Below are 60,948 nucleotides of genomic sequence, written 5' to 3'. Positions count from 1 at the left end.
TAAGCACCACAGCATGCTGCATAACTACCTCCTTGGCTAATATGCTTTCTTCTTGGTGATGACCAATCATCTTCTATTAAACAGCAGTAATGCTGGAAGAACTCAGCTACACAAGTGTAATGAAGCCAGTATTCTCCCTGGACAGATTACCTACCTTAAACTGATTTGACACATACCATCATAAGGGCTTCAAACCTGACAAACTCTGTACTTGCTTCTGATTTATGCCATCAAGCTCCTCAGAGAAGAGATGGAATCCAAGTGTTCCATTTGGTAGAGGTGAAATGTACTGATGTGCTTAACTGCCAGTTAAGGAAAGTTGCCCCTTTTCCTTGTTCCTCACCTCCCCTCCCCCTCAGATCCACATCCCTTGTGCCACCAGGACAAGGGTCCTGCGCTGTGTGCTATCATCAAAGAGCCAAGGCCTGTCGCTCTCTCCTGCTTGTGGTTTAGGGGAGTTTATGCAAAGGAGCTGCTTCTGCAGTCTCCCAGCCGCCTCTTCACCCCTTGAGGATGTCCAGGTTTCGTGATTTTGTTTGGGGTGAGGGTGGGTGGGTAGGAGGAGGAACCACCAGGAAGAGTGAGGGGATGTGATGGGACTCACGTGTTGCGACTTTCAAGTGAGTATGCTGCGAGGCTGCCACATCCCAGGTGTGGCGGGCAGGCAGGCATGGCTGTTCCTCAGATGATGGTGGCCACCCTCCCGCTGCTGTTGTTCTGGTTATTGTTTCTCCTGGACAGGTTAGGGGTGGCCATGAGCACTTAGCGCTCGTCGGGGCAGCCATACTCCAGCAGCACATTGATGCATTCCTGCCTGGAGGCCTGCCAGGTGTAGGCCAGCGCTGTGTTCCCATGGGCATCTCAGGCCATGACGTCCACCCTGTACCAGATCAGGAGCTGTGCCAGGACCACATTTCCCTTGCGGCAGGTCAGATGCAGTACAGTGTGGCTGTCTCTGTCTCCCTCCCCGAAGGTTTCTTTCACCTCGTCCCAGGAGCCGTGCACCAGCAGCAGGATGGCTGTCCACAGGTCCTCGTCTGTGGTGGCCCACAGCAGGTGCTGGCCCAGGGACAGCTCCGTGCAGGGTAGCGGGGCCAGGAAGAGCTTCTGCTCGTACTTGGCATGGATCCACTGTTCCTTCTTTTCCCTTGTGGAGTCTGCTGAGGGTTTCGTCCACCCGTGGCTGCTCTCTTCCCACACGCTGTTGAGTATCTCATTCCCAATGAATGACATCATCTTGATAAGCTCAACTGGCCAGTCATCCAGGTCCAGAGATCAGACTCAGGAAAAGTGGGTGCCAAGATTCCAGTGGATCACTAAGCACTTGATGCACATGAGCCTCCCAAGTTCAAACTGGCCCAGTTAGGATTCTGGGTCTCACAGTTCACACAGGAGGAGTTCCCGTGCATGTGTCAGATTGACTGCAGGGCCACGGCCTCGCTCTGGTTCATCAGCTGGGACTTGTTCTTGCTGCTCTTGCACGACTGCAGGCTGGCCAGGCTGACCAGGATCTGGCGCTCGATGGCTTGGACCCAGGTGTCCCACTCCTCATTCGTCGTGGTTTCAAAGTACCATGTTTGGCCAGTGAGGGACACAATGATAAACTCAAAGTTTTCTTGTTCTTTGGTAGTGTCGGACAGGCCATCAGCTTTGAAGTTGCTGGTGGTTTTCTGCCTACAGTGCTGCTTTCTGTTGGTGTGAGGGGAGGTGGGCTGGTGGTACTGGAGTTACTGGGGCTGGAGCATACGGAGTCACCCAGCCCCATGTCACTGCTGATGGCCAAGTTTGTAATGATTGTAGCCTCACTCCACTGGTTGGCTCTGGAGACTGAGTAGGAGCTCTGGTGCATGCCATTTGGTTGGCTGTTGAAGGAGACCAGGCTGATGCCGCTTGCCATCTGAGACCCAGATGCACTAGTGACATTCCCTGAATTGAATGAGATGTGTAAACTCCTCATGTACTTGGATAGGCCATTGGTTTTAGACCTGGAGATGGGCATGCAGGCCGACGTGGCTCAGGGTAGCCTCTTCCCTGGGACTTTCATGGTAGTTCTCAGAAGGTCAGTCTCCTTCCCATGAGCATTCTGCATGTAATCATGTAAACCTGGATGATAGGTCCGCACACCATTGTCACACAGGGTAACATATTTCTTTTTCCACTCTTTATTCAACAATTTGCCACTTTGCTTCAACAGCATGCCCTGTATAATTGGCATGGCTCGGCTGCTCCTGATGCTGTACGCACGACTCTCCAGGCCTTTCTTCTCTTTGGGTCGCTCCCTTTCTGAGAGGTGAACCGGTTGGACCCCGCTTGGACTGCTTGCGAACGGGCGTGGGCATGTTGGCAATGGGAGGAACATCCATCTGAAGTTCCTTCTGGCTGGTGCTGGGAGTCTATGGAATGGAGGAGGAATAGTCACTTAAACTTCCACCTCCATTATTTATCTAGCTGATGTGCATGGGGGACACCTGTGCAGAACAGATGGTGGAATGACTCAGAGAATTGGGCAGCGACTTGCAGGGTCCTATGGACAACTGCTGCTTCTTCCCTGTGGCAACAATCTTCTGGGTAACCTCCTGGAAGTCCCTCTCCACGTTCAGCCCGTACATAGCACAGGTCTCATAGTACGTGCACCGCTTCAGGCCATTGGAACGCTTCCTTGCCCCGGCATCATCAATGACCCTCGGGTTAGTGAAACTTATGGCATCCTGGGTTCCCACCAGAACCAGAGGAATCTCGCTCATGTTCCGATAGTTGGCCATTTGACTGCAGTAAACGTCTGGAAACTTATTTCATCCTCCAAGCTGAAGACAAATATAACTGCGTCCACCCACATGGCAAACTGCGCCTCCGGGGTGGGGGGGTCCCCTTCACCACTAATCAGCAGCAGATAGCTCTGTCCATCAACAACAATCTCTTTCTTGAACCTGCCACCACTTTGAGCTCCCGGACGGACAGACTCAGCGTCCATTCCTAGCTGTTCACAAAGACATCTTCCATGGCGATGACGTGCTGCCAGATCTGGTTCTGCAGCACTGGCTCCTCCACGCACCCCAGCAGCTCACAGATGGAGTAGACATTGTGGTGGACCCACTGGAAGCGCTGGATCTCGGCCCGGATAGCAGCCGAGTTGGCCAGCTGCTGCTGGTAGTTTTTGGTGCAGGCGCCACACCCAGAGCCAGCATCCCCCCAGGAAGCCGGCCCGCGGGCGGCGGGCGGAGGAGGCTAGAGAAGAAAGGCCCGGGCGTAGCAGGCGCGGCGGTCTCAATTCATGGCCAGGACGAGAGGCTAGCAAGCCTGCTGCGAGCGATTGGACCCCGGCGTCCCGGGTCAGGACGTCACCAAGGGGAAGCGCGCCCCCACTGCCCCCACCTGGAGCGCCCCGCGGCTGGCGTGACGGGCCCAGGAGGAGGCTCGCTGGGGCGCCTTCCTGTGACGCAGCCTCTTTCCAGCCCTAGGCCCGGCTCCGCCGAGCAGCCATTAAAAGCCCTGGCATCCGCTGAGCTCTGAACTCCGAGCCCCGAGCGCCGGGGCCGGGGGCCAAGGGCCGAGGGCTGATCCCCGGTCAGTGTGGCTGCGCCGCTCCGGGCACCTGGCCTCGGCCTTCTTTCTTAAATCTGAAGACATAATGCTTTTTTTTTTTTTTTTCCAGCCAAGGGAACAAAATGTTCCATTAATGAGCCAGGAATATTGAGGAATCCCTGAAAGATAGAAAATAAGACTTATGGACTGGCTTATAGCAGAATGGGCAGGGCTGAATAGCAAGTTAACAAAAAGGAGAATTATAAGACATGGAAAATGGATCTAAACATTGCAACATTTGGATGACAAAAATTGTAGATACGAAAACCAGCAAGAATGATGGTGAGAGTTGGGGAGTTAAAAAGAAGAAAATGTCCCAAATTTGCACCAAAACACATCTTATTAAAAGGGCCCACTCAGAGTTCTCAGAATAATTAATGAAAAAAGATCTTGTCCTAGGTAAACTATAGGAGAAAGAATCAAGAGATTTTTATATGGAAATGTTACCTATAAAACAATGGAAATTAGTTTGCCCTTGAATTTCTCAATGGCAATATCTTCAGGGCTAACTCTGGAATCCTTTCGGGTAACCAACAGTGAAGTGAGAGGAAAATAAAAACATCCTCAGACATGAAACGATTCAGAAGGTTTATCATCTCACTGAATGACTTGAAAATGACTCCTGCAGAATGAACAACGAATTACAAAAAAGATGTCCCAGATTCTCATCCCCAACAGATGAGGCAACAGACGTTGAGCACATACTATGTGCGCTCTACACAGATTGTATCATTTTCTTCCCAATAACTCTGAAAAAGGTACAATTATGATGCCCATTTTAAAGTGAAGAAACTCATATACAGATGTGAACCAGAATATATGAAAGAGTGATAGTCAATAAAAACATAAAATATATTATTGAATCAAAAAGTTATTGGTGCATAATATAAAAAAGAGAGAGTTTTTACGAAGATATTCTGGAGCTAAATCCCAGATCGATAACTGCAAAGCAAGTGGCAGAGGCTGTGTGAAGTTGCTTCATTAGAAAGACTCCATGTGGGAAAAGTAACTACCCTTAGAGTCCCCACTTGATTGGGTTTGCAGTAACCAAGACCTATCAGTCATCTGTGGCAGCTGATCTGTGAAGTGAATGGGAATGAGGTGGGAACCATCACAGTAGTATCTTTCTCTCCTTTGATGATAACACGTATCTCTGCAGTTCTCCAGCAATATGGCATTGCTTTTGATGTACTGTTTTGGCACCCTACTTGGTACTTTCTACCCGAATAGCCCTTACACCATGGGTGAGTGTACCAATGTAGGCATTCTGCCAGTTGCTAAGATTACCTATTCCAGCTATTCACTTGGCAACTAGGGTCCTTAACCACAGGATGAATTCACAGTCCCGCTAGCCCTGCCCAAAGGTGAACCTGGGCCAGAATTCAGTTCTTTTGTCACCCAACCTCTATAAGCTCAAAATGTTGATGGCAAACAGCAATGTTTTGGGTCCCAGAAATTAGTGTTAGTTTGGGATTTGCAAATGATATTCACTAAAAAGTTTGAGTGTTTCCTTTTCTCCAGAGCAGTTATCTATAAGGGAGCACAAACTCTTCGGGGAGATGAAAGTTTGCATGCAGTCTTAGGTACAGTATTTCCACAGCGTCCTCATTCAAGAATATTTGGGCTATGCTCAAAAGGCTGTGGATCTGGGATCTGATTTAATGCTGGTAACAGGGTGACAAGTTGTATCTCTCTTGCTCAGGAGAGGCCTCTGTTCCCCAGACATAAAGCTGTGTTTTGTGGGTTGTTTTTTGGTTTTTTTTAGAGACAGGATCTCACTCTGTTGTCCAGGCCGGAATGCAGTGGCATGATCGTAGCTCACTGAAGACCTGAACTCCTAGGCTGAAGCAGTCCTCCCTCCTCAGCCTCCTGAGTAGCTAGTCATGCATGCTCCACCATACTTAGCTAATTTTTTTTTTTTTTACTTTTTTTTGGAGGGGGAGGTAGGGGTGTTGCTATGTTGTTGATGCTAGTCTCAAACTCCTGAACTGAAGCAATGCTCCCACCTTGGCCTCCCAAAATGCTGGGATTATAGGCGTGAGTCACTGGCTGGTTTGTTTTTGTTATATAAACCAAAAAGACTTAATGGGTTATTTGTTGAGTTCATTCCTTGGGTTCCTAAAATTACTTAACCACAACCAGAGAGCTCCTGGGCCAGACCAATGTGTTTTCCACCCTGCTGCCTATTACAATGACTGGAGCCCACTGTTCTTCTGGTAATTAACTCCCTCCACATGACTGCCTCCCATCCTTGCTTGCCTGTGGGAGTGTATTTTAATTTGCAGCTGCTCCTTCCAGCATTCCTGCCCTAGAAAACAGCTGAGAGAGAGAAAGAGAGAGACCCCCAATTTGGGTGCATCGGATGCCATTGTTCAAGTCTATTTCCTGCAGCAATGACTCCAAGCCTTTGCCATTGCTCTTACATTTCTTACCCTACCCTTGCTCTACCACTAGATAACTTTGCTCCAAACCACCCAGAGTAAATAGAGGCTCTCATACATGAACCCCCTCAACTTTCAGCCCAGTCCTCTAAACTAGTCCCCATCATGTCTTTCCTTCTGGTCTCGGGGGGTGAGGGGGTCATTCATCCTACTCTTGATTTTATCCCCCCTAGCTCCTCTAGGATTATGACCTTACCCTTTGGTTACTATTACACAATGCTATATATTCAATGCTTCTTCACAGACTACTTTCCTATAGCATAAAATTATGCTCCGATCTTGCATACACACAACACAGACACAGAGAGAGGAGAAAGATAGCAGGAAGGAGAAATAAACACTTTCTCTTCAACTACCTCCCACTCCAGCCTTTCCTTTGTGGCCAAATCCTTAAACAATCTACACTCAGTTTTTTTCCCACCTTTGCATCCACCATTCACTACTCAGTCCATAGCAATTAGCCTGCTACTCAGGACATCTTTCTTTTACCAAAATCATCAATGGCAAAACTACTAATTGACAAGTTTTACAGACTTTTCATCTTACATGATCTCTGCTGTTCACTGTTGGTGTCTCCTCCCTTTCTGAAAATCTCTCCTCTGTGGGTTTCTATGATGCTGTTGCTCCGGGCTTGTCTCCTAGCATTCTGCTCTATTTTGTGCTTTTGTTATTCTGTTAATGCCCATGTATGTTTAATACAGGGTCTGTCCTTGGTTCTTTGCCTTTTTTTTTTTTTTTTTTTTTTTTAAGAGCAAATCTCACGCTTGTCCCCCAGGCTGGAGTGCGATGGCGTGATCTTGGCTCACTGCAACCTCTGCTTCCCAGGTTCAAGTGATCCTCTTGCCTCAGCCTCCCGAGTAGCTAAGATTACAGGCGCCTGCCACTACACCCAGCTAATTTTTGTATTTTTAGTAGAGACGGGGTTTCACCATGTTGACCAGGCTGGTCTCGAACTCCTGACCTCAGGTGATCCGCCCGCCTCAGCCTCCCAAAGTGCTGGGATTACAGGCATGAGCCACCACGCCCGGCCGGCTCTTCGCCTTTTTATCCATTCCCCTCTTCCTAGGTCAGCTTTCTCAATCTCATAGTTTTAGCTTCGGCTAATGCCTTCCAAACGGCATGTTCATTCATGCAACAAATATCTTTTAGCTCCTACTGTGCGCCAAGTACTGTCCTAAGAGATAGGACTACAACAGTAAGCAAAACAAAGTCTCTGTTTTTCTGGACATTACCAAAGACAAGCATCAAGCAGATAAAATATATAATATACGACATCAAGTAATGATAAAGGATCTTACAAAAAATAAACCAGGATAAGACAGTGAGAATGCGGCTGCTGTAAATGGAGTATTTAGAAAACACTTTTGTTTAACCTGTATCATACTGGCTCTCAAAGCGTAGTTCCAAACCAACAGCATCACCTGGGAACTGGCTAGAAATGCACATTATCAGGCCTCATTTGACCTGCTGAATCAGAAAGTAGGGGTGGGGAGGATGAGTCCAGCAATCTATGCTTTAACAGGCCCTCCAAGTGATTCTGATGCATGCTGTAGAGGAGTTTCCCACCTCTGTTGCCCCAAAGCGATTACAGGTGTGCAGTCTAATACTAATTTTCTCAGCCCATAGGGATAGCTTTAGGGTTGGGGGTTAGAGAGATGCCAGGGACCTCCAGACCAAAGTAGCCTACACCCAGACTTTTTAGAAGGCAACCAAGTGGGATTGGCTGGCATGCCACAGGCCTCCAAGTGGCATGGTAAAAGCCATCCAGCACTCACTGATCTGCTGCAAGAAGCTACGTGCTGTCAAGGACCTGCTTCTGCCCTCACTTCTGGGTGAAGTTTGTGGTCCCTTGCACATGGAGACTGCACAGCGCAGAGAAAGACAGGTGGAGAGTCTACTCTAGCTGCACCGCAACAGCTCTTAATAATGCATGTGTTGGGCTCCCTAGAGCTTCTTTCCTTTCTTTTCCTTTCCTTTTCCCATTCATTCATCCATTCTTTCACTCACTCATTCATTCAATTCATTCATTTATAAATAGAGACAGAGATCTTTCTAGGTTGCCCAGGCAGGTCTCAAACTCTTGGGCTCAAGAGATCCTCTTGCCTTAGACTCCCAAAGTGCTGGGATTACAGGCATGAACCACTGTGCCCAGCCTCATTATTATTTGAAATATATTTTTATTTATTTATTTATTTATGTATTTATTTATTTTTGAGACGGATTCTCACTCTGTCACCCAGGCTGGAGTGCAATGGCACAATCTCGGCTCACTGCAACCTCCACCTCCTGGGTTCAAGCCATTCTCCTGCCTCAGCCTCCTAAGTAGCTGAGACTACAGGTGCGTGCCACTATGCCTGGCTAATTTTTTTGTATTTTTAGTAGAGACAGGGTTTCACCATGTTAGCCAGGATGGTCTGGATCTCCTGACCTCCTGATTCGCCCACCTTGGCCTCCCAAAGTGCTAGGATTACAGGCGTGAGCCACCGCACCTAGCCATTTTGAAATAAGTTTAAAGAAAAAGTTGATTAGATTTGAAACCCATTCACATTATCACAAGAAATATCAAAATTACATTTGTTGATGACAGAAATTAGATTCTTTAACTGCTATAAATTTTTAAGTGATTGTAAAAATGATTTTTAAAGCTTTTAAAATTGTGAGAACACGTTTCTCATTCATGATAACAAAAATTTAGAGTTCATCATTTAAAAAATTTTGATTAGGAATTTTATGTAGTCATTTCAAACATAAAATTTATATCTATGGAAGCAAACTCAAGATTCTTTTTAAAATTTTTAAAATATTTGTATTCAAATTTAGTTTACTGATATTGAATCCCTAACACTTTTTAAAACTATGATTATATATCAAAAACTAATTTTTTCACCAAGCCCTATACAGATACCCTCAAATCCCCTCAAGTTGCCCCAGTATGCTATTCAAATAGTATCATCTTCTGTCCTTGAATGGGAAAAGACTGGAAGCACTGCGCTAGGATCACCCTCTCCCTCTCCCTATCTGTCCCCTCTTCTCTCTCCACCCCTTCCCTCCCCACCATACCTCTTCCATAACACTGAACTATAAAGGGACAAAATAGAGTCCTCAGGGTCACACAAGCCAGAAACAGGAAATGTATCTTTTTATTTTTATTTTTATTTTTTTGAGACGGAGTCTCGCTCTGTCGCCCAGGCTGGAGTGCAGTGACGCAATCTCAGCTCACTCACTGCAACCTTTGCCTCCCGGGTTCAAGCAATTCTCTGCCTCAGCCTGCTGAGTAGCTGGGATTACAGGCACCTGCCACCATGCCTGGCTAATTATTTTTTGTATTTTTAGTAGAGACGGGTTTCACCATCTTTGCCAGGCTGGTCTTGAACTCCTGACCTCGTGATCCACCCGCTTCAGCCACCCAAAGTGCTGGGATTACAGGCGTTAGGCACTGCGCCCAGCCCAGAAATGTATCTTTAGTGAAATAAAAACAGAAAGATGATAAAGTATATTGAAACCATGGCTGGCCAGGATCACTTCGCCATGTGCGGTTTCCTCTTCTGTGTTTTTCTCTTGAAAATCCAGCACAGGATGCTGGAGCCACAGTCAGCAGCTAGTGAAAGAGTCAGGATCTTGGCTTCAGAAACATAATCCCTCCTGAACTTTAAACCTAAATATTTCATTGCCCACTGTACATTTCTAGACAGAATACCTGCAGACACTTCTAGCTCAATACCTCTGAGGCTGAACTTGGCCCACCCACCTTTACACAAAATCTGTTTCCTCTCTTGTATTCCCTTAGTTGGATGTCAGCCCCATTCACCAGTAACTTTGATTGGAGTCCTGAGAGTCATCACTTGTCCCTGTAAACATAACTCATATCCTCCCTCTCACCTGGACTGTTGCAAGAGTCTCCTCACTGGTCTCTCTGCCTCCATCCTCTTCCCATTTCTTTTTCTTTTTCTTCTTTTTTTTGAGATAGAGTCTCCCTCTGTCACCCAGGCTGGAGTGCAGTGGCGTGATCTTGGCTTACTGCAAGCTCTGCCTCCCGGATTCATGCCATTCTCCTGCCTCAGCCTCCCGAGTAGCTGGAACTACAGGCACCCGCTACCCCACCCGGCTAATTTTTTTTTTTTTTTTTTTTTGTATTTTTAGTAGAGATGGGGTTTCACTGTGTTAGCCAGGATGGTCTCGATCTCCTGACCTCGTGGTCCGCCCTCGGCCTCCCAAAGTGCTGGGATTACAGGCGTGAGTCACCAGGCCCGGCCCATCCTCTTCCCATTTCAATTTCCTCTTCCACCTTGTCCATAAAGTGACTCTTCTCAGTTGCAAATCTTACCATTTTCCTTGCTTAAAATGTTTCAATGGCTTCTTCTGGCAATAAGATAAAATATAAATTCTCTTATAAAATATAAATTAAACATAAATATATAATTCTCTTATATGAAAAGGCTTTTCATTTATTGGGCTGCCTAGCTCTCTGGCCTCCTCTTTTGCCAGTTTGTCAAGCCACTCATTGACCTGCTATATTTTGTACTGTTTCCTCTGGCTGGAAGGCCCAGCTCTCAAAGTCTGCCTGAGTATCACTTATTCATCCCAGTATGGCCCAAACTGGATCTCCTCTGACTCCACTCAGGTAATGTTACTCCCTTCTTTGTGTTCTCACAGTACCATATAGATGAGTGGTTCTCAACCAGGAGCAATTTTGTTTGATGCCACGGGGCAAACACTTGGCAATATCTGAAGATAATTTTGGTCACCACAACTAGGAATGAAGTGCTACAGGCATCTGGCAGAGGCCAGGGATTCTGCTAACAATGCTGCGATACTAACGATGCTGTTACAATGTACAAGACAGCCCTCCACAACAAAGAATCATCCAGTCCAAAATGTCAGTAGTGCTGAGGTTGAAAAACCCGGATGTACAACACTTTATCAAACTTGTCTGTTTACACATCTGTCTCTCCCTGTTATACTATACGCTCCTCAAGGGCATGCACCATGTCTTACCTTTAAATCCTCAGGAGTCAGCAGTGCAATACATGTAGTAGGTGCTCACTAAGTATCTATGAAGTGAATTAATGAGAGAGAAGTTAAATAAGTCTCATCTCATCCCTGCACCTAACAGGCCAACACCTGCATTTCAAAGCAAAGAGGGTAGGAATATAAGATGCTTGGGGGCAAAACAGTTAGGGGATATGGATCAAACAAAGCAGCTGCAACTTCTGATCAGCTGCTCAGCCTATTAAGGTTGAACTCTCCATCTTTCTCAAGTCCTCTATCCCTTCATGGTCCCCACTCCATAACCCTATGAGACTACCAAATTATTTTCATTTTCTCCCTCAGAAATATTTCCTGAATCCAAGCCATCCCCACTGCCAAAGCTGCAGATCAGGCTGCCAGTGGCATCACTTTCCTAGACCACTATTGTGCCCTCCTATTTAGTCTCTCTGCCACCTACAAATTGAGAAAGTCAAATTCAGTAAGTCCTTATAGTTTCCAGCTCTAAAATAATAGGATTTGTAATGTCATGTAGTGCCAGTCAATTCCAGCCTTCCATTAAATAATCCATATAAATCAGTATTCATGCCTTCACTTATTCATGTGGATATAATACTTCAAAACACTAACTGGGAATAAGTGTAATACTTTAGAAAGCCTTGCACTCTTTCATAACCTTTCATCTTGGAAACATAAACTCAAAAGTAAATAGCTTTAATTGATCCTCCCTTTCTTCTAGTAACCCAGTTCCCACAGATGTCAGTTTCTTAACAAATCCAAACAAGGAGTAAAATATTGAGATTTTCAGAATGTGTGCATAGCATATTTTCAGCAAAGAGATGAGCAACACTTTCAATTAAAAAGGAATCTAAAAGAAAACAGCAGCATCCCTGCAAAAGTAGATGAGGACAGCCAGCTGGACTTATCTGCTAACTCAGCACTCCCCTCCCCAACTCCTCCACCTTCCAGCCATGCTGCATTGACCTTTTTATCATGGAATGGTATGCAGCTTCTCGGATTTTGTCTTTGTCACTCATAACCCCAGCAGACTTGTGTTATAAGCAGCTGCTTATATTGCTGTTAGGTATAGATATAGAAAAGGAAGTAATGATTATGTAATTTGTCAGTGGTCAAAGAAACCAAGGAAACTGAGCAAAGGTGACTGAGAACAAGTGTCCAGTATGGGCTCCAACACCCAGAAGGGCCTTTTCCCGTTGGTTTTTCTCCTACAAGGAATTTCTCTCTTATTGAAAGACAGTACAGCCGGGCGCGGTGGCTCAAGCCTGTAATCCCAGCACTTTGGGAGGCCGAGATGGGCGGATCACAAGGTCAGGAGATCGAGACCATCCTGGCTAACACGTTGAAACCCTGTCTCTACTAAAAAAAAACACAAAAAACTAGCCGGGCGACGTGGTGGGCGCCTGTAGTCCCAGTTACTCGGGAGGCTGAGGCAGGAGAAGGGCGTAAGCCCGGGAGACGGAGCTTGCAGTGAGCTGAGATCTGGCCACTGCACTCCAGCCTGGACGACAGAGCCAGACTCCGTCTCAAAAAAAAAAAAAAAGAGAAAGACAGTACAGTTTAGAGAATATCATTTGACCAGATATCCTGCTCCATTCTTGGAGTAAAAAAAACAGATGCTATTTTAGTATAAGAGTCTAGCTGGGGATGTGGATGAAATTAATTTATAACAGGACCAGGCTGAGGAAAAACATCAGTAAATGCTACAAATAGTTTCTCGCTTTGTCTAATGGGGAAATCTCTACAGGATGATAAAGATGCTAGCTGTGTTTAATAGCAAATATTAATTCAGGGGAATATGAAATAATCATGATACCTTTCTCTCTATGAGCCAAACACAGCTTTGGAATTTTTCTCACTATAGTGTTGTAGGCAGAAACTATCAACTGAGGCAGGCCCTTGTGAGGAAATACTTGTCCTCCTTAGGTAGCCCATGCAATGATCAGGTTTAGACAGTAAAAAAACCTATTTATATGACTGGATTGCTCATCTTTTATTTACTTTACTCGCAGTTGCCTAACCTGGAACATATAGAAGAAAGTAGTGGAATGGTTTTTCCAGACGCACTTCAGTTACTTCAGGTCCTCAGTCTTTAATAAGGTTTTGGGAGAGAAAAAAAGCTATTGCTGTGTGAATTCAATAAATATTGAAATATTTTAAAAATCAGTGAACATTATTTCTGCCATCATGTGATCTGAACTATCTGAGTAGTATCATAAATCTTGAGTGATGGGTTATCTTGACCAACCTACCTTTCAGGAAGAAACAAATTATTAACAGAAAGTGAAAGAGAAATAAACCTATTCAATGTTTCAAGTCCCTCAGAAGAGGGTGAGGCAGCTCTCCAGTTCGTTGCTAGATCCAGCCTGGCCAGTGAACCCTGAAAAAGCCCAACTCCTGCTTTCATCATGGAAGCACGGGACAAAGTGTCCCTTCCTAAAAACAGAAGTTAGACCAGACCCCTTCCTGCCTGTGATTCTTCAAGAAGCATTGCATCATCAACATCAGGCGTAAGCATTAATAAAGATGCTAAATAATAACAGAAACGAAACACATCGCAAAGAGAGTTTCCTTTCATCCCTTTTAAAATGTAAATAATCCCAGGAGGAATCAACCAGCATCATTACGGGTTAATGCATCTGTAGAACAACTAGGGCCAGGATATAAAATAAGAAATAAGTAGGGAGGAGAGAAAGGCATCCTTGAGACGACTCCAAGAAGGAAAGTTGGGGGTTGGGGAGAAATTTCTGATTTTACCTTAAAGTCACCCTAATTCGATGACCTTTTGTGGTTTTTTTCTTTTTTCTTTTTTACTTGGCCCTGCCCAAGCAGGACCTAAAAAAAAAAAAAAAAAAAAAAAAAAAAAAAAAAAAAAAAAAAAAAACTAACAACTGGTACTCTCCACAGAAATCTGCAGTAAAAGGCAAAAGATGTATTCGTTCTGAAGAGAAACCAAAGCCTGCGATGAGCTTCTGTATCTCCCTCAGCCCTCTAGCATGACGTTAGGAACCCTCCAGGAACTGAGTCTTCGCAGCCCGGGCTGCCACCTGCAGACACGCACTTTTCAACGCCCGCACCCTACGCGGCGCCGGCTCTCCCACCCAGGCCTCTCTGCTTCAGCGCCGTCCCGGCCGTGGGAGTCGGCGGGCGCAGTCCACAGCTCCACGGAAACACAGCCGTCGGGGTTCCGGGTGCGCCCGGCCACGGCCCCGCCCACGGCCCCGGGGTCCCGCCCCTCGCCCTCAGCCCCCAGCCAACTGTCTTTAGGGTCCCCCGGGCGCGCCACGCAGACCCGCAGCGACTCCGCAGGGACTGCGATCCCGTGCCCCCAGTCGCTCTCGCGCTGCTGCTCCGGCCGCCCAGCAGCTCTGAGGATGGAGAGGAGGGCGCGGAGCTCCTCCAGGGAGTCCCGCGGGCGAGGCGGCAGGTCCCCGCACAAGGAGAACAAGAGAGCGAAGGCCGAGAGGAGCGGCGGAAGCCGCAGACACCGGGAGGCTGGGCCCGAGCCGTCGGGCTCCGGACGGGCGGGGACCCCGGGGGAGCCCCGAGCGCCCGCCGCCACGGTGGTGGACGTAGATGAGGTCCGGGGCTCCGGCGAAGAGGGTACCGAGGTGGTGGCGCTACTGGAGAGCGAGCGGCCCGAGGAAGGTACGGATCCGGCACCGTTATCTGCTGCCTTTCCAGGTGGTAACTAAGGGGTGTCAGATAAGGTGGAAAGGGTCATCCCACGAGACCCACTGAAGCCAGAGCAGACTGCTGGATGCTCAGGTTCCCAGGAACGGAAAGGCGTAAGTTAGGAACCCAGCAAACTGCTATGGTGAGCAAAGAACATCAGAAGAAATACAAATATCGCTATTTACTGGTCTCGGAGCCAGCCTTGGATGGGAGTGGGGAGGGAGTGTAGTACAGGTTGGGGACCAATCAACTTGGCAAAGGAGCCATGAGCTTTTTTTTTTGTGGCCATGGAGGGGCATACGGGCACCTAATTTAAGTAAAGACATGCATGAGCTGGTGGCTGTAGGCAGTTATGTGGCTTATTCTTCTTCCCGCGTCCCCACCCCTCGGTCTTACCTAAAAGGATTTTAAACTTCTGGGAAGATGATCATTCTTTCTGAAAAGCAGTCGCAGCAGAGCCAAGTGAGGAAGAGCCACACCTGAGTTTAAATCACAGCTCAACCACTTGCTAGCCATGTGATCATAGGAAGGAACCTTAACCATCTCTCATATAGCAGTGCCTGCTTCAGAGGGTAGAGGTGAGGATACAATGAGAAAAGGCACCCAAAGCACTTTGCACAAAGTCTGGAACAAAAACATACTCAATTCCAGCTGCATCCTTGCAAGCTAAAGAAAGGAAAATTAGATCAAAGAAGGGAATGCAAAGAAAGGTGTCTCTTTTGCTTCTGCAGGAGAAACAACTCTTGGGAAAATTTTATCTACCTCCAGTCTTTTTTATAATGAGTGGAAGAAAAAAAATGATTACCACTTTAGTGGGATGACAGATGTTAAAAGAAATTAAATAAGGAATAGTGTATTATATTGCTTCCTGCTGGCTATGAAGTTTTAACATTTCCTAGTTACCAGCAATGCAGTACATGCTGAATCACTGAAAGCTACCATTTAAGGAAGATTTCCGCAGTTGGGGTGTAATTTAAACGGGTCATGTTAATACCGTTTTGCCCCGTTGATGATACCCTTTCATCAGTCAGAAACCTCTGTTCAGTAAATGGTTGCTGGATTCAATGCTGAGGTTATAAGGCTTGTTACTGTTAGGCAGCAGATCACACTGGTAGGGTAGGCAAGTAAGGGAGCCACCACTTATGAAACCCCTACTATATGCCAGGCACACACTGGGTGTTTCACTGAGTTATTTAATCCCTCACCATCCTCTTATCACAGATGAGGAAACATGCTCTGAGAAATTAAGTAACATGCGCAAGTCCTGTAGCTGGGAAGTAGAGAAGCCAAAATCCTAGAGTAAGACAGTCTGATTCAACTGCTCACCCTTGCTTGGTGCTGCCCCTAATTTCTGGTCATGGTCCTACTGGCTGTGGCCTTGGGCACCTCTGTGGGCCTCAGTCCCTCCAGCTACAGAGTAACTACAGCAGGAGACCCCAAGCAATGGGCGAACAGTCCCACTAAGGATGAAGTGACCTTTACTGAGCCCTTGTATGGGAGGTTTCTGAAGCTCACGGGGAACACAGAGTAACGTCCCCTCCTCTTTCTCACTTAGCACCGCACTCCCAAAGGCAGGCTACTTAAGACGGGAGAAATGAAAAGGCACTTCACCTCACCAAAATGTTGGGGACTCTCAGACAATGTTTAAAGACTTTTCCTGCTTGAATAATTAATGTTTCACTATTCACTTAAACCAAACAAATTGGCTATTCAAGCAACTTATTCTAACAGAATAGTATTTTGGGGGTAAATCGTCACGTTAGTTTTGAGGATATAAATTAGTTTTCTATTCATATCTCTCACTACTGTATAAAGGAATTTTTGAGGCCTTTCTTCACTTATAAAGTGTAATTTTTTATATGCATTTGTTTATTTTTACTTGCCATGGCTACCTCTGGCAACTGAAACATATTTATAAACTAATTAAAAATGGCAATGATACTGTTAGTCATTGCCCTTGAAGAAGAATATTATAAAAATTAATATGCTGGTAGAGCAGCATTTCCCAGAGTAGGTTCCATGAGAAATAAGTTCCATAGAATATCAATGAGTGCTCCTTAGAGAAAATATTACCTGGACAAATGTGAGTAAACAAAACTAAGAATGCTTTGCGAGATTTTCATAGCTTCAATGTCCTGAAGAGCACTGGGAACTCCAGGAATGGGATGTAGTGCCTAGTATTCTCTACACTCATTTGCCCAGGAAATTCTTCTTTGGTGGAGCACCCTGTGGAATTTGTATTTTGTAGGATGGCCTTTAGAAACTCCCATACTATGGTATTCAGTGCTGATTTTGTTTTTGTGCTGGTGCATCTTGCATATCTGTCCTCTTCTTCAAGCAATCTGCACATCAATTTGGTGGTGACCTTTCTGGGCATGAAAATCAAATATTCAGGCCTACTAGTTATCCCCTTTGTTCCCATCTCTTAAAAATAAGATTTTAGGCCAGGTGCCATAGCTCATACCTATAATCCCAGCACTTAGGGAGGCTGAGGTGAGAGGAACACTTGAGGCTAGGAGTTTGAGACCAGCCTGGGCAACATAGCGAGACCCCCATCTCTGCAAAAAAATAATTATCCAGGTATGGTGGCATGCACCTGTAGTCCCAGCTACTTGAGAGGCTAAGGTGGGGAGACTTCTTGAGCCCAGGAGGCCAAGGATGCAGAAAGCCATGATTGCATCACTGCACTCCAGCCTGGAGAGAGCAAGACCCTGGCTCAAAAGAAAGAAAAAAAGAAGGAAAGAGAAAGAAAGAAATAAGACAGGAAGGCAGGAAGACAGGAGGGAGGGAGGGAAGAAGGGTGGAAGGGAGGGAGGAAGGGTGGGAAGGAGGAAAGGAAGGAAGGAAGAAAGGAAGGAAAGAAGGAAGGAAGGAAGGAAGGAAGGAAGGAAGGAAGGAAGGAAGGAAGGAAGGAAGGAAGGAAGGAAGGAAAGAAGGAAGGAAAGTAGACTTTACAATTTCCTAATTTTTAGTCACCTTCTAGCCTTCTATGATATTTTTAAACTGGCAAATAATATTCCTTTGGTCAGTTTTCTAGTACCTGGAGGTTAAAATTCTTGAAATTTTCATAACTCTTACATTTAAATCATTTTCACTCCTCCTTTCTTCTCACATTCAACTAATATTTATTGAGCACATGTATGGTTGCCAGGCACTATTCTAAGCCCTGGGGGCATAGTGTAAATAAGACAAGACCCCAAGAAGCTTGTGTTCTTGAGGCTGACTTTCCTTGATATTGTTTCATTTACCACCCAAGCATCTTGGATGTTCTGAACCCCAGTTCCTTATCACTTTTTCATACACATTAGTAGGTGATTATTACCCCATAAAGGTAATTTTCAAAGACTATTGAGATTAACACCTTAATGCAGGTGTTAAAATGGTGGAATTTCAGACATTAAGGCAGGTAATGGATGGGGAAGTTATTTCATGGAAGACAAGCCTCTGGACACGTGGTTGGAATCACTTAAAACAAACCAGACAGAAGATGGCCAAATAGGAACAGCTCTGGTCTGCAGCTCCCAGTGTGATCGACACAGAAGACGGGTGATTTCTGCATTTCCAACTGAGGTTCCTGGTTCATCTCAATGGGACTGGTTGGACAGTGGGTGCAGCCCACAGAGGGCAAGCTGAAGCAGGGCGGGGTGTTGCCTCACCTGGGAAGCACAAGGGGTCGGGGGATTTCCCTTTCCTAACCAAAGGAAGCTGTGAGAGACTACCTAGAAAAATGGGACGTTCCTGTCCAACTACTGTGCTTTTCCCAAGGTCTTAGCAACTAGCAGACAAGGTGATTCTCTCCTGTGCCCGGCTCAGTGGGGCCTATGCCCGTGGAGCCTTGCTCACTGCTAGCACAGCAGTCTGAGTTCGATCTGTGAGACGGCAGCCTGGCTAGAGGAGGGGTGTCCGCCATTGCTGAGGCTTGAGTAGGTAAACGAAGCATCCAGGAATCTCGAACTGGGCAGAGTGCACTGCAGCTCAACAAGGCCTACTGCATCTAGACTCCACCTCCGTGGGCAGGGCATAGCTGAACAAAAGGCAACAGACAACTTCTGCAGACTTAAACGTCCCTGTCTGACAGCTCTGAAGAGAGCAGTGGTTCTCCTAGCATGGCGTTTGAGCTCTGAGAATGGACAGACTGCCTGCTTAAGTTGGTCCCTGACCCTTGTGTAGCCTAACTGGGGGATACCTCCCAGTAGGGACCAACAGACACCTCATATAGGAAGATAGACACCTCATATGGGATGAAGCTTCCGGAGGAAGCACCAGGCAGCAATATTTGCTGTTCTGCAATATTTGCTGTTCTGCAGCCTCCACTGGTGACACCCAGGCAAACAGGGTCTGGAGTGGAACTCCAGCAAACTCCAACGGACCTGCAGCTGAGGGACCTGACTGTTAGAAGGAAAACTAACAAACAGAAACGAATAGCATCAACATCAACAAAAGGGTCATCTACACCAAAACCACATCTTTAGGTCACCAACATCAAAGACCAAAGGTAGATAAAACCACAAAGATAGGTAGAAACCAGAGAAGAAAAGCTGAAATTTCTAAAAATCAGAGCGCCTCTTCTCCTCCAAAGGATTGCAGCTCCTCGCCAGCAACAGAACAAAGCTGGATGGAGAATGACTTTGACAAATTGACAAAAGTAGTCTTCAGAAGGTCAGTAATAACAAACTTCTCTGAGCAAAAGGAGGATGTTTGAATGCATTGCAAAGAAGCTAAAAACCTTGAAAAAAGATTAGATGAATGTCTAACTACAATAAACAGTGGAGAGAAGACTTTAAATGACCTGTTGAAGCTGAAAACCATTGCACAAGAACTTCATGATGCATGCGCAAGCTTCAATAGCCAATTCAATCAAGTGGAAGAACTTGTCAGCGATTGAAGATCAAATTAATGAAATAAAGTGAGAAGACAAGATTAGAGAAAAAAGAGTAAAAAGAAATTAACAAAGCCTCCAAGAAATATGGGACTATGTGAAAAGACCAAATCTACGTTTGATTGGTGTACCTGAAAGTGATGGGAAAAATGGAACCAAGTTGGAAAACAGTCTTCATGATATTATTCAGGAGAACTTCCCCAACCTAGCAAGGCAGGTCAACATTCAAATTCACGAAATACAGAAAACACCACAAACATACTTCTCAAGAAGAGCAACCCAAAGACACATAATTGTCACATTCACTGAGGTTGAAATGAAGGAAAAAATGTTAAGGGCAGCCAGAGAGAAAGGTCAAGTTACCCACAAAGGGAAGCCCATCAGACTATCAGCAGACCTCTCTGCAGAAACCCTAAAAACCAGAAGACAGTGGGGGACAATATTCAACATTCTTAAAGAAAAGAATTTTCAACCCAGAATTTCATATCCAGCCAAACTAAGGTTCATAAGTGAAGAATAAATAAAATCCTTCAGAGACAAGCAAATGCTGAGAGATTTTGTCACCACCAGGCTGCCTTACAAGAGCTCCTGAAGGAAGCACTAAACATGCAAAGGAACAACTGGTACCAGCCACTGCAAAAACATGCCAAATTGTAAAGACCACTGATGCTAGGAAGAAACTGCATCAATTAACAGGCAAAATAACCAGTTAGCATCATAATGACAGGATCAATTTCACACATAACAATATTAACCTTAAATATAAATGGCCTAAATGCCCCAATTAAAAGACACAGACTGGCAAATTGGATAAAGAGTCAAGACCCATCAGTGTGCTGTATTCAGGAGACACATCTTATGTGCAGACTCACATAGGCTCAAAATAAAGGGATGGAGGAAGATCTACCAAGCAAATGGAAAGCAAAACAAAAAAAGCAGAGGTTACAATCCTAGTCTCTGATAAAAACAGACTTTAAACCAACAAAAATCAAAAGAGACAAAGAAGGCCATTACATAATGGTAAAGGGATCAATTCATCAAGAAGAGCTAACTATCCTAAAGATATACGCACCCAATACAAGAGCACCCAGATTCAGAAGGCAAGTCCTTAGAGACCTACAAAGAGACTTAGACTCCCACACAATAATAATGGGAGACTTTAACACCCCACTGTCAGTATTAGATCAATGAGACAGAAGGTTGACAAGGATATTCAGGCTTGAACTCAGCTCTGCAACAAGCAGACCTAATAGACATCTACAGAACTCTCCACCCCAAATAAACAGAATATACATTTTTCTCAGCACCACATCACACTTATTCTAAAATTGATCACATAATTAGAAGGAAGACACTCCTCAGCAAATGTAAAAGAGCACAAATCACAACAAATTGTATCTCAGACCACAGTACAATCAAATTAGAACTCAGGATTAAGAAACTCACTCAAAACTGCACAACTGCATGGAAACTGAACAACCTGCTCCTGAATGACTACTGGGTACATAACAAAATGAAGGCAGAAATAAAGATGTTCTTTGAAACCAATAAGAACAAAGACACAATGTATCAGAATCTCTGGGACACATTTAAAGCAGTGTGTAGAGGGAAATTTATAGCACTAAATGTCCACAAGAGAAAGCAGGAAAGATCTAAAATCGACACCCTAATGTCACAATTAAAAGAACTAGAGAAGCAAGAGCAAACAAATTCAAAAGCTAGCAGAAGTCAAGAAATAACTAAGATCAGAGCAGAAACGGAAAGAGATAGAGACACAAAAAAACCTTCGAAAAATCAATGAATTCAAGAGCTGGTTTGTTTTGAAAAGATCAACAAAATTGATAGACTGCTAGCAAGACTAATAAAGAAGAAAAGAGAGAAGAATCAAATAGATGCAATAAAAAATGATAAAGGGGATATTACCACCAATTCAACAGAAATCAAACTACCATCAGAGAATACTATAAACACCTCTTCGCAAATAAACTAGAAAATCTAGAAGAAATGGATAAATTCCTGGACACATACACCCTCCCAAGACTAAACCAGGAAGGAGTCGAATCTCTGAATAGACCAATAACAGGTTGTGAAATTGAGCCAATAACTAACTAATGGCTTACCAACCAAAAAAAGTCCAGGGCCAGACGGATTCACAGCCAAATTCTACCAGAGGTACAAAGAGCTGCTGGTACCATTCCTTCTGAAACTATTGCAATCAATAGAAAAAGAGGGAATCTTCCCTAACCCATTTTATGAGGCCAACATCATCCCGATACCAAAGCCTGGCAGAGACACAACAAAAAAAGAGAATTTTTGACCAATATCCTGAATGAACATTGATGTAAAAATCCTCAATAAAATACTGGCATACCAAATCCAGCAGCACATCGAAAAGCTTATCCACCACGTTCAAGTCGGCTAAATCCCTGGGATGCAAGGCTGGTTCAACAGATGCAAATCAATAAACGTAATCCATCACATAAACAGAACCAATGATAAAAACTACATGATTATCTCAACAGTTACAGAAAAAGCCTTTGACAAAATTCAAGAGCTCTTCATGCTAAAAATTCTCAATAAACTAGGTATTGATGGAATGTATCTCAAAATAATGAGCTATTTATGACAAACCCACAACCAATATCATACTGAATGGGAAAAAACTGGAAGCATTCCCTTTGAAAACTGGCACAAGACAGGGATGCCGTCTCTCAACACTCCTATTCAATGTAGTATTGGAAGTTCTGGCCAGGGCAATCAGGCAGGAGAAAGAAATAAGGGGTATTCAATTAGGAAATGAGGAAGTCAAATTGTCCCTGCTTGCAGACAACATGATTTTATATTTAGAAAACCCCATCGTCTCAGCCAAAATCTCCTTAAGCTGATAAGCAACTTTAGCAAAGTCTCAGGATACAAAATCAATGTGCAAAAATCACAAGCATTTCTACACACCATTAACAGACAGAGCCAAATCATGAGTGAACTCCCATTCACAATTGCTACAAAGAGAATAAAATACCTAGGAATCCAATGTACAAGGGATGTGAAGGACCTCTTCAAGGAGAACTACAAATCACTGCTCAAAAAAATAAAAGAGGACACAAACAAATGGGAGAATATTCCATGCTCATGGACAGGAAGAATGAAGATCGTGAAAATGGCCATACTGCCCAAAGTAATTTATAGATTCAATGCCATCCCCATCAAGCTACCAATGACTTTCTTCACAGAATTGGAAAAAACTACTTTAAAGTTCATATGGTACCAATAAAGAGCCCACATTGCCAAGACAATCCTAAGCAAAAAGAACAAAGCTGGAGGCGTCACACTACCTGACTTCAAACTATATTACAAGGCTACAGTAACCAAAACAGCATAGTACTGGTACCAAAACAGATATATAGACCAATGGAACAGAACATGGGCCTCAGAAATAACACCACACATCTGGTGTTATTTCTGACAAAAACAAGAAATGGGGAAAGGATTCTCTATTTAATAAATGGTGCTGGGAAAACTGGCCAGTCATATGTAGAAAGCTGAAACTGGATCCCTTCCTTACATCTTATACAAAAGTTAATTCAAGATGGATTAAAGACTTAAATGTTAGACCTAAAACCATAAAAAACCTAGAAGAAAACCTAGGCAATACTGTTCAGGACATAGGCATTGGCAAGGACTTCATGACTAAAACACCAAAATCAACGGCAGCAAAAGCCAAAATAGACTAAATGGGATCTAATTAAACTAAAGAGCTTCTGCATGGCAAAAGAAACTACCATCAGAGTGAACAGGCAACCTACAGAATGGGAGAAGGTTTTTGCAAACTACCCATCTGACAAAGGGCTAATATCCAGAATCTACAAAGAACTCAAACAAATTGACAAGAAAACACAACCCATCAAAAAGTGGGCAAAGGATATGAACACATTTCTCAAAAGAAGACATCTATGCAGTTGACAGACACATGAAAAAATGCTTATCATCACTGGTCATCAAAGAAATGCAAATCAAAACCACAATGAGATACCATCTCATGCCAGTTAGAATGGTGATCATTAATAAGTCAGGAAACAACAGATGCTGGAGAGGATGTGGAGAAATAGGAACACTTTTACACTGTTGGTGGGAGACTAAATTGGTTCAACCATTGTGGAAGACAGTGTGGCAATTCCTCAAGGATCTAGAACTAGAATTACCATTTGACCCAGCAATCCCATTACTGGGTACATACCCAAAGGATTATAAATCATGCTACTATAAAGACACATGCACACGTATGTTTATTGCAGCACTATTCATAATAGCAAAGACTTGGAACCAACCCAAATGCCCATCAATTATCGATAGACCGGATTAAGAAAATGTGGCACATATACACCAAGGAATACTATGCAGCCATAAAAAGGAGAAGTTCATGTCCTTTGTAGGGACATGGATGAAGCTGGAAACCATCGTTCTCGGCAAACTATCACAAGGACAGAAAACCAAACACTGCATGTTCTCACTCATAGGTGAGAACTGAACAATGAGATCACTTAGACACAGGGCGGGGAACATCACACACTGGGGCCTGTTGAGGGGTGAGGGACTGGGGGAGGGATATGCATTAGGAAAAATACCTAATGCAAATAATGAGTTAATGGGTGCTGCAAACCAACATGGCACATGTATACCTATGTATCAAACCTGCACGTTGTGCACATGTACCCTGGAACTTAAAAGTATTAAAAAAAAAAAAAAAAAAAGACACGTAAAGTAAAGCTCACTGCTTTTTATATGTGTGTGTTATTTTATCCTTATGCCAGAGATAGAAGATATAGCTCATGAATTAGTCATTATGGGATAGTCATGAGATGTTAGCATCCATATTATATAGTGAAGAAACTGAGGTCCGGAAAGGTCACATGCCTTACTTAAGGTCATCTGGATATGAAACAGGAGAGCCAGAAGTGGAATCCAGACCTTCTTCCCAAATTCTGTGCCTGTTCCAATATACACCCACTCCCTTTCTTTTTTATTTTATTTTTGAGACAAGGTCTAGCTCTGTCACCCAGGCTTGAGTACGGAGGTGCAGTCATAGCTCACTGCAGCCTCAAACTCCCAGGTTCAACATATCTTCCTACCTCAGCCTCCTGCGTAGCTGGAACTACAGGCATGTACTACCAAACCCAGCTAATTTTTAATTTTTTTTTTTTTGTACAAACAGGATCTCACTATGTTGCCCGGGCTGGTCTTGAGCTCCTGGACTCAAGCGATCCTCTCACCTCAGCCTCCCAAAATGCTGGGATTACAGGCGTGAGCCACTGTGCCTGTGCTCCTCCTTTCCAGGAGCCTGCTCCTCCCTAGGCCCTGTGAACTCTTGGCTACTCTGATTTGACTTATTCTAATATTTCCAACAAAGTCTCCAACTTGCTCTTACTCCAATACCAAGGATTGGACCAACAGATGCTCGTCAGTGAATACGGTGAAGTTTCAATATAATTATTCTTTTGCTTTAATTTTTTTAAGGTACCAAATCCTCCGGTTTAGGGGCCTGTGAGTGGCTTCTTGTCCTCATTTCCCTGCTCTTCATCATCATGACCTTCCCTTTTTCCATCTGGTTCTGCATAAAGGTGAGATTCCATGAGGACGCAATAGGTAATTTCCTGAGGCCTCTCACTGGCTACACCATGCTCATTCTCACTTTTGTTTTCTGGTACATGTTTTTGCTCCATGTGGAATGCCCTCACCCCCGACTCACCTTCCAGGATAGCTCTTACTCCTCCAAGACCTTGCTCAAATGTAAACAGGAAGCCTTCCTTGACTCCCCCAGACTGTCATTCCCTTCCCGGTGCTCCTACGTTACTCTGCTTTCACTTCGTTCTAGCACTTACCACATGTATTATATTGGCTATGTCTCGTTCATCTGCATTCTGTGACCAGAATGGATCATGACATCCACTTCACTTCACACACTTCCACAAACTTCTCAGGCAGCTTCTATAGACCATGAGTCATAATTATCTTTGGCCCACAGGTAGTTACAGATGCCTGTCCCTGAAATAAATAAAGACCTGTGTCCGTTCTGGAAGCACCTGCCAAGATGGAATTAGAGGAGCAAGAGATTTATTGGGAGACATTGCCTGTGAAAGATTAACAGGAAAGAAAACAAGAGTAGTCAGGAGAAGCCTTCAGACAGTGATGCAGGCCTGACACTTGTGATATGAGAAGGGGAAGAAAGGATTGGGCGGAAAGAACTTCTGACTGTGGTGCAGCTCTGAGAAAGCCCTGGCCAGCCCAAAAGGGAACTCCAGAGCAAGGTTTGCTTCATAGGAGTCCCACAATGGGCAGAAATGGCACAGCCCTAGTACTCCTGCCATCTCAGTCATTGGCTGGAACTGCTGGGAAGACTGCGTCCTTGGCTGAAACAGTATAACCGCTGCTGGGGCTGTTGTTGGTTTTACTCCTCACAGCAGGCAGCAGCTCTTTCCTCTTCCCCTTCATCTTTCCCTCCCCATTTTCCTCCCCAAGATACACTTTGGTATCTTGTGTTTTTGTTTTCATTTATCTCAAAGTATTTTCTCTTTTTCCTTGTGATTTCTTCTTTAACCCATTGGTTAGAGTATGTTGTTTAATTTCCACATATTTGTCAGTTTCTCAAATTTCCTTGTTATTGATTTCTAATTTAACTTCATTGTAGTAAGAGAATATACTTTATGTTATTTCAATCCTTTTAAATTGTTTAAGCTAGTTTTATGACCTAGCCTATTATCTGTCCTGGAGATGATGTTTCATATATGCTGGAAAAGAATGTGTTATTCTGCTGTTGCTGGGTGGAGATATTCTGTGTAGATGTCTGTTAGGTCTATTTGTTGATAGTGTTATTCAAGTCTTGTATGTCTGTCTAGTTCCATCCATTGTTTAAAGTGGGGTATTGAAGTCTACAGCTGTCACTATTGAATTGTCTATTTCTATCTTGAATTATTTTGGTCTTTTTCCTCATGTATTTTGGAACTCTGTTTTTAAGGTGCATCTATGCTTATCATTGTCACACTTTCCTAATACATTGATCCTTTTATCATTATACAATGTCCCACCTTATTGCTAGTAACATGTTTGCTTGTTTCGAAGTCCATTTTCTCTGATGTTAGGATAGCCATTCCCGCTCTCCTTTAGCTACTGTTTGTATGGTATATCTTTTCTATCTTTTACTTTCAGTCTATTTGTATCTTTGAATATAAAGTGTGTTTCCTATAGACAGTGTATATAGAAGGCAGCAGGCTCTTCTTTTTTTTTTTTTTTTTTTTTTTTTTTTTTTTTGAGACAGAGTCTCGCTCCAGCAGGCTCTTCTTGAAGGGTGACCTGAGCACCTGCATGATTGCCACAAGATCCAACACTGACTCAGCCATAATAGCTTTTGGGAAAGGCTCTCAGGTCTGGTTACTTAAGATGGTAAGCCCTAAGAAGACAATTAGGGAGAGGAAACAAAAGCAGAACCAGGTAGTTATATTTGAGCAAGGTCTTGAAGAAGTAAGACTCCCCTTCATCTCTGGGGAGAATTTGTTTCTTCCAATAAAAGCAGGTAAGAAACGAGCAATGCTAGGAAACCAAGCAACAAGCAATTGGGAATTGCTAGGCATGCTTTAAGAACTGCATACAGTCATTCATTCTCATTGTTTCAAGCAAAGCAGTGTTCTAGCCTCATAAAATTGTAAACTCATGAAGACAAACAAAACATGGTTCCCAACCTCAAAAGACTTACAGTGGGTTAGTAGATCCTGTTACTTTAAGAAGCACACTTCAAAATGTGTTTTGTTTGGCCTCTTTATTACATTTTTATATTTGGCTAGTTATTATTCAATGGAGCTTTTTTAAGTGGAGGGAGGATAAGGAAGGAAAATAAATTTGTCTATAGTCACAAATCATTCTTTCATTTATTCAATAAATATTTATTGAATACTTACAATGTATCAGGCATTTTTTAAGCACTGAGAAAATAAAGATTAATTCCATATCATCAAAGAGTGGGGCATATATTAATATCTAAATAAGCAGACCAAGTTAAGTCAGTGATAAACATGCAATTGAACTCAGATTCTAATACTGGGTCAGAAAGTGAAGTTTATTTTTAAAGTAGTGTGCAGTAACTTCTCTATTTCTCTTCTAACAGATGTTCTCCAGAATATTTTTGTCATGTGTTAGTAGTATTAAAAGTATCTCTGCACATTTTCAGGGTAAACACGAATTTTCTAGATCTATCACCAATGAAAATTGACAAATTAAAATCAAATTGAGGCCGGGCACGGATGGCTCACGCCTGTAATCCCAGCACTTTGGGAGGCCAAAGCAGGTGAATCACCTGAGGTCAGGAGTTCGAGACCAGTCTGACCAACATGGTGAAACCCCATCTCTAGTAAAAATACAAAAAATTAGCCATGCGTGGTGGCTCACGCCTATAATCCCAGCTACTCGGGAGGCTGAGGCAGGAGAACCACTTGAACCTGGGAGATGGAGGTTGCAGTGAGCCTAGATCACGCCACTGCACTCCAGCCTGGGTAACAAGAGCAAAACTTTGTCTTAAAAAAAAAAATCCAATTGAATCATTTTGAAGCAGCCTCAGAAGAAATTGCATTCTGAAACAAAATATCACAAGTGGTATTAAAATATACTTCCTCTTTCTGTTAAATGGCTAATGAGTAATACATATAAAAGCTAGGAATGCAGAAGTCACAGTAAAATACAAGATTTAACATGCCTTGATAAGATTAATTTAGGGAAAGTTGGCCATGGTTTTTTAGATAATCATAAGTCTTTAATCAAAATTCTGTCCGTGGGTTCAAAAATTAACATGGTGAATATACTTTTCCATTTCTGAAATTTTATACTTACTAAATACAGATTTTGGAAACAAGTATTAATAGAAATTTTTTCTTGGTTCTCAAAAAATTTCTGATATCTAGGATCATTCTTATGCCAAGGCCTTTTGAAGACTTTATTTTTCTTTCTAGGAGTGATTTGAAAGGATTAAATTTCTCTTTAGGTCGTACAAGAGTATGAAAGAGTAATTATATTCCGACTGGGACATCTGCTTCCTGGAAGAGCCAAAGGCCCTGGTAAAAAAACACTCTTTTTTTCCTAAACATCTCCCTCCTGACTTGCCAATTTCTTCAACCCACGCAGATTGGTAATATGTACCTCAGATTACATGAAGTAACTTGATTCATGACACTTGCATTTTCCAATCTGTTACATATAATATAGGTTATTAAAAAATTCTTCAGAGACCATTACTACTAGGTCATAGGTAGCCAAGAGAGAGAATTGGTACAGAGAGCCCACATGCCAGGGTGAGGCTTGCTGGAATAGCAAGTTAGCTTAGGACCAATGGCTGGGGACTGGTTTGAGTACAATGTGGATATGGTCAGAGCCCTGTGAATTCTCAGAGAAAAGCTGAGCTAGTTCCTAATCCATGTGCTCAGATCCAATCATGGGAGATAGGTGAAGTTTGGCATTCAAATAACAAATTGGTCTTCAGTTACAGGGATTTTAAAAACAGATTAAGCATTTCTTGTGGCTCAGACTCTGTGCTAACCATAAGACATGGTCTCTGATCTCAGGACCTTAAGATCTAGTGGAGTTGATGTCCACAGGTCCAAGCTCATTATGGGAGACAGATAGAAGTATGGTCAGTCTGAAAGGTTTAGTAGTGGGGGGTTGGAGATCTAAGTCAGCCAGGAAAGTATGAGGAGCAAAGTCCCACTGTGTATATATTGGAGAGGGTCTGAGTTTCAGGACACGCCCGCAGAGACCAGACTAGGGACAAATATCAGAGTTTGAAGATTCAGAATGAATATACGAGTCCACACAAAAGTAGAACCAGACCCTGTAGTTCCAGGACAAAGAACATCTTGCTCTGGCCCTGGTTTTCGGGAACCTTCTCAATTGGCACTGAGGAGGACTAGTAGCTGACTAGTATCCTGGACTCTGTGAGGTGCTGCTTGTTTCAACAAAGCTTTGGCTCTTGCAGGAGCCCACAGAATCCAGTGGGCTCTCACAAAATCTCAATAAATCAATCTACAAATCTTTACTGCACATTGATCCTGTATATTATATTGGGTGGGTGAGGACTAACTAGCCAACCGGAAAGCTGGTATCATGATAATTGCTATTCTGATTACTTCTGGGGCCCACTTTCTAAGGAATATGACATAGAGGTTGCTGGCTCTAAAGTTTGACACCTGGGTACACTCATGGATTCAAAAACAATTTTAGAGAGCACCTAAAAGGCACTAAGACAGACACTAAGGCTAACAATAGTGTATAGGACACTACTTAGGGAGTTCAATTCTAGTGAAAGGACAGACATGCAACTGAGATCTGGGGAGGCCAGTACCATGACTAAAAGGACCACACAGCCCAGTTTGCTGGGGACAATCCCTGTTTATACCTATTGTCCTGGAGCAAATTATAATAGTGCTCTCCTTTTACCCTCAGGTGGAGGTGGGATGGGTCAATGGTCTGTAATGAGAGGCTAGGAAAAGTAATGTAGTGTGCAACCTGACCCCAAAAAGGTGAAACCCAAACAGGCTTCATGCTAGTTATTTATCTGTCACTTCCTCCTCCCCTTCTTCTAGGTCTTTTCTTTTTTTTGCCCTGCCTGGATACCTACCACAAGGTTGACCTTCGTCTCCAAACTCTGGAGATACCTTTTCATGAGGTAAGCCAGTTGATGGCTTTTGCTTTCTCTATACATTTTCCATGGTCTACCTACCATGGACAAAATGATTATTTATGCTCAAAAGTAGGAAATAAAAATAATGATATGGACTACTTCAGAACTTAAAACTTTTGTGCATCAAAGGACACAATTAACAGAGTGCAAAGGCAACCTAGGGAATGGGAGAAAATATTTGCAAATCATGTATCTCATAAAGGGTTAATATCTAAGATATATAAAGAACTCATACATCTCAACAACAAAAAAAAATAAGCAACCTGATTTAAAAAATGGGCAAAGAACTTTGTGACAGTTAACTTTATGTGTCAGCGTGGCTAGGCCATGATCATTAGACCTATATTTGGCCAAACACATCTGGATGTTATTGTGAAGGTACTTTTTTAGATGGGATTAACATTTAAATCAGTAGACTTTGAGTAACGCAGATTACCCTCCCTAATGTGGGGTGGGCCTCATCCAATTAATTGAAGGGCTCAAGAAAAAGACTGACCTCCCTTTGAGGAGGAGGGAATTTTGCCAGTAGAAAAAATAAACTCTTCCCTGGGTCTTCAGCCTGAAGATGTTAGACATACTAGCTTCCATAAGCACATGAGCCAATTCATTAAATCAATACTTTTTTATCTCCCCACCCCAGCATACCTATATGTGTATGTGTGTGTGTGCATATATGTGTATGGTGACGCCCAAACACACACACACACACATTATACAGTTTCTCTAGAGAACCCTAATACAAACTTCAACAGACGCTTCTCAAAAGATGACATACAAAGAAGATGAAGATATATAAATGGGCAAGAAGCACATGAAAAGATGCTCGGCATCACTACATTAGGAAAATACAAATCAGTATCGCAAGATATCACTTTACACTCATTAACATGGCTACCGTTTTTTTAAAAAAACGGAATATAACAAGTGTTGAAGAGGATGTAGAGAAATTGCAACCCTCGTGCACTGTTGGTAGGAAAATGTAAAATGGTGCAGCCACTGTAGCAAACAGTATAGCGGCTCTTCAAAAAATTAAAAATAGAATTACTGTATGACCCAGCAATTCCACTTCTGCATATTTACCTAAAATAATTGAAAGCAGGGCATTGGAGAAATATTTGTACACCTGTATTCATAACAGCATTATTCACAATAGCCAAAAGGTTGAAGCAACCCAGGTGTCTACTGATGACTGAAGAGATGAATAAACTGTGATCTATAACCTACAATGGAATATTATTCAGCCTTAAGAAGAAAAGAAATTCTGACATTCTACAAATGGATGAACCCTGAGGACATTATGCTAAGTGAAATAAGCCAGTCACAAAAAAACAAATACTGTATGATCCTACTCATATGAAGCACCTAGAGTAGTCAAATTCATAGAAACTAAAAGTAGTATGGTGGTTGCCAGGGGTTGAGGAGAAGGAGAAATTGGAGAGTTACTGTTTCATGGGTACAGAGTTTCAGTTTTACAAGATGAAAGAGTTATGGAGATGGATGGTGGTGATAGCTGCACAATATTATGAGTGTATTCAGTATCACTGAACTGTATACTTAAACATGGTTAAGATGGTAAGTTTTATGGTATATGTATTTTAACACAATAAACAAAATTGGGGAAAAAACTCACCCCCAATCCTGTTACCCATAGTTAACTGTTGATATTTTGGAGTATACCCTTTCAGATTTTTCAGTGTATGTGGTTATATTTATAGATTATATATATATATATAATATGCAGATATTATATATATGTCATATATATCATATATATGATCATCTGTATGACATATATATATCACCTATAAATATATATATTTTATATATATATATATATCGTACCATATATACTATTTTGCAATGTGTCTTTCTTAACCCAACAATATATTGTGGTCATCTTTTCATATATTAGCTAAATGCTTCTATCCCTTTATTTTAAATGGACATACAGCATTTCATTTAGTGGCTGTATCACAATTTACTCAACCAATTCCCTATTGTTGATATTAAATTCTTTCCAATTTGTATTCCAATTAGCAATACTGAGTAACATCCTTATAGCTAAACCCTTAAAATAGGTCCTTATGATCAATATAAAAAGGGAAATATTAAGACATCTTTCTAGGGCTTGTGATGTGTATCATCAAAGCACCCCTAATGTACGCTCTAGCAAGCAATGCATTAGAGCGCTTGTTTCCTAGAACGTGCTTCTCTTTTAGCAGATTTTTTATTTTGGTATCAGTTTAGAAAAACCTTGTTTGGAATCAACAGAATGTCTTCATATGAGAAAATTATTTCCAATTTTTTTTTACAAAACGATTTACCACAGGATTAAATTGTGCGTTCTTTCGTGTATTTGAAAAAAAATTCATAATTTTCAAAAACGTGTATTTTGAATAAAGGGTGGGCCAACTCTCTTTTAAGAGTGGAGAAAATTCCCTTTGAACACATTTAGTTCCTCTATCCCCACATAGGAAAGGAGCCCAAGAATCAAGCCTGTCATCCAAACTTTTTTCTGCCTAGATCGTGACCAAAGACATGTTTATAATGGAGATAGATGCTGTTTGCTACTACCGAATGGAAAATGCCTCTCTTCTCCTAAGCAGTCTTGCTCATGTATCTAAAGCTGTGCAATTCCTTGTGCAAACCACCATGAAGCGCCTCCTAGCACATCGATCCCTCACTGAAATTCTTCTAGAGAGGAAGAGCATTGCCCAGGATGCAAAGGTACTTAGATAAACGTAATGGCCAATATGTTGAAATATTTATCTTTTATTCATTTGTTCATTGGCCATTTATTAAATCTTCCATGGCCAGTTCCATCCCTTAGGGACCATCCCTTTGGGAGCTTATAGCTAGTTAGGAGGTTGCCAAATTGACTCTGAGTCAATTATAGTTATCAGTATGGTGCTTGTTAATCAGTCATTGCCACAGTTTTTGCTCTCAAACCTACTCCAATGACTTTAAATTCATCCCCAAGTACTCACCTAGTATGAAGTATTGAGAATGATTGCTGGCAGGAATGGTGGGGTTGGTGGGAATGGACAGGAGGGGTTGGTTGTACACAAAGATGATAAGGCATGGTTTCCCAGGAGCAAGCTGAGCAAGCTCATCCATGGCCAGGGTCGGTGGCTTTGATTCTTACCAAGGCAGATAGGCAAAAGGTATGCAGAGGAGAAGTGAGAAGACAGCAGGATTCCAGGCAACTGGCCAGTGGAGTGGCAATTACTACCAGTAATGGAGCCTGTCACTGAAGCCGTGGGGACACCCAGGCCCAGAACTGGGTTAGGAGGTTGTGAATCATGGTAGTTGGAAAGAGGACCTCAAATAGAGGGACCCCAAGAATCCAAGGCACTGGTAGTAATTGTGCTTTATGGGATGTCCCCCTGCCACCCTCCCTTCCTTATTCATCCTTCTCCTTTAAAGGATAAAGTCCAGACACTTGACATTCAAGCTTGCCCTTGTTACACTGATTATAATATATATACAAATGTTCCTTGATTTATTATAAATCCATCATAAAGCAAAAAATATCATAAGTCAAAAATGCATGTATCCTAATAAACCCATGATAAAAGTCAAAAAGTGTCAAACTATTGCAAGTTCGGGACCATCTATCTAAGACATTAATTTTCCCAGACTATGACCTCCATAGCAGCAGGGACTATTTTATCCATCTCTTGGTCCTCAGCACAGGTTTATCACACAGCAGGTAGATAATGTTTTTTGGATAAATGAATAAATTAACCCAAATGTTGTAGTCTCACCTCTTGCCATCCTTCTCCCACTGAATCTAATACTCCAACCTACTTTAGCTTTTGTCCAGCATTCAGCACTTTCATGCTCCCATTGCCTCCTCTTGGGCTGTATCCTCTGCATGGAATACTTCCCTTTTCTCCACAGGCAAGATTTTATTTGTCCTTCAAGACGCCACCTATTCTGTGATGTCTTTATCAACATTCCCTACTCTCACCCATACCCCCAAATCAGTCTTCTCAGGGTCCTCAATGCACTATGCTTACTGTTTGTCTAACCACTAAAAAATAATGAGAAAATACGTGTAAAAAGAAGAGTTTGGGTCAACATGGAGAGCTCCATGCCCTGCCCCTCCTTTCCAGAATCCACAGTCCATTTTCTTCCCTTTCTTGTTTCCAACTTCAGTCAAGGGGGTGGACAGGACTGGGAAGCAGGAAGAAACTGGAGCCACCAGCATCAGTTGTAGAAGTGAGAACATCCTATAAGTGAAAGACATTTGGAAGAGAGACTAGACACTGGTTCTCAACTCAGTACATTTTGAAACAGATTTTTAAAATATATCTGTATTAGCTCCTATTACTTCTGTAACAGACTACCACAAACTTGGTGGTAGTTTTCTTAGTTTTGAAGACCAGAGTCCAAAATCAGTTTCACTGGGCTAGAGTCCAGGTGTCAGGCTGGACCAATTCCTTCTGGAGGTTCTGAGAGGAGAATCCGTTTCCTTGCCTTTTCCAGCACCTGGTGGCTACCTGTATTTCTCAGCTCATGGCACCTTCCTCCATCTTTAGAGTGCATCACTCCAGTCCCTACTTCCATCATCACATCACTTTCTCCTCTTCTGTAGTCAAATCACCATTTGCCTCTCCCTTATAAGGACGCCTATAATTACATTTAGGGCCACCTGGATAATCCAGGATAGTATCCCCATCTCAAGAGCCTTTAACTTAATCACACCAGCAAAATTCCTCTTGGGGTAACATTCACAGATTCCAGGGATTAGGACATGGGATATCTTTGGGGACCATTATTCAGCATACCACACCATCTTCAACTGCACAGATATTTATTGGGTGGCACTATGCAAGTTAAACAACTCCTTGCAAGGCACTGTGAAGTTAAATAAAACAGGCAGATAATGTCCTTTCAAAGGGAATCTTCTTCCTTAGTACAGAACAATGGCCATCAGGGTTTAGGCTCTACCACCTGGAGGCCCTCACTAACATCTGAATTCTTCTCTCCACAGGTTGCCTTGGATTCAGTGACCTGTATTTGGGGAATCAAAGTGGAGAGAATAGAAATGTGGGTAGGAAATTAACTAGGAAGAACAGTATGATAAAGGAAAATATTCTGGTTTCATTTTAAATTTTTCATTTGAAAAATTATTTTCATTGAGTACTATAGCTATATCAGCATAAATCTATAAAAAAGAGAAACAAATTATCTAATATCTTACAGCCATAACACAATCACTATAACATTTGGACAAATTACTCTGATTGTTTTTTCTCTATGCAGCTAAAAAATTGTTTTAGATAAAATTTACATGACATTTCCCATTTTAGGCCAGGCGCAGTGGCTTGCACCTGTAATCTCAGTACTTTGGGAGGCTGAGGTGGGTGGATCGCTTGAGGTCAGAAATTTGAAACTAGCCTGGGCAACATGGTAAAACCCTGTCTCTACTAAAAATGCAAAAATTAGCTGGGCGTGGTGGCACATGCCTGTAATCCCAGCTACTAGGGAGGCTGAGGGAGGAGAATCGCTTGAACCTGGGAGGCAGAGGTTTCAGTAAGCCAAGATCATGCCACTGTGCTCTAGCCAGGACCACAGAGTGAGACTTTATCTCAAAAAAAAAAAAAGAAAAAAAGAAAAGAAAATTAGCCGGGGCTGGTGGCAAATGCCTGTAATCTCAGCTACTCAGGAGGCTGACGCAGGAGAATCACTTGAACCCAGGAGGCGGGAGCTGCAGTGAGTCAAGATTGCCCATTGTACTCCAGACTGGGTGACAGAGTGAAACTGTTTCAAAGAAAAAAGAAAAAAGAAAGAAAAAAAGAAATGTCACATTTTTGCCATTTTAAACTGCAGTTTTAGTATAATATATTTACAAATGGGTACAGCCATCACTACTATCTAATTTCAGAACATTTTCATCATCCCAAAAGGAAGCCTGTGTTCATTAAGTGGGAACCCCCCATTTAGTTTCTTAATTTAGTTTCTTAAATTAGTTTCCAACCACTAATTTAGTTTCTGTCTCAATGGATTTGCCTCTTCTGGACATTTCACATAAATGGAATCATACAATATATGGTTTTTTGTGTCTGTCTTCTTTTCACTTAGCATAATATTTTCAACGTTGAACCATGCTTGAGCATGAATCAGTACTTCATTACTTTTTATGATCAAATAATATTTTGTTGTTTGAGGCTATACCACATTTTATCTGTTCATCAGCTGATGGAAATTTGGGTTGTTTCTGCTCTTTGGCTATTATGAATAATGCTAGAGCAAGCATTGATTTGCAAGTTTTTGAGTGAACATGTTTTCAATTCTCTTGGGTCTATATCTAGAAGTAGAATTACTGGGTCATATGGTAACTCCATATTTAACTTTTTGAGGGGCAGCTAAACTGTTTTCCATATATGCATTTTTATAGTTATAATCAGGGTCAAAAGACAATTTTGTATCTTTTATGTAATACATTAAGCATTGTTCTTATTCGGTCAGTTGTACCCTTTTCAAAATCAATTCTTCTCTTTTATAAACTTGGATGAATTCCTCTTATCTTTATAATCAGTAATGTTGCTCTTCAAGCCATTGTTCAAATTTATTAGTTGAGGTTTAGATTACAACCTAAGTGGAAAAACTGAGCAGAGCTCATCAATACAAAACCTGCTGAGCTAATGATAAGAAACCACAGCTCTACTGTAGCATCAGCAATAATACAAACCTGCATTTGAGGCATCGACCTTGGAGATGCCCTTCTCTGCCTACTTTTGACCTCAGAAGTCTAGGGATGGCACACTCAGAATTTGCTACTCATCATGAGACAGCAGTAGAGAGGCTTGCAAATCTCTGTGAAAGCTCTGGCCCCTAAATCACAGCTGCACACCTACATGCCTGCATTCTTCTTTTTCAGTAAAGATGTGAGGTTGCCAGCTGGGCTTCAGCACTCGCTGGCTGTGGAGGCCGAAGCGCAAAGACAGGCCAAAGTGCGGGTGAGCACTCCATCCTCCCACCCAGACTGCTCTTTGAGGAAGGCCTGCTGGTGGAGAACATTTCCCCTTTGCTTCCTTACTGTCCATTCATTCGGCACTGGGCAGAAGCGGTCTTGGGCCCTTACAACTCTGTTACAATTGCTTGCTCTCTTAAAGTGTGTTAATAGTCCCCTGACTGACTAATGCAACTCCTCTCCCTCTCTGAAGCTACTGATAATAGTGACCACCCACTGCTTGAGTCTCACCTTCCCTCTCTCTCCTTAAAGGTATCTCCTCCACACACATCAATCTTCTTTAGTGCTGGCATCTTTTCCTGGGTAATCATAGTCACCCTAACTTCTAGATATTCCCTAGAACTGTATCCCAAGCTTGGCACAAGTTTTGGAGGGACAACCACGATCAGGGTCCAGTTCTCTCAATGCCAGAGCCAAGAGAAGGCTGTGCTACTCAACTCCACTCAGACATGGCAGCAAGAAGCAAAGATGCAGGCAGCTAGCAGCTTCTAGTGACTGAGGTGTGGGTGAGGGGGCCTTGGGAAGAGGAAAATGAAGAATGAAGGGAGGCAGATTTCTCTGAAAGAACAGAGCAGGTGAAGATAAAAACCAGTACCAGTAAAAGGATCATTGCCTGTGGACCACTGAGGGGAGGTGAGGATGAGGAAGGGGAGGAGGATAGTCCCCAGGGCAGTTGCTTCTAGATCTCTGAGTGAAGTCCTCTTCACCCACTTTCAGGTGGCATTTGGGTAGTGAGCTCAGCACCTTCTCTTCAGAAATGCTTACCCATTCACTTTGCCTAAGTTGGGGGTCACCCTTTCACGTCATGCCTTTGCATAGAATGCTGGCTAATCTTTTCTCTATGTTGGCAAAATTCTGATCTTTCAAGGCTTACCGGATGCTAATAACTCCCCTAATACTTCATTTATACTTGTCATGGCTCCTAACAAATTCCACCTTAAATTGTGATTAATAGTGTGATCTGTCTCCCCAGCTCAAGACCCTTCAGAAAGAAGAATAAACCTGTTCTATGCTTAACAGTGCTTGCCACATAGTAGATGCTCAGTGCTAGTCTGCTGAGTCACACTGCATAGTGGTGAAGCCTTCAGGGAACGAAGAACAATCACTTTGCTTTTCATCGCATCTGTTTTCTAGATGATCGCTGCAGAAGGGGAGAAGGCTGCTTCTGAGTCCCTGAGGATGGCAGCTGAGATTCTGTCAGGCACCCCTGCTGCTGTTCAGCTTCGATACCTCCACACCCTTCAGTCTCTGTCCACAGAGAAGCCTTCCACTGTGGTTTTACCTTTGCCATTTGACCTCCTGAATTGCCTCTCTTCTCCCAGCAACAGAACTCAGGGAAGCCTCCCCTTCCCAAGTCCTTCCAAACCTGTTGAGCCACTAAATCCTAAAAAGAAAGACTCTCCCATGTTATAGGAAAGATGGGGTGTAATGTGACTGTAAAGGGGCCTGCCATAGAAAAGCCACATCCCTGAGGGAGGCACTCTGTCCTCATTCCCTGCCCTTCCTTTGGTGGCCATATGGAATGGCCACGGAATACACGAAGTCACAGTGCACTATCCATGAGAAGACGGTGAAACGATGTAATGACAGAGAAGGCAGATAACACGTTTCCATGACTCATCTAGTCAGAGCAATTAAGGGAAACAGCTTTGGGCAAAATTCTTTGGAAAGAATTTTGAGCCTAGATGTGGTTAAATTTTGACTTCTGGGAACTTGGTTCAGATGTCCTTTTCACTGTATGTCCTCTGGCCCCTTTGGCAAGGTTGTCACAGCTCCCACAGCCCTTCCTACAAGCACCTATCATTGGGCTTGTCACACTCTATTGCTCTTCTGCCCTAAAGATGCAGTCTTCTCTTCAACGAGGCTACCAGTTCTTCAAAGGCAGACCTTAGTTTTCCTCAACCACACTCAATCTTTTTGCTCCACCCTGAATTCCTCACACCTAACCCTGATAGTTACCTAAAGTGACACTTAAATGTTTCATAGTGAATGCAAAAAAGAGAGATGGACTTGGAGGCAGATATAAAATTTATGCCCAATTAAAGCATTTAAAAGGAATTATTTTTGTGGAGACTCCTTTTTTAAATAAAGAAATAAATTAAAGGACAAAAACATCTGACACATGTGGCTTAAAATCTGAGGGAGAATCACTATAAATAGTGGGCCCGAGAGTAATCTATTTTCAGTATAGAACTTACCAGCTTGTTTATTTCTTCAAACAGTAATAATATTAGGTAACCTATACATGCCCTGACATATTGTTTTCTTATACAGATATTTCTTAATATAGATACATTTCTCTAAGTCTTATTTTCCATTAATTTGCCTTATACAATTAGAAATGCATATCTGCAGAAAAAAATAAGCCAAGTAAATAAGAAAGCATATCTATATGTACAGCAAATTCTCTATAAACTTAAAAAAGTCACCAACATTATAAAACATTACTAACATTACTAAAATAATATTAGGAAAATGCTACTTATAATAGGCATTTTCATATTGCTGGCACAGAGAGAGGGTAACTCTCCCGAGTGCCACAGTATTTGGTTCTCTCTTCCTCAAACTGCCTCTTTATTCTTCATGTTATCTGATGTTATTATTATTTTGTATTGGAGATGTGTTCCTGCTATTCTTAGTGGGAACTGAAAATATTTTGCATGAAATACCCATAAAGAGTTTTTGTTTATGAATGTTAGCCCATAAAACCCTGCAGAACATTATATCCATGAAAAAATGAATCTAAGCTCCTAATAGCGGGCCTAGAAACTTTTGCAGCATTTTGTCTGTTGAAGACAGACTGCTTTCCACTATGCTTAAGTCGCAGAAACAAGGCCCAAGTTAAGGATGCTTTACCTATCCTAATGTCTCTCAGTCACCTCAACATTCCTTCTTTCTCTGCCATCTCTCTCTCCCTCTTCCCCTCCCTCAAAAAAAAAAAAAACACATACATAAATAAACCCCTAGCACTATCTTGTGAAATGCTGCCAATCTCAGAGGCATCCCTGTCTACGTCTCTAGGCCACCTCCTTACTTCTATCCACAGGTGGGAAAACCCAAACATTCTAAGCTGGTTCTAAGATATTCTTACAGCCCACATTTGTTATGTCCTGGGGCTTTAGCTAAGCCATGCATCTTCCCAAGTTTACACAGGATTCTCAGATAATTTCAAAACCTACATTTTTATATAACCATGCCAAATTCACTCACTGATAACAACAATCAGTTTATAAGGTGACTATGTATTGAGAAGTAACTTCCAATTTTGTTCTGTTTCAAAAGGCTATTTAATCCAATTCTAAAAATATTTCCATATCTTATTAAAAGTCTCCCCAGTCCCTGTTCCTAAGGACCTTACTTGGTTGTGGAGGCATGAGAGTGCTGACAGCCATAGATGGAGCAGTCTTTCATTGAGGAGGCAATGGGAGATTCTGAAGCCAAAGGAACAGGCAAAGCTCAACACTATGCAGGGGTGCCGAAATACAAATGTGGAATCCAAAAGGCTCTCATATCCAAATAAGTCAAAGACAGGTAACAAAATTTACCAGACGCGGGAGTATGGTGTCAGAAAGAAGAAAGCAAACACTGATGAAGCAGCAACAGGACATGGGCTGGGGAACTCCTAGGTGATTTCCTAGAATGTCTCATCATCTAGGATGTGGAGCTTGCTTTCATGGACCAGCCAGGGGATGATCATAGATGGCTTAGCCCATTTGAAGGGGCAATGGGATTCAGAGCGTTCCTGAAGTGGAAACGTTTCTATTACCACTGCGTTGGCTCATACCCATTCCAGGGTATTGGTTATTGGAATGAAGATGGCACCAGGGGTTGTTGGTCACTTTTCACACCATATATGACGGCTCCTGATCTCAGGATAGCAAATTTTGGCATGTGTAGTGAAGAAGGAGGTAGGGTCATGCTGGGTCAGGCATAACAGAAGCCAAAAGCAGAACAATCAGAAGTGAACACCAGGGTCAAAATGGCTTTTATGACTCTTCATACATCCTTATAACACTGGTTGTTTGTCAAAGGCAGATTTTGCTTACATTTCTGGGGGGCGCCTATGGTATTTCCCATTGTTTGGTGTCCTCTAATGTCCGGCACGGATCAATATTTAAATTTCTCATTGGCATGCCAGAGGGCTTTCGGGTCTGCTTGAGTGGCATGTGTTGTCTTTCAAATTAACCAACTGTTGCAGTTGGTGGGCTTGATGAGAAGGAAATAATGGGGATAAGTTGCTACAAAACTGTGTTTGGGTGAAAGAGTATGGTGGATAGTCAAAGGCAAAATTCTTCAGACACTGGCTAGGTGAGCTGGCCCAGGTGCTGCACTTCAGCTGGTTACCAATTGTGAAATGATGGCTGGAGGACAAGCTGGAGACTACAATTGAAAACCATGATATGTTCTGGGAATAGTTGTTTTTTTTTTTTTTTCCTGATAATTTACTTTAATATTAATAGAGTGGCAATAAGCTGATAAACAGGGATAAGATGTTCCAGTTTGGCACTGGAGTCTGCCGTGACCAAAATGACATGCCCCTAAGAGTGGGAGAAGTCTATGGCACAATCTATGACGATGGTGTTCCAGGGCATTTGGAGCTGACAGTGATGTGGCATTGGTGTATTCAGACCTGAATTTATTATGCAAGCAGCTAGCTTAAGGACTGGTATACTGCCGGCTGGTGCGCTCAAAATCATTAGAAATGTGCCCTATGGAGGCTTTGAAGGCCTTCCTTAGAATTTCAGGGGCCACCATGGCTCACCAGTAGCATTAGGGTGCAATGCGGGCTCTGCAGTTTGGACTTTCCTATCTAGAAGGCTCAGCAGGTCATTCTGCCAATACCCCTGCATTCCACATCCTTGGGGACCATGTCTGAATGGCTCTGAGTAAGTATGTATCTCCTTGATTCACTGTTCCTGGCCACTACAATGTTCTTCGGCAGAGAGTCTATTGGAATTATGAGGTTCCAATAATTCTGGCTTTTGCACAGTAGCTGAGCTGAGCATTAAGTAAAGGATATGGAAGCCAAATCCTTTAAAAGAGAGGTAATCAACACACTTCCAACGGCTTCTTCTGGGCTTGGAAAGACATTACAGCACTATAGCTGGGAGCTTGGGGTCTGCTCTCAGACATATTAGATTTGATTCAGGCTCTACCATTTACTAACTGTTTAACCTTGGACATATTACTAATCCTGTCTATAAATGGGGATAAAAGCAGGATCCACCTCACAGAATTGTGATTAAATAAGATAATGCATATGATATGCTTAGCACAATGCTTGCACAAGGTAAATGCTTAATAAATAATGGTGATGACTATTATTCTGGTTTTACCTCAGTAGCAATAAATGACAGCCATCAGGCTGCATCCAAATAAGAGCCTGCTGGGCCCTCCGCCTGTTGCCTCCATGTGTCAAAGGCAGCCCTGATGGCCATCAGTGCCTGCTCCCAGGGTGGTCGTTCTCGGACAGAACCAGCTTTAGAACTTGCACATATGGCCTCCTGTCTCTGACTCCCACCATGATATAACAAGCATTTATTTCAAAGTGCACAGCTGTTCGGGATCATAGTAGAGCAAAAACAGGACAGAAATGATTTTCCTCTTGGTGGGCAATAGTTACAGCCAAAACTCAGACAATCCCCCTTTCTTTCTTTGTTGCCTGGGTTTGACTGGATGGCCAGAGTGGAAAATGAGAGATGAATTACCAGTAGTACCATGTGAACTCCAGGATTTGTCAGACTTCTGGGTAGAGGGTAGGAGTGGGGACATTTTGCCTTCTAAAAATCAGTTTACCTTGGCAAGACAGATCATGGAAACTCCTAATCTTCAGACTTTCAAAAGTGTTTCTCAAGCTGGCCTAGAGGAGGCCTAAAGGATAACTCCGCCAGGTCAGGTGCTGGTGGGACCCAAACTTTGCAAATACAAGAGGATGCCCTCCAAACAGACACAAGCCACTGCAGTCTTGCAGGTGCCCTTTCACTGGACATTTTGGAAGCATTGTCCTGGCAGAATGGCACATTGCTGTATAATGGGACTGCTTAGGGAACTTCTGGAAGGCTGCCTTACATGTTCTTTGTTGCATCATTTTAGACAATTTGCACTTCTTGAAAACCTGCACTCTGCATAGTTCATCTTTGAGGTCAGAGGGATTAGTGGACTTGCTTAGCAATCCTGAATGGGAGATCGCCTTGAGGCTGTGGCAGACCTGGCTAGAATGAGCTCTCCATTTTTCTGAGGCAGTGATGGAAGTCCTGATGAATCCTAGACACAGCTTCATATCAATATAGCTACAGAATGCCTCAGCCTTAGGCTCAGATAGCAAGCACTGCAGTTTTGCAGGTATGCAGGGCCTATGCAGTAAGGCTCAGCAGTTTTATTCCTAATTTCAGAGAAACTCCTCTGCTTCCTGTGGGGAAATACTTGCTGGTAGATAGATACTTACTTGATTCCAAAAATAGACAGTGATCTAACGCTTTGGGGCCTGCAAAGAGAATTTCCAGCAGGCTTTAAAAGTGAAATGCAAGATATGTTTCCCAGGTAGTATCTGGGTCATTGACCTCCAGCTAGGAAAGGCCAAGGACAAGAGGAAAGTGCAGTCACTGAAGCTACAAGGTAGCAGACAAGTGACCTGACCATAGTCAAGTCAGTGAGACCAATTGTGTGAGTGGGACCAGATCTCTCAGGGGAGAATCTCCTGGAGCCCACGTGCACTGAGTTGGTGTGGGTATGTGGTGAAGAGCCAGGCCTGGTGGTTGAGGGGGCCTGTCCGCTAAGCTTTCTAAGATCCTTAAGTACACTATGGTATGCACCCCCAAAACAGTACCAACTTGGCACGACAGGACATGGAACATGTCGCCACTGAGATTGGGGGCTGGGACACAAAGGAGTGTGATGAGGCTAACCAGTTTCCTCTCTTTGAAGGGCCAGGGCAGCTTTCTAGAAAAATGGACAGCATGGCTCGTTCTGGACATCTAAGCACAGAATGGCTAGTCTCCCATACGCAAGCACAACAGCCTCACTCGGCAGCCTGACTGCCAGTGATGAGCAGCAAAAGTTCCTCCCTCCACTCTGCTTGGGAGACCACTTCAGGGACACCCTAGGAAGGTGTAGCAGGGTCGCAAGGACTATCTAAACCTTCCCACAAAGCAGTTACTTGGGAGAGTGGAACTGGCCAGGCTAACCTGAAGAGAGCGGCAGTGCAGGTACCCTCCCTGGGGCATACTTTTTTTTTTTTTTTAACCACCAAACACTCATTATGCCTTCCTAACCCCACCCTGATTTCCTTTCCCCATAGTGTGTCCCATCTTAGTGGAACAGCACCACAAGGTGTCCTTCCTTCGCTTTAAGGAAGCCAGAGAGATCATCTCTGAAGTCTTCTCACCATCCCTGGTTCATCCATGGGGAGGTTTGTGACCACAGGGTAGCCTTTCTCTGTCTTGGGACTGAGACTTTGGCAGAATAATGTAAGGATGAAATAAATGATTGGTGTTTTGGTGGTAGTGCCGGAGCAAGATGGCGAAGGAGCTATTTTGTCTGACCTAAAACTAGCTGGTTCCTGTCTGTTCCTAGCCTAGTTCTTCAAAACTTCCCTTCAAATCCTTGAAGCCCCCCAGCATCCTTTCAATACATTATCCTTTTTCATGGGCTTGTAAGAGTAGGTGGCTTGTAACAAAACCACCTCAGCTAATGTAGGTCCATGATGCCAATCACCTCATTCTAATTGTAGTGGCAGCAGATATAACTCTGGAATTTAGAGACTAAGCCTTCTAGCAATGGAGCTGACATGGTATTTGGCACATTCTAAGGGACAAAGCTCATGTTCAGGGATGGGGCCTACTGATTTGTATGGAAATGACAACTCATGCCTGCAAAGTAGAAAATTAATGAAAATTATTCTGCAACCCCACAAAAAGTCCCCAAATTTTCTAGAGCTATCCAGGAAGTTCTCTGGGAAGGAGCAAAGATAAGGCTGGCTCTGCTTCGTCAGGCAGCAGCCATAATCACGAGCCAACAGCTTCAGCTCGTCTGTCATTTGGGCCAGGAGCACTGCCAAGTTTCTGAAGAATTTCATGTTTTCTTTTCCCAGAGGTAAAGATTGGAACTGACCAGACTCCATCTAGTAGTCTTAGGTATATACTAAGGAATGTTGAAACCCATTCCTCACACAGTTTAATGATGGCCAATGGCAGGCCTGGCCAGGGTTGGCTTAAATAAAGATGGGGACTCTAGAGTCAGGGGATTTCTGAGGCTGGAAGAACAGGTAAAGGTCTAAAATTCTAGGAGCAAAACCCAAAGAAACACCAAATATGTGGAGTCAACGCAGGTGTAGAAATCTTGGCACAGGTGTTCAGAGATAAGAGCAAAGGCAAGTGAGCCAGGAGCAGTGAAGCAACAGGGAGCCCTTGCTGAGTGACTGCCCGGAACATCCAGTTGTCACTTGCAACTGATTTTTGCAGGTTAGTCCATCTCTTGTGCCTAGATGGATTCAGGCTCATGAACAGAGCAGACAAATGAGACAGTAAAAGCAAGAAATGGAGATTCTGGGTGAATCTTCGGCAACACAGGCCCCTATGAAGGAAACCTTCTGAGCAATGGCCTGGTGGCCCTCCACTGTTGTGAAACAGTCTAGACATGAGTCCAGTGAGCTGGGGGCTCTGACAGTTCTGTGACTGTGTCTTATACTCACTGGGCCTCAGTTTTATCTTCTGAGAAATGGGAATAACAATATCTCCTCCACCTACTTTGTAGGGTTATTGCAAAGATCAGATTAATCATAAAAATGCCAGAAATCATACGAAATCTGAAAATGCTGCAGAAAACTAAGAGCATCATCAAGATTTTCTCTTTTCTTTTCTTTCTTTCTTCCTTTTTTTTTTTTTTTTTTTGAGAGGGAGTCTGCTCTGTTGCCCAGGTTGGAGTACAGTGCGCAATCTCAGCTCACTGCAACTTCCACCTCCTGGGTTCAAGCGTTTCTTGTGCCTCAGCCTCCTGAGTAAGCTGGGACTACAGGTGTGCACCACCATGCCTGGCTAATTTTTGTGTTTTAGTAGAGATGGGGTTTTGCCATGTTGGCAAGGCTGGTCTCGAACTCTTGACCTCAAGTGATCCTCCCACCTTGGCCTCCCAAAGTGCTGGGATTACAGGTGTGAGCCATCGTGCCCAGCCTAGATCTTCTCTTTTAGATTGAAAAACTAATGCTTTTTATTTGCCAGTCTTGTCCACAGAGTTCAAAGTCTTCAAAAAGCATTATTTTCTTGAGATAAACTGACATTTCACAGACCTCTGTTAGGAAATCAGTTGAAGAGGCTAGCAAATTTTGCACAAGCTATTTTCAATGTGGGAAGTGAGCTAATGTGTCTGACTCCCTCCAGCCATCGCTGCGACTTTTAAAGAGAAAGTGCTCTTGGGTTGCATGTTATGGCTTTTCTAGCGGCTATTACAAAGGGAGTCCCTGCAACTGAGCCACATCAGTTCTATAACACAGTGATATCTGGGCTGCGTTCAGTGGATACAGCCACTGTGAACCCCAGAGCTCTGTGGACATTACTTGGGTTTTGTTTTGTCATTGGATTTAGTTTGGATTCTGGATTTAATGTTGAGAGCACCCTCTTTGTGTGGTACCTCTAAAAAGACAAAAACAATTAGAATATCGTAGTAATAATATCTTATATTTACTAAGGGTTTTTAATTTTATAAAGCAGTTTTTCTGCCTGAGTAACCCTCAAGCTACAAATAAGCTATGTGCCACAAATTTGACTCTAAATTGGTTATTGGCATTCAGAATGCATTTCCCAAGTTCAAGTGTGGTCAGTTAACTGCTTGAGTTCTGGGTCCTGGGGCAGGAGAGAATGTGGTCAAGGAGTGAAGAAGAGAAAGAAGAACATCTCCTCCTTCCCTCTTGTACAAATCTAAAGCTTGGTTAAAAAAAAAAAAAAAAATCAAATGGAAACAGTCTTCAGAATCCTCCCTTAACCATTCCTGAGCCCTTCTGTTGTCTCCCCAACCCTTTCTCTCCAGGCTCCTGTGCACAGACCTTACACAAGCTCCATCCCTAGGATGGTGCAGAAGGCCTCTGGTCATCAAGCCTGCTCTCCCCAACATGCACGTGAAAAGCAGCCCGGTGACACTCTGCTTCCCAATTTGAATCCTTCAGACTGGCTGCTGCCATCTCCATCCTACATGTGGTTGCCTTTGTATTATTATTTGCACCTCGTATTACTGTTAGTGTAACTTCCCCACACCCAGCTGTAGACCCCACTGAGATCAAGGACTAAGCCATATTCATCTTTGCAAATTTCCCTCTTGATTCCTTTTTTCAGTCACAGCTCAGAGCACAGTGATTTGCTAATTATTAAAAATATTGACATAAAAATAAAAATAAATATATTCCCTACTCTGTCCAGGTCTTCTCTTTTCTCAGCATGCACAAGGCTCCTGCTCTTACCACAATATCATTTTCTTACCGCAATATAATTTTCTATTCCTTCACTGCACAACCCTCAGGAAAAAAAGTGATTTTATTGCACTAACATATACAAATATAGCAGTGCCAGATTGCTCCAGAGATATCTGCATTGTTTACAAGGGGCTACCTGCTAACTCTAAGGTTGGATTTAACCTATGGATTTTCTGGTCCCTCGCAGGGCACAGGAACTGCCGTGAGTAGGAGGCAGCTCTCCTCAGGCTTTGCAAGGCATCTCATCCTCCACTTCAGAGCCCCCTGGCAATGATTTTGCTGGTGGTTTCTGGAAGGAGGGAGAAGGGTGGCTGGGCGTCTGTGTAGATTACTGTTTGCAGGCTGGGGACTAACTTTATGTAGCTATCCTCTACCTTAAATAATTAAAACTTCTCAGTTCTGGATTTAACCGAATCCTCAAGACCTTCATGGGAAGGGACAAAACTAAAGCCACACATTCCTTATTGAGGTGACCTCTCCAGTTTAACAAGTAGGGCTTTTGGACGGTTTGCCTATTGATCTTCCTAAATCTAGCAAAGGTCCAGTTTTCAAATTATCAGGATAAAACTACATTCAGAATATAAGAAGATGAAATTTTAAAATTCATGAAAACTCTCACATATACTCAAATGTAAAACTAAAGGATTGATCATCAGACTTGTAATAAATAACATTTTCACCAGTTCAGAGTTGAAAGGAGTAGAAGAAATGAATTCACACTCTCTAGGGTTAACTCCCTGTACCTAGGGCCGGGGCTGCGAGCAGCTGGCTAACTTCACTGCTTTTGCTGAGGGGTAGGTGGAGATAGGGGTGACAGAGAAAAACAGAAAGTAGATGTCTTTCTACTACTATCCTTTGTACCAGGAACTGTCCTGGGAACAGACCACAGGTTGGAGATGAAAGCAAAAATAAAAAAAAAATAGCCTCTAATATTAGAAATATTGAGAACTGCTTGTGGGCAGATTGCAGCACTAATTAGAAATAAGAAAATGAAAAATTATATTCCTCTCCCTATAACATAAAGTAGCATTAAAAATCATATGAAGTCAAACACGTGCCAAAAATAAAGATAAAACTTCCTACAAACCTCTATCACCCAGAGACAATCTCCGTCAATATTTGGGCATATTTCTTTCTGGTCTTTTTTTTTTTTTTGCCTTTAAAAAAATGATGTCATATGCTGTTTCTTGAATTTCATATTTAACATAAAATAAACATAACATCAAAATGATATCATATCCTGGCCGGGTGCAGTGGCTCACGCCTGTAATCCCAGCACTTTGGGAGGCTGAAGTGGGCGGATCACCTGAGGTCAGGAGTTTGAGACTAGCCTGGCCAACATGATGAAACCCCGTCTCTACCAAAAGTACAAAAATTAGCCAGGCATGGTGGTGCATGCCTGTAATCCCAGTTACTCAGGAGGCTGAGGCAGAATTGCTTGAACCCAGGAGGCAGAGGTTGCAGTGAGCCGAAATCGTGCCATTGCACTCCAGCCTGGGCAACAAGAGTGAGACTCCGTCTCAAAAAAAAAAAAAAAAGATGTCATATCCTGTTTCTTGCATTTGACAGTTAACATAAAAATTTCCCATGTCACTAAAAACTCCTTAAAATGCCATTTTAATAGTTGTGTAATATTTATGTATATTGATACAGCATGATTTATTTAATCTTTCATGATTGAACAACAGATTGTTTCTATTTTTTCTATTATACACTGAACATCTTTGTATATTAATCTTCTGTATTTAGGATTATTAAGATTCTCAAGTGTGAAATTATTATGCATATATTATCATGCATCTGTTATAAATATATGCATGTTCTAAAGGGATATCCACACATACTATCAAATTATTTTCTAAAATGGTCGTATGTGTTTGTCTGCTCACAAGTATCATCTGTATAACTATTATATGTTGCCACTTCTAATCAGCATTGTTTTCTTTTATTTAAAAAAAAAATGGATTTTCTGGCAAGATGGCTGAATAGGAACAGTTCTGGTCTGCAGCTCCCAGCGAGATCGACGCAGAAGACAGGTGATTTCTGCATTTCCAACTGAGGTACCTGGTTCATCTCATTGGGATTGGCTGGACAGTGGGTGCAGCCCATGGAGGGCGAGCTGAAGCAGGGCAGGGCATCACCTCACCCACGAAGTGCAAGGGGTCAGGGGATTTCCCTTTCCTAGCCAAGGGAAGCCATGAGAGACTGTACCAGGTGCAACAGTACACTCTTGCCAAAATACTATGTTTTTCCCATGGTCTTCACAACCCGCAGACCAGGAGATTCCCTCCGGTGCCTGGCTCGGTGGGTCCCCCACCCACAGAGCCCAGCAAGCTAAGATCCACTGGCTTGAAATTCTTGCTGCTAGGGCAGCAGTCTGAGATAGACCTGGGATGCTGGAGCTTGGCAGGAGGAGGGGCGTCTGCCATTGATGAGGCTTGAGTAGGTGGTTTTATGCTCACAAACCCGCTAGCAAGCTCAAACCAGGTGGAGCCCACCGCAGCTCAGTGAGGCCAACTGCCTCTCCAGATTCTACCTCTCTGGGCAGGGCATATCTGAACAAAAGGCAACAGCCCCAGTCAGGGACTTATAGAAAAAACTGTCATCTCCCTGGGACAGAGCACATGGGGGAAGGGCAGGTGTGGGCACAGCTTTAGCAGACTTAAATGTCCTTGCCTGACAGCTCTAAAGAGAGCAGCAGTTCTCCCAGCATGGTGATTTAGCTTTGATAAAAGACAGACTGCCTCCTCAAGTGGATCCCTGACTGCCATGTAGCCTGACTGGGAGACACCTCCCAGTTGGGGCCGACAGACACCTCATACAAGAGAGCACTGGCTGGCATCTGGCAGGTGACCCTCTGGGACGAAGCTTCCAGAGGAAGGATCAGGCAGTAATATTTGCTACTCTGCAGCCTCCCCTGATGATACCCAGGCAAACAGAGCCTGGAGTGGACCTCCAGCAAACTCCAACAGACCTGCAGCTGAGGGACCTGTTAGAAGGAAAACTAACAAACAGAAAGGCATAGCATCAATATCAAAAAAAAGGACATCCACACCAAAACCCCATCCATAGGTCACCAACATCAAAGACAAAATGTAGATAAAACCACAAAGATGGGGAGAAACCAGCGGAGAAAGGCTGAAAATTCCGAAAACCAGAATGCCTCTTCTCCTCCAAAGGATCACAACTTCTCACCAGCAAGGGAACAAAAATGGATGGAGAATGAGTTTGATGAGTTGACAGAAGTAGACTTCAGAAGGTGGGTAATAACAAACATCTCCCAGCTAAAGGAGCATATTCTAACCCATCACAAGGAAGCTAAAAACCTTGAAAAAAGGTTAGATGAATGGCCAACTAGAACAACCAGTGTAGAGAAGAATATAAACGATCTGATGGAGCTGAAAAACACAGCATGAGAACTTCATGAAGCATACACAAGCTTCAATAGCCAATTAGATCAAGCAGAAGAAAGGATATCAGTGATTGAAGAACAAATTGATGAAATACAATGAGAAGAAAAGATTAGAGAAAAAACAGTGAAAAGAAATGAACAAAGCCTCCAAGAAATATGGGACTATGTGAAAAGACCAAATCTACGTTTGATTGGTGTACCTGAAAGTAACAGGGAGAATGGAACCAAGTTGGAAAACGCTCTTGACGATATTATCCAGGAGAATTTCCCCAACCTAGCAAGGCAGGCCAACATTCAAATTCACGAAATACAGAGAACACCACAAAGATAGTCCTTGAGAAGAACAACCCTAAGACACATAATTTTCAGACTCACCAAGGTTGAAATGAAGGAAAAAATGTTAAGGGCAGCCAGAGAGAATAGTTGGGTTACCCACAAGGGGAAGCCCATCAGACTAACAGCAGATCTCTTGGCAGAAACCCTCCAAGCCAGAAGAGAGTAGGGGCCAATATTCAACATTCTTAAAGAAAAGAGTTTTCAACCCAGAATTTCATATCAAGCCAAACTAAGCTTCGTAAGTGAAGAATAAATAAAATCCTTTAGAGGCAAGCAAATGCTGAGAGATTTTGTTACCACCAGGTCTGCCTCACAAGAGCTCCTGAAGGAAGCACTAAACATGGAAAGAAACAACCAGTACCAGTCACTGCAAAAACATGCCAAATTGTAAAGACCATCGATGCCATGAAGAAACTGCATCAACTAACAGTCAAAATAACCAGCTAGCCTCATAATGACAGGATCAAATTACATATAACAATATTAACCTTAAATGTAAATGGGCTAAATGCCCCAATTAAAAGACACAGACTGGCAAACTGGATAAAGAGTCAAGACCCATCGGTGTGCTGTATTCAGGAGACCCATCTCATGTGCAAGCACATATACAGGATCAAAATAAAGGGATGAAGGAAGAGCTACCAAGCAAATGGAAAGCCAAAAGAAAAGCAGGGTTTGCAATCCTAGTCTCTGATAAAACAGACTTTAAACCAACAAAGATCAGAAGAGACAAAGAAGGCCATTATATAATGGTAAAGGGATCAATGCAACAACAAGAACTAACTATCCTAAATATATATGCATCCAATACAGGAGCACCCAGATTCAGAAAGCAAGGGTTTAGAGACCTATGAAGAGACTTAGACTCCCATACAATAATAGTGTGAGACTTTAACATCCCACTGTCAATATTAGACAGATCAATGAAACAGTAAATTAACAAGGGTATCCAGGACTTGAACTCAGCTCTGGACCAAGTAGACCTAATAGACATCTACAGAATTCTCCACCCCAAATCAATGGAATATGCATTCTTCTCAGCACCACATCACACTTATTCTAAAATTGACCACATAATTAGAAAACACTCCTCAGCAAATGTAAAAGAGCACAAATCACAACAAACTGTCTCTCAGACCACAGTGCAATCAAACTAGAACTCAGGATTAAGAAACTCACTCAAAACCACACAACTACATGGAAACTGAACAACCTGCTCCTGAATGACTACCGGGTAAATAACAAAATGAAGGCAGAAATAAAGATGTTCTTTGAAGCCAATGAGAATGAAAACACGATGTACCAGAATCTCCAGGACACATTTAAAGCAGTGTGTAGAGGGAAATTTATAGCACTAAATGCCCACAAGAGAAAGCAGGAAAGATCTAAAATTGACAACCTAACATCACAATTAAAAGAGCCAGAGAAGCAAGAGCAAGCACATTCAAAAGCTAGCAGAAGGCAAGAAATAACTAAGATCAGAGCAGAACTGAAGGAGATAGAGACATAAAAAACTCCTCAAAAAAATCAACGAATCCAGGAGCTGGTTTTTTGAAAAGATTAACAAAATAGATAGACTGCTAGCAAGACTAATAAAGAAGAATCAAATAGATGCAATAAGAAATGATAAAGGGGATATCACTGCCAATCCCACAGAAATACAAACTACTATCAGAGAACACTATAAACACCTCTACGCAAATAAACTAGAAAATCTAGAGACATGGATAAATTCCTGGACACATACACCCTCCCAAAACTAAACCAGGAAGAAGTCAAATTTCTGAATAGACCAATAACAGGTTGTGAAATTGAGCCAATAATTAATAGCCTACCAACCAAAAAAAGTCCAGGACCAGATGGATTCACAGCCAAATTCTACCAGAGGTACAAAGAGGAGCAGGTACCATTCCTTCTAAAACTATTCTGATTAATAGAAAAAGAGGGAATCCTCCCTAACTTATTTTATGAGGCCAGCATCATTGTGATACCAAAACCTGGCAGAGGCACAACAAAGAAAGAGAATTTTTGGCCGGGTGCGGTGGCTCAAGCCTGTAATCCCAGCACTTTGGGAGGCCGAGATGGGAGGATCACGAGATCAGGAGATCGAGACCATCCTGGCTAACACGGTGAAACCCCATCTCTACTAAAAAATACAAAAAACTAGCCGGGCGAGGTGGCAGGCGCCTGTGGTCCCAGCTGCTCAGGAGGCTGAGGCAGGAGAATGGTGTAAACCCGGGAGGCGGAGCTTGCAGTGAGCTGAGATCCAGCCACTACACCCCAGCCTGGGCGACAGAGCGGGACTCTGTCTCAAAAAAAAAAAAAAGAAAGAGAATTTTAGGCCAATATCCCTGATGAACATCGATGTGAAAATCCTCAATAAAATACTGGCATACCAAATCCAGCAGCACATCAGAAAGCTTATCCACCACAATCAAGTCGGCTAAATCCCTGGGATGCAAGGCTGGCTCAACATATGCAAATCAATAAATGTAATCCATCACATAAACAGAACCAGTGACAAAAACCACATGATTTCTCAATAGATGCAGAAAAGGCCTTCAACAAAATTCAACAGCACTTCAAGCTAAAAACTCTCAATAAACTAAGTATTGATGGAACATATCTCAAGATAATAAGAGCTATTTATGGCAAACCCACAGCCAAAATCATACCGGATGGGCAAAATCTGGAAGCACTCCCTTTGAAAATCAGCACAAGACAAGGATGCCCTCTCTCACCATGCCTATTCAACATAGTATTGGAAGTTCTGGCCAGGGCAATCAGGCAAGAGAAAGAAATAAAGGGTATTCAGTTTGGAAAAGAGGAACTCAAATTGTCTCTGTTTGCAGATGACATGATTGTATATTTAGAAAACCCCATCGTCTCAGCCCAAAATTTCCTTAAGCTGATAAGCAGCTTCTGCAAAGTCTCAGGATCAAAATCAATGTGCAAAAATCACAAGCATTCCTATACACCAATAATAGACAAACAGAAAGCCAAATCATGAGTGAACTCCCATTCACAATTGCTACAAAGATAATAAAATACCTAGGAATCCAACTTACAAGGGATGTGAAGGACCTCTTCAAGGAGAACTACAAACCACTGCTCAAGGGAATAAAAGAGGACATAAACAAATGGAAGATCATTCCATGCTCATGGATGGGAAGAATCAATATCGTGAAAATGCCCATACTAGTAGCCCAGGGTAATTTGTAGATTCAATGCTATCCCCATCAAGTTGCCACTGACTTTCTTCACAGAATTGGAAAAAACTATTTTAAATTTCATGTGGAACCAAACAAGAGCCTGCATAGCCAAGACAAGCCTAAGCAAAAAGAACAAAGCTGGAGACATCATGCTACCTGACTTCAAACTATACTACAAGGCTACAGTAACTAAAACAGCATGGTACTGGTACCAAAACAGATATATAGACCAATGGAACAGAACAGAGCCCTCAGAAATCACACCACACATCTACCACCATCTAATCTTTGACAAACCTGACAAAAACAAGAAATGGGGAAAGGATTCCCTATTTAATAAATGGTGTTGGAAAAACTAGCTAGCCATATGCAGAAAGCTAAAACTGAATCCCTTCCTTACGCCTTATACAAAAATTAACTCAGGATGGATTAAAGACTTAAATGTAAGACCTAAAACCATAAAAACCCTAGAAGAAAACCTAGGCAATACCATTCAGGACATAGGCATGGGCAAAGACTTCATGACTAAAACACCAAAAGCAATGGTAACAAAAGCCAAAATAGACAAATGGGATCTAATTAAACTAAACAGCTTCTGCACAGCAAAAGAAACTATCTGCAGGCCGGGCACGGTGGCTCAAGCCTGTAATCCCAGCACTTTGGGAGGCCGAGACGGGCGGATCACAAGGTCAGGAGATCGAGACCATCCTGGCGAACACAGTGAAACCCCGTCTCTACTAAAAAAAAATACAAAAATCTAGCCGGGCGAGGTGGCGGGCGCCTGTAGTCCCAGCTACTTGGGAGGCTGAGGCAGGAGAATGGCGGGAACCCAGGAGGCGGAGCTTGCAGTGAGCTGAGATCCGGCCACTGCACTCCAGCCTGGGAGACAGAGCAAGACTCCGCCTCAAAAAAAAAAAAAAAAAAAAAAAAAAAAAAAAAAAAAGAAACTATCTGCAGAGTGAACAGCCAACCTACAGATTGGGAGAAAATTTTTGCAATCTATCCATCTGACAAAGGGCTAATATCCAGAATCTACAAAGAACTTAAACAAACTGACAAGAAAAAAACAAACAACCCCATCAAAAAGTGGGGAAGGGATATGAACAGACATTTCTCAAAACAAGACATTTATGCAGCCAACAGACATATGAAAAATGCTCATCACTGGTCATCAGAGAAATGCAAATCAAAACCACAGTGAGATACCATCTCACGCCAGTTAGAATGGCAATCATTAGAGTCAGGAAACAACAGATGCTGGAGAGGATGTGGAGAAATAGGAACACTTTTACACTGTTGGCAGGAGTGCAAATTAGTTCAACCATTGTGGAAGACAGTGTGGCGATTCCTCAAGGATCTAGAACTAGAAATACCATTTGACCCAGCAATTGTATTACTGGGTATATACCCAAAGGATTATAAATCATGCTACTACAAAGACACATGCACACGTATGTTTATTGTGGCACTATTCACAATAGCAAAGACTTGGAACCAACTCAAATGTCCATCAATCATAGGCTGGATAAAGAAAATGTGGCACATATACACCATGGAATACTATGCAGCCGTAGAAAAGGATGAGTTCATGTCCTTTGCAGGGACATGGATGAAGCTGGAAACTATCATTATCAGCAAACTATCACAAGGAAGAAAACCAAACACTGGATGTTCTCACTCATAGGTGGGAATTGAACAATGAGATTACTTAGATTACTTAGACACAGGGCGGGGAACATCACACACCAGGGCCTGTCGGGGTGTTGGGGGGCTGGGGGAGGGATAGCATTAGGAGAAATACCTAATGTAAATGATGAGTTGATGGGTGCAGCAAACCAACATGGCACATGTATACCTATGTACCAACTCTGCACGCTGTACACATATACCTCAGAACTTAAAGTATAAAAAAACAAAAAACCTTCACTAGTTTTGTAAATAAAAATTGCATCTGAGTTAGTTTATTCATTCGCAGTTGTTATTCATTTGGTTTTCCTTTTTGTGAGTTGTCTGAATAAGATGGTTATGTGATTAAAATTTGCACATTCCTATGAGAAGTATAAACTAGTAGATTAGCACCAAATATATTAATGCTCTTCTACAATACTTGTGGCCCAGTCAAATTTTCTTTCATAAATATAACCTAAATAAAGCAAAATATGAAGCAATCCTTACCCTTCTTTGGAGATTTTGAGGAATCTTCTGCTGACCTAACTTCTTCTTCTTCTTCTTCTTCTTCCTCCTCTTCCTCCTCCTCCTCCTCCTCCTCCTCCTTCTTCTTCTTCTTCTTCTTCTTTTACTTCTCTTTTGTCTTCATTTTCTTTCTCTCCTTTAGACTCCTTTCTTGATGTCATGACTAATTCCTCTAGATCTTTATTTTTTATAAGGGTATGATGAAGTTTCTCATATGCATCTTCAAACTTTTCCTCTGCCTGTCTGGCTCTCTTTTCAACCTCCCTGATAAGGAAGAGAAACACAACAAAATAGAAAGGGTTGAAAAAGATTAGATGAACGTGTCTGAAGGGTAGAAATAACGGAAGCAACAGCATCAATGACTGATTGAGAACTGGGGGCCCAGGAGCGACTCTGAATGCTAATGTCAGAGTAGAAATCATGCTGCTACTTAAGAATATATTTATCATTTCTTAATAAAATCTGATTTGGGGTATCTGGAATTCTCCATCAATGGCCAGGGAACTCCCTTTCAAGAGTTAATTTTGGCTTCTCTTAATTGATGTGATCCAACAAACTAAATTCAACAGAGTCCCTTCTTTTCTAAAACCAAATTTTTGCAATCAAGGAAACCAGCATGAGATGTGCTTCTTAGCTACTACAGCACATTATATGTCTACATGGCTATGCTCTTCTCCTGGCATCCCCAGCCATCTTAACTATATCGCCCTTTCTACTCTTTGAGATATGTAACATTCTTTCCCAAGCACAATAGTTTCTCCTAGTTCCATCTATTTCCCTAAGTCATCTCTTAGAAACATATTGAATTGGATCACTCTAACACCCACCTCCAACACACACAAATACTTTGACTTCCTCTATCTTTCCACTGTAGATAAGGATGGATAAGATGTTCCCACTAGGGCACTATAGTTTACTGCCTCTAGCAGAACATGTGGAGATACGCATCCCCCTAGTGAGGATACAGAAAGCAGGAGAGCCAAAGGGAAGCCAAAAAGTATGAATTTCTCAGTCAAGCCTTCTGGCCAGCCCATTTTCATCCTCTTACCCTTGTGTTGACTCATACTTACAGTAACTTCTCCTGCATATGTTCAATTACAGCCATTGCTTCAAGATATTTTTGGGCCAATGTACCTTGCTTAGCTGATTCTCTCTGACAGAGGAAATATGAGATATGAATGAACTGACAGTCTCAACAATTAGTATTCTACTTTTTCGGGATGTTCTGGATCAAACCTTCCAGAATATTCTTTTTCTACTAACCATATCTATCTAATAGATGGTTAAGCACACCCTTAATACAAAAAAAAAAAAAATAGGGATTGTCTGTGGCCAGATAGCCTAGAAGCTTCCAAATTATTCATGCTACAGGCGAATAAGAATTTGATTTGAATTGTAAAGAAGCATCAGGGGAAACAATAAAAACAAAAAGAAACAGAGAAATAAAAAAAGATTTAAAAAATAAGGAGAAGGGTCAACATGTTTCTTTGTAAGTCAAGTTAAAGATCAAGGAAGCTAACTTGTATATCTGTCTTACTAATAATTTACTTCGCTAAGAATGTCACATTGCAAAATCCAATTAAGTCTTTAAATTCCTTAGGGAACTTCATAAATATCAGCTGAAGATGTAAATCTTACCAGGCAAAGAAAATATGGAAAAAAGATAACTTCTTTAATTTATTTTGACTCTATATAAGAGGAAGGTGAGAGAGGAAATTTAGAGGACAAAAACTATATTTTTAATTGAATATTAACATTTTCCCAGAACAGTGTACTTTTAAAGTCTCATTCATCCATGTCTCCCAAGCAGAGTCAAGTACAAGGTAAAGTCTACATTATAGATGGAAGGGGAGAGAGAAGAGGGTGGACAGCCTGCCACAATCACAGCATGATCCAGTGGGCTAAAGCAAACCTGCATCTAAGCCTCTCATCCTCACTCACACATCCCATCATACCACTCTACCTTTTTCTAAAAGAGAAAAGAACTTGTGTCAGTCTCTTCACTATTTATTTATTTATTTATTTATTTATTTATTCTTTTTCTTTTTCAGAGATTGGATCTTGCTCTGTCACCCAGGTTACAGTGCAGTGGCATAATCATAGCTCACTGCATGCAGCCTTGACCTCCTAGGCTCAAGCAATCCTCCCACCTCAGCCTCCCAAGTGGCTGGGACTACAGGTACATACCACCATACACAGCCAATTTTTCATTTTTTTGGTAGAGTTTGGGTCTTGCTATGTTACCCAGGCTGGTCTTGAACTCCTGGCCTCAAGTGATCCTCCTGCTTCAGCCTCTCAAGTTCTGAGATTATAGGCCCTGGCCACCACACTTGGCCAACTTCTTCAGTTCTGTGCTGGATATTAGACTCTTCTTTTCTCTGTCACATATTTTTCTCTTTCTGTTTTGTTGCTTCTTTTGGGTAACTTGTTTGGAAAGTACACACTGTCATTTTTCACCCTGAACCAAATGTATGTGATGTGGCTGTGCCTGCATGGCACACACTACTAACTTATTTGTTCTTCTAAAAGAAAGGAGGCTTTCCAGAGCAGAGGCTTCTAGAACTGGAATTCCACACATGGTTTACAGTCCTATGAAACAACTAAAACTTTCGGTGGAATCCAACATAAACCAGGATTGTCTACTACTACCTGTGTGCATTTGAGCCTTCTGACTCTCTCCTCATTCTGTCAATAGATATAAATTTAGTTACAATATGCTAGGAAAACATCCCTTTCTTTTGATACTGGCAAGTACAAATTAATGTTTTGCGGTCCATTTCAAGTCCTTCAATAGGAGAGTTTCCAACCGTGGTCTGAAATGACATTTTGGACATTCCCGTAGTCTGAAATGCTGGTTGTGGGGCTGCTAGCATCCTCTACGTGTGCCAGATGGCAATCCCCCATGCATCACCCATATACTGATGCAGGTGCCTCAAGGCTAATTACAGTTACTGCCACAGGCCTTCTTCTCAGGCTCCAAACCTTCCTCTGGCTTTTATGCTCTTTTACTCACTATATAACAGAGACAAACATGGACCACGCAGCTCTTGGAATCAATTGCATTGGACCCTCTTTGCCTGTGCCTATGTGCTGTAGCTTCCAGTTAGTCTCTGTCTGACATCAATTCTGCCTTTAGATTTTTTAGCTTGGCCTTCCTGGGGTTTGACTCTACTAATGGGCTTTGGGTTGCATCTCTATGGCTTGGGAGTGCATCAGGGAATATCCCACTCCAGATTCAGCTCCTTGGATTCAATTCTGGACTCCTAGTTGAACTGGGTGCTCCCTATCAGCTTTGGACATATTTTCTGGAACCACCAATCTCAATTGCCCTTCCCTGATGTTGTTATAAAATGGGTAAATCAATCACTGCTCTTAATACCTGTGCCTGGGATACAAGGTATTGTGGGAGGAAAACACAGACATCTAAGGGCCTCCTTCATCCAAAATGACAGAGTTAAAGGCAGAAAGTCTAATCTTGTGTTGAAAATACTGCTGGGGCTAGGCGCAGTGGCTCACACCTGTGACAGCACTTTGGGAGGCTGAGGCAGGTGGGTCACCTGAGGTCAGGGGTTTGAGATCAGCCTGACCAACATGGTGAAATCTCGTCTCTACTAAAAATACAAAATTAGCCAGGCATAGTGGCGCATGCCTGTAATCCCAGCTACTTGGGAGGCTGAGGCAGGAGAATTGCTTGAACCCGGGAGGTGGAGGTTGTAGTGAGCCGAGATTGTGCCATTGCACTCCAGCCTGGGCAACAAGAGCAAAACTCTGTCTAAAAAAAAAAAAAAAAAGAAAGAAAGAAAGAAAGAAAGAAAGAAAGAAAGAAAGAAAGAAAGAAAGAAAGAAAGAAAGAAAGAAAGAAAGAAAGAAAGAAAGAAAGAGAGAGAGAAAGAGAAAAAGAAAGAAAGAAAAAGAAAATACTGTTGATTTTCAGCAATATTTTCTGGCCCCCACTCACCCTTCCAAAAGAGTTCATAGGTGATCCAGCAAAATCCCCTATCTTTCTCATATACTTCAACTCTTTACAGAGAGCCAGGACCCATAGCTTTAATATGAGCC

General features: G+C 42.6%; 1 protein-coding gene and 2 pseudogenes across 1 annotated transcript; 1 reads left to right on the top strand and 2 right to left on the bottom strand.

Moving 5' to 3' along the window:
* Positions 1 to 681: 681 nt before the first annotated feature.
* LOC104672004 lies at positions 682 to 2,851 on the bottom strand (annotated as a pseudogene).
* An 11,044-nt stretch (positions 2,852 to 13,895) lies between these two features.
* LOC115899335 lies at positions 13,896 to 13,988 on the bottom strand (annotated as a pseudogene).
* Positions 13,989 to 14,318: 330 nt separating this feature from the next.
* Positions 14,319 to 39,335, top strand: NPHS2 (NPHS2 stomatin family member, podocin). Its single transcript, XM_010375679.2, has 8 exons — positions 14,319 to 14,675; positions 25,093 to 25,196; positions 28,604 to 28,676; positions 30,198 to 30,280; positions 32,819 to 33,022; positions 35,295 to 35,350; positions 37,185 to 37,263; positions 38,412 to 39,335. Exons 1-8 carry the CDS (start codon positions 14,402 to 14,404, stop codon positions 38,688 to 38,690), a joined length of 1,152 nt encoding a protein of 383 aa, XP_010373981.1. The 5' UTR covers positions 14,319 to 14,401; the 3' UTR covers positions 38,691 to 39,335.
* The last annotated feature ends 21,613 nt before the right edge of the window (positions 39,336 to 60,948 follow it).

Source organism: Rhinopithecus roxellana, chromosome 8 (genome assembly GCF_007565055.1).
Source record: "Rhinopithecus roxellana isolate Shanxi Qingling chromosome 8, ASM756505v1, whole genome shotgun sequence".
NCBI classification, from domain to species: Eukaryota; Metazoa; Chordata; class Mammalia; order Primates; family Cercopithecidae; genus Rhinopithecus; species Rhinopithecus roxellana.
This window is presented reverse-complemented; position numbering and strand designations above follow the sequence as displayed.

Coding starts and splice junctions, on each gene's coding strand:
- NPHS2 (XM_010375679.2), top strand. CDS start 14,402: ATGGAGAGGAGGGCGCGGAGCTCCTCCAGGGAGTCCCGCGGGCGAGGC. Junction 30,281..32,818: donor TGGAGATACCTTTTCATGAG/GTAAGCCAGTTG, acceptor TTTTCTGCCTAG/ATCGTGACCAAAGACATGTT. Junction 37,264..38,411: donor AAAGACAGGCCAAAGTGCGG/GTGAGCACTCCA, acceptor TCTGTTTTCTAG/ATGATCGCTGCAGAAGGGGA.